This window comes from Silene latifolia, chromosome Y, assembly GCF_048544455.1.
Source record: "Silene latifolia isolate original U9 population chromosome Y, ASM4854445v1, whole genome shotgun sequence".
Taxonomy (NCBI): domain Eukaryota; kingdom Viridiplantae; phylum Streptophyta; class Magnoliopsida; order Caryophyllales; family Caryophyllaceae; genus Silene; species Silene latifolia.
Window position 1 is genome coordinate 134,565,070 of NC_133538.1, and position 72,089 is coordinate 134,637,158.

The window sequence follows — 72,089 nt, forward strand, 5'->3', positions numbered from 1 at the left end:
CTTGTCTTGTTTATGTAATGTGTATTAATTTTCATGTTCCTTGTATCATTTTTTGCGAAGACAATATTATAGTAAAAGGATGGAGATTTGAACATGAGACTCATTAATTCCAGTACCTCTTGTTTTAAGAATTTGGACCACTATGCATCGGTTTGTGTTACTTGTATAGTTGCATTGGTTTTATGACTTGTTTCTTGTCATATAGTCTATATACTTTGTTATTCAGTATGCTTTACAGAGTAGTATTTTGCCAATTGTATCTTTATCGAAACAAGAACAGTTAATCAATAAGTAAAACATCTAGTACTGCAACCAAAATCAGCGATAGTTTTATATACCCAGTTTAGTACTTTATATGCTTTTTGTAAAGGGGACTAGTAGTAGTTACAGTTGCGACCCTTGGATGGGTTTTGAACCAGTGAGATAATTTCCTAACGACCTTACCAACTTGACCTGACAAAGTAGTTGTACTAGCTGACATAAAATTTTTAGTTCATACAATGCCAATGGTCTAGTTTAGGGAATCCTATACCTTGTACAGGAACAACAATACTTATTACCTTCCTGAGGCTTCTTTCAGGACTAAAAATAAAACAATTCCTTATTTTGAACTTACCTTTTGGTTTTTAACAGTTTTGATGGCCGACTATGTATGTTATCTGTTTGTTAATTTCATTTAATTTCGTTGTGGCAAACCACATTATGTCAGTCATATGGGAGACTAGCAGATCTGGGGATTGAAAGAACTTGCTGTTCCAAGTAGTCTTTCCGCAATGGATGGAACTTAATGTAAGTGTTTGACGTGTTTGAAGTTAATTACTCGTATTCTTTATGTGAAATTATACGTGAATGCTTTACTATGATGATGTTGTAAATTTATGTGATTGCTTTCTTTTAGGAGGTTATTTACACCTTAAATATATCACCATGTTTCTTTATTACTCTTTTTTTGTATGACACCCATTATAAGATGAATCAATGGTATACGGAGTATGTTTTTTATTAGTTCTTTGATAAACCATTTTCTTAACTTGCAGCTTTTTCAAGAGAATATCATTTTCAGAAGATGAAATCACAGACGTTCGTGGTGTTCGTGATTCATCGGCGGATCATATTCTAAATGTTTAGTATATTAATGTATAAGTTTGTGTTGTGGATGATGGTTTTGGTTTATATATATACAATATTTTGCACCTTGCAGATATGTAAATTGTATTTGGTTGCTATTAATTTTGGATGATGGTTTTTTGTATTTGGTTTTTTGGTTGTATATGAAAGGAATGTAAGTTATTTGGTAATAAATCCAATTTATTTATTTTTTAAAAAAATAAAACAATATACATCAGACTTTACCAAAAACTGATGTCTATTTATGCAATAGACATCGGTTTTTAGTAAAAGTCTGATGCCTATTTATGGAATAGGCATCAGATAAAATTAAAACTGATGTCTATTTTTGAATAGACATCTAACTTAAGTCTGATGTATAAGCATAAAGAATATACATGTGTCAACTGTGCATCAGTTGCATATCTGATGCATATTGATGAAAAAGTCGGATGTCTATGATGATTTTTGTAGTAGTGGAGGGAGTATTTTTTTAGAGAGAAATTTAGAAAGAAATTAAAGAGTAATGTTTGATAATTTAGAATTTGACCTAAAATATTATGAAGACATGTTTGTAGAATTATTTTGGACAAATTGAATATTTATTAAAGTTCTGATAAAATTTTGAATGCAGTATTCAAACTGAAAAATCTATTAAAATACTGACAACGGTTGAATTGAAAAATCGTTATTTCATAATAGAAAATAATAATGGTTACAAAAAATCCGTAGCTACAACATAACAACGGGTAACAAAAATCGTTGCTGGTGTTAATTGAGCAACGGTTTTTGAAATGCCGATATCTTGAACTGGTAACGGTTTTCTAACAACCGTTGATAATAGTAATTCTATAACGAGTTTTTGGAAACCGTTAAAAGTTTTTGACAACGGTTTGTTAAGCAACCGTTGTCAAATTATAATAATAACGGTTTTCGAGGGAAACCGTTATTCCTATTAGCGCGGTCTAGGTTTCCGCCAATATTTGGAATACAGTAATCTAAGTATCGTTATTAAATACATTAAACCGTTGTGATACGCTCCTTATTGATTGACAGATTTGGCGTAGTGTATATCGTGGGAGGAGCTTGGTGATGCAAGGGGTGAAAACGAAAAACAATATTAGCTATGTGAATGGACATAGCGTGAAAAAGAAGGCCTACGTAAAGAAGAAAGTCCGCTTTTTCGAGATAGTTGAGGTGTTTGGAGCTTTTGGTCGAGGAAGGAAATTGTTGGATTAATCTCCCTAAAACTCCAACAATTACATGTTGAAATAAAGTGTAGAATGTTTTACAAGCAAATACGAAAAGTGTTTTACGTTTTTGGAGAATGAACATAAAATGCACAAGATGTTATGGATTGATTTTAACGTTTTTGAAATGCCGATATCTTGAACTGGTAACGGTTTTCTTACAACCGTTGATAATAGTAATTCTATAACGAGTTTTTGGAAACCGTTAAAAGTTTTTGACAACGGTTTGTTAAGCAACCGTTGTCAAATTATAATAATAACGGTTTTCGAGGGAAACCGTTATTCCTATTAGCGCGGTCTAGGTTTCCGCCAATATTTAGAATACAGTAATCTAAGTATCGTTATTAAATACATTAAACCGTTGTGATACGCTCCTTATTGATTGACAGATTTGGCGTAGTGTATATTGTGGGAGGAGCTTGGTGATGCAAGGGGTGAAAACGAAAAACAATATTAGCTATGTGGATGGACATAGCGTGAAAAAGAAGGCCTACGTAAAGAAGAAAGTTCGCTTTTTCGAGATAGTTGAGGTGTTTGGAGCTTTTGGTCGAGGAAGGAAATTGTTGGATTAATCTCCCTAAAACTCCAACAATTACATGTTGAAATAAAGTGTAGAATGTTTTACAAGCAAATACGAAAAGTGTTTTACATTTTTGGAGAATGAACATAAAATGCACAAGATGTTATGGATTGATTTAATTAGAACAATCGATGGCTTGTAGGAAGTTTTAAGGTAAGATTTAGTATAAATAGTTATTAGTGGTAATAGTTTTTATACACAAAAAAATAGAGAGATAAATTAATATATTTGGTGAGAATACTTCTTGTTTTTAAATGAGAGAAAAGAGAGTGTTTAACATCTATTAGAAAGAATAAGAGTGAGATAAAGTTTAAGAGGGAGTGACAATACTAGTGTATGATTGTTAAGAACTTTGTAATTCTTATTAGTGAATTAATTTGTCGAGAGAGCCGTGGTTTTCCCTCAGTTGAGAAGGGTTTTCACGTGAGAAATTGTGGTGTCATTTTTTGTTGTTGTTACTTACGCTTGTTATTTGTGTTCTAACCTAATATCATTGTTGGGTGAGACCAGGGGCGGAACCAGAAATCGCAAGTACCCCGGGCTAAAATTAAAGTTATAAATTTTTATATTTTATATAGAAATTTTAACTAGTCGTACAAATTAGGAACCAAAAAAAAAACATGAGGGCACACACGCTCTAAATTTTATATTGAATCAAACAATTAAATATGTAAAGTTGTATAAAATAAATGAAGAATCCACTACTGATATCTAAGACGGTAATAGAGTATTCAATTTTCTGAAACCACTGCCTACTGATTACTGAGTACTGAGGAGAAACCCCTTCCTCTTATCCTCTTTTGTACTGTTGGTGATTTAAGAGTAATTACCGGTTCAATGCTTAGTCACACCCCGATACTTAGTCACACCCCGATACTCGAATATTTGGAATGCTTAGTCGGTTAATGTAATTTTAGAAGTAAAATAGTTTATGTGTGAGTTATCTTCATGTATTCAAAATGTGTAGGAGGGTTCAATGCTTAGTCACACCCCGATACTCGAATATTTGGAATGTGTAATTTCACTAAGTGAAAATTCAATCTTCGTGACATTTTCATTTATGCATAAATTGGTATGTTTGTTAGCTTATTTAATCTTGAATTACGCTTAAATGGGGGAGGATTGTTGGTGATTTAAGAGTAATTACCGGTTTCATTTTGCGTAATTAAGGTTGGTTCGTTAGTGGGTAATTTCTGAATAATAAATTGCAAGTTCGGGAAAATACGGAGAGTATACTTGCATAATTATTTACGGAATTACGGTTTAGCATTCGGACGAATGACTATGACGGGGGTCCAGGGGCGAAGCGCCCTGGTTTAGGGGTTCGGGGACGCAACGTGGTCCCCGATGGGGGTTCGGGGGCAACGCCCCCGAAACTTTGGAATTAATTAAATTTCGCGGGATACGGAACTTAGTTCCGTGTCTAATCTGAAAAGATAATTAATTAATTTCAAGAGAAATCAATTCAACGTATTCCTGGTTTTGAAGAGTTGCAACTCTTCATAATAACTCCCCTCCTTTCCCTGTTTTCCTCTCTATATAAACAAAGAGGAAGAGAAGAAACAGATATAGAAAATTCTTCTGACATCAACAAACATTTAACAAACTACACACAATATTTCTATATTACGTCTCTGATCTTTGAGTGCCTAAGACAGAGGGGACCGTCTTATCTCAGTAGAAAAATTCGGTATAACCCAGGCACAAGAATAAGGGTCGAATTATTCTATTAGGAAAGCAAGAGTCGATTCGGTCTGGTTTTGTTTGTCAAATTTATTGTTCGTAATAATCAATCCAATAACATGTACTACCGACCATTTGCAGTTTTGCCGTATTAGTGTAGTTTTGTCGTATTAGTGTATTAGCTATGACCATTCACCATTCCTCCTCTTAAAACTACTGTCCAAAACTGCAACTCAAAATCTCAGTTATCTAATCCTAAACCCTAATCAATCAATAATGAACTACAACCAATTACCAATTCATAATAGAATAAATTGAATAAATGAATGAAAGCTACAAGTGTTTAAGTCACCAATTATCAATGAAGGCTGCAACTTTATAATTTTATATAGCATCCGGATTCCGGTCATCCCATGATCCCGTTCCCAAATCCCAACAAAGCAACAATTCAACAATTTAATTGCAGTACATAAAATCATGGATTCATATTCATGTGATATATTATGTCTAATTTGATTTTGGGAAATCTATCATTTGAGGATTTGGGAAGTATAAAGGTATAAATGTATAATTGAATTACAAAAGAAAAATAATGAACAATTTGAGTAGAAATCACCACAACGACTCGATGATGGTCGGAATCAGTACCGGCGACATCAATGGTGGACTGGTGATCGGTCGGAATCAGAATCGGTGCCGTCAAGACTGACTTCGATCGGAATTAGAAAAATAATGTCAAAGGTTTGGACTTTGGACTTGTCACTTGTGGTCGTCCTGTGATGTACAGCGTGTTTGTGTAATTGTTTTTTTTTTTTTTTTTTTTTTTTTTTTTTTTTTTTTTTTCTGGAAAGTATCTCGGGCTTCAGCCCAAGAAGTCCCAACCCAGTTCCGCCCCTGGGTGAGACTCTTCCTACACCGGGTTTACAGGACGCTCCCCCAACAAAAACACACCTGTACCCATATATCGGAAGTTATGGAAGTTGCCAAACACACTTGTACCCATATCACACTCAAAACTATCATCCACGCGACTTTCCAACCCCTCATTCTTACCTAACTTTCAACCATACCCAAGTATTTTCGGGAAGCAGTCTCCTAGCTACGATGATCCCTTTTATAGCTCAACATACTTAGTCTGCGCTAACAGTTACCAGTCTCCACCCTAGAAAATAGCAGAGGCACAAAAGGCAAGCAGGTTTGTGATCAGGGCATTGGCATTGGCATTCAACGAGGTTCCTGTTGCAGCATGAGTGACCTTATCTGAAACACCTGCTTTTTTATTATTTTGCCAAAAGTAAGTGCAGTAGATATCCCAATTTGGGAACGCGCATGGTTGCATACTGCTGAGGGTACTTATGGTTATCTTTTTATTTCATCCAATACTTGAGCAACATCGTTTATTATTCGTAACATTAGACAACTTTAAGGCATTTGCAGAATTCTTGTTTTATCCAGACACAACTACTTATGCTGTGCCCATTTCTGCCTCAAAATGATTGCCTCAACACTCTCACCTGGATATATTTACCCTTTGCCTTTGCTTTCTAGGACCTGTCTTGCTTTACCTTATAGAATTACCTTGAATATGTTTTGAACATGCAAGAATTTTGTATGGAACATTGGTCAACTTCTGAAGAATCGATTTCTCGTTTGTTTTACTTTGTCATGTATTGTCATTTTTTTTTGTTTTTTCCATTTGGATTGTCCTAGACGAGTCTCTGGTTGCTGAATATGTCGGAGACGCTTATTTTATTTTGCTTTTATTTACTCTCGTTACGACCAACGGTTTTATGCCGCTCAAATAATCAAATTAGGACAATGATTGATTGGGATGTTTATTAGGTATAGAAATGGACACATCTGGTGCTTGAGGGTGCTGTCAGCTCGCTGCGGAGTATTATATGAGGAAGCCTTGGGGGCGGAAATGAGGCAAACAAAACAAGGAATAATTACCAATTACAAATAATAACTGGATTAAAAACTGACATGTTGATTTTTAATTAGTCGGCAACTGGTGCTGCGCTCCAGAGTCCCACAAAATACTCCTATGTCATAGTAGACGCACAAAACTAGAGAGTTCAAAGCCTTACTTATATAAAACCGTTGTATAGATATAACAAACTACTTTCATGTTATATACCTCATTTTATAAATGAGTTAATGATTTAGTTATGTGTATACAACTGTCTTATACAAGGCTAACTGAAATGAAAATACCATAGCGGAGATTTTTGGAATTACTGGATGTGGTCTTAACATAAAGAGAGTGAGGCAACTATGTGAAAGAACTTAAGCTGTTCTAGCAGCTCCTTGGCATGACTCATGCCTCTATGCTCCACTCTTGTAAACAGCTCGCTGCTAAGGCGGTCCCCTATGTGAGCATCTACAAGCACACCACAAACGCTTCGACAGCTGGTGGCTAAGGCTTGACCAACTTCAGCTTCATTGTCTGGTTGGCTAACAACCAAAGGGCTTCCTCCTCTGAACAATTCAAGCTTGTTAATGGCAAATGAACCGTTGGATTCCACTACTTCTCTGAAGTCTTGTAAACTTGGTGCATATACTGGGATGTTGAAACTGTCTTGTTTTTCATTGCTGATAAGCCCCTACAAACAGTATCCAACACAGTAAATTGGTCAAGGTTGAATTGTACTTGGTTCCATTTCACAATGTTTTCAAAATTCCTCATACACATTTTGAAAAACCCGGGATGAATTGGGATAAACGGAAAAAGTATATAGTATTGGAAATGATTTTTATTGTTTTTGTCAATGTTATGGGCATGTCACATGATCTTGTGGTTTATAGATTACTCCTTGAGTCCTTGGTCTCCTTCCAATTCTTTAAAATTGTCCCATCTACTAAAAACCTTTCACAAATTTTTAAAAATAAGGCAATTTCAAAAAGGCTGAAGAAATAAAATACATCACCTCAGCGTTACGAATAATGCAATAAAATAAATTGTACTACTACATCTTTTTCTTTATGTCGTTCTGTCTTGTAACATTACTTTTCCGCTACAAACATTAAAAAAAGGTTTTTTCTTCATTTTTTACCGTCGTAGAGAAATACAGTAACATAATGTTAAGACTTTATAAACTTTACTACCCTCTCCGTCCCAGTTAGTAATTTACATTTACTTTATTTTCCCTCAAAAAATAAAACAAGTGTAAACTATTCATTGAGACAGAGAGAGTACCATCTATTAGTTATGGGACATTCTTCCTCAAGATGTTAAATGAAACTATGAGGTGGACAAAATGATGGATTAAAAGGATATTCATGTAGACATATTATTATAAAGTTTATCCAATAACATCCAAGAATTGTGATTGATGGTCCTTTATACAAAAGAAATGTCATCAATTAAATCTAAAGAGTTGACACTATGATTGAACTAGCGAAGTGAACTATTTGAATATAGTATCCAATAACCAACCATAACTGTTTCGGGTGTAATTCCGAAGCAGTTATTTGTTACCACTCGTGGCTCGTAGAATGACGTCTTTGGTTGAATCCTTCTTTCGGCCTCTCCTGAAACAATGAACGAACTGAGGGCTCGGCTTTGGCCGAGCTTACTCACTCCGACGCTCAAGTCAGTGAACTTAAAGAGATAAGTTGTGTGTTACTTGGCGAAGTATATGTTGTAGAGAGATAAGGAAGATATTACCAGATTATGAGGTGTTTTTAGGTTAGATTGTGGATCCTTTCCTCAATGAGAGTTGAGGAGTATTTATAGACTTTCACCTTTTGTCACGTAGTGGCCAAGTGGCTAGCAGGTGGAAAGACTGATGTACCCTTGGCCGAGGGACCCATGGCAGGCCGGCGGGCCCTGTTGACTCCATGCCGAGGGGTCTTGGATATGAGTACGCGGATATGTGCCCCTACTGCTAGTTGTCCTAGCCGAGGCACAAGAGACAGCCGACAGCTGCGTCGGTTAAATTTGTCTAAGTCATTGACTTGCTGTGGATATCTTTGACCTTCCTCAATATGTTGACTCGGTCAGCGGGTGCAGAATATGCCCCATCAATTTGCCCCCAGCGTAGTCTATGCCGTGGTATGGACCTTCGATGAGTGTTGAGCGTATTCTGCGCAAGTTGAAATTTTCTGCCCCGGCTTCTTCTACCTCGGCTTGGTTCTGCTTAGGCCGTATCATATCCCCCCTCCACATGGATGTGTAATGGACATCAGATGTGGAAAAGAAAGTGGCACTGACCGAGACCGAGGTGGTGAGTGCCGTGTGCTTTTGATTGCCCCCAGCCGGTGCTGCCAAGCTTGGTTGAATCAACAGGCCGTTTGGCAAGTAGATACCAAGGGGTGTGTTGAAGAAGATACGTCGATTGGCATTCTGTCAAGGAGCGTGTTGAAGAAGTTTTGTAACTGTTTGTCGATTGACATTCCATGGCTGCATGCTTGACATGTGTCTCGTTGTTGATTGGTTGACGCTTCATGGGCTTTGCCCTGATTGGTCGGATTTGAGTGGGCTTTGCCCTATAAATGGGAGAGTTAGCCCCTGAATTTGGCCTTCCAAATTCATTTTCTCAAAATTTTTTTTTCTTTCTAGCCCTCTTTGACGAAACTTCTCTCTAGTCTTCAGTATCGTTGCTTCGGCGTAGCACTTTTTCTTCCAGGTAAACAAACAAATTCACCAACTTTTAATTGTTAAATTTTTGTTGTGAACATGTCTTCTCAACGATGCCGGACCTAGTAACCTTGCGCCGGGGGGTTCCCCGTCGCGTCTTGATGAAGAGGAGGCACTAGCCGCCGTTCCGATAAGGTCTGGGGGCCCTAGGTCTCCTTCTCCTGAAGTTGATCCAAAAGCTCTGGAGGACTGGGAGGATGATGATGATGTTGATGATGACGGTGATGATGAGGAAAGGGCTCATCCTAATGAGGAGAGGCCGTACATCATGGATCACGGCGACGCCTGTAAGGTCTGCCCTGACCGTGCTTGGAGCCACAAGTTTGCCAGTTGTTCTGGTCCTGACTTTTTCGAACGTCACTTCTCCTTCGGCAGGGAGTATAGTATTGTTATTCCTGGGGAAGGTCAGGCGGTCTGTAGTCCTCCTCCGGGCTGCATCGGCGTATACATCGACACCGGAGTATGGGCTCCGGTTTCCTACGAATGAACACGTTATGGCCATAATTAAAGCCATGAACGTCGCCGTGGCCCAACTGCACCCGTTGGCCATTAGGACTATAGTCGGCTTTGTGTGGCTCTGCCTTTTCAAGGGGGAGGTCCCGACGGTGAACTTATTCCGCCGGCTTCATCACCTTCGGCCGTCGGCCCCTGGTCGCGTTGGGTGGTACAGCGTGCAGACGGAGCCGGGTTACGTCTCCGTTGATAAGCTTTCTTCCTGCAAGGACTGGAAAGATCGGTGGGTATACGTTGAGGTTCCGGAGGATTATCCACTGCCCCGGTCCTTCCAGCACCAAGTCAATTTGCGGTGCGAGAGTAAGGCGGAGCATGACAAATGGGTCTCCCGGAATAAGCTTAAGATGGACGCTAGCAAGGTCTCTCTTAATGCGGATGAGAAGCGGGCGATGAGGCTGTTTGAGGCGGACAAGAATGGGATGCCGAAGGGATGGATTCCCCCGATGCAGATCATTCTTCAGGATGAGCTGCTCTGCCACGTCGGCCTCATACCGGCCCTCGAACGGGGTGAGTGGGGTCGGTGTGAGGCCCATCTCTGCTTTTAATGTTTCTGTTTTTTGAACTTCGATTTATTTCTTTCACTTGACTGTTGCTTCGTTTCCTTTGCAGACCATTTCGGCTCGGACCTGTCTGAAGATATCCTTAGGAGAATGGGACTTGCGAAGGACAAGACAGTTGTTAATTTGCATCCTAAGGCTCAGACCCGTGATCGCAGACCGCCGCCAAATGATCTCATGGATCAGCAGCTGAAGGCCCTAGATGTGAAGGCGGCCCAGGCGAAGGTTGCTGGTAACATGTCGCGCCGAACGCGGAAAACAAAGTCTTCGGCGGCGACGGCGTCGACATCAGTTCCACCTCCCATCCCTTCAGTCCAGATAGAGACGGTGGAGGTCGTTGATATTACCGCCGAGGAGGTGGTCACCTTGGCAGTGGAATCTCCCCTGTTCCGCAAGAGGAAAGAGCCTACCACTGCCACTGATGCTTCTGCTTCTACTGCTGCTACTGCTGCCGAGGCCGGCAAAGAAATGCGTCCTCCGGCCAAGAAGGCCAAGACTGGTACAGATCTATCCTGTGGCTCAGACTTAGCCGGTTCATTAGGCGTTCCTGATGACAGGCTCTCTGGTATGTCCATGAATGTTGACGCGGATGCTTTGATTGAATTTTTTGTAGATCAACCGCCGACGTCTACCGGGCACACTGTTGAACGGCGTGCTGAGAAGAAAACTGCGCAGGCAAGTGGTCAAGATGCCACCGTCGTCACCTCTTTCCCTCAGCCTACCCCCGTCCAGATTAGGTCGGAGGGTCTAAGTTTGACCAGGATGCTGTCGAAGTGGGCTGATACGGCCGGTGCTCTTATTGTGGAGCAAGAGAAGGCCATTGCTGAAGCTGCCCCACAGCTCGAGCGGCTCAGGCTTGAACTCGACGCTGCGAACAAGGAAGCTGAGAGGGCCAAGGCTGAGGCTGAAGAGGCAGTCCCGTCGAGAGAAAACTTAGGGAGGACGCGAAAAGGCGATCCCGCCGAGAGAGCCAAGGCCGAGGCTGCGGCGGCGGAAGCCGCTAAGTCTTTGGAGGGGCGTGACCACCTTCAGAAAGTCGCCGACTTCAATGCTAAGAAGAGGGACGAATGGAAGGGCATGTTTCAGGCCCAGGGGAAGGTGGTTCGGAATAAGGATGCTATCATCGCCCAAAGGGAGGAGGACATTGAGACGCTTCAAACCGTTATCCTCCCTAACATGTGCGCCCACACGGGACTGGCCGAAGAAGCTGCCAGGGAAGTGATTGGGGAGCTCTTTCCTCTTGATGGCTCCTTTCCGTGGCAAAAATTTGACGAGCTGCTTGATGACAAGCTCGAAGCTAAGGAGAAGGCCGCGGAGGCGAAGGCCGCTGAGGAGGCGAGGGTGAAGAAGAAGGAAGAGGAGGCCGCGGAGAAGGCGGCCCTTGCTGAGAAGGCTAAGGCGGCCAAGGAGGAAGCTGAGAGGATGAAGGCAGCTGAGGCTGCTGAGGCTGAGGCTGCCAAGATAGCTTCTGGGTCGTCTACCAAAGATGATACTGCTAACGTCGCCGATGGCGGGCAGCAGCAGGCATAGGGAGACGGGCGGTCGTCACCAGGCTCACCCGGCATCTCGGATAGCTTCAGCTGTTCGGGGGCCAATTATTAAGCCTTTCCTCCCTGCCATCTTTTGGCGCTTCAAATGATATGTCTGTAACCTTTTACTTTTCTTTTCCTTGTATTTTGTAAAACTTTGGTAGGTTGTGTTTTGGCTTATCCCTATGGGGATAGCCGTCGTCTGTATTCTCCTTACTTGTAATCATTTTTTAATAAAGCTTGTTTATTGGCCCTCGGCTTGGCCGGGGTTTTGATCACAATCCTTCACTTGTCTTCTTGCGTTATTAATTGAGCGCTTTTTCGTTTTTACCTTCGGCCTGGCCGAGGTAGTTAGAATGCGTATCTCAACTGTGTTTAACGTCTTTTTTCTTAAACATGTTAGCATGTTGGTCGCTTCCTCTTTCACTCTCGGTCTAGCCGAGGCGTCCGATTTGCGCTTCCAACCGCCGTTGTGAACATGTTAGCGTATCGATCGTTGTGTCCCCGCCCGCCATCGGTTGGCCGAGGCGGCTAGAGGTTACGGCTCGACAACGTTCAGATCAGACATATTGATCGCTTCCTCTGCCAGGCCTTCGGTTGGCCGAGGCGGCTAGAATTGCGTCTCAACTGTACTTATACGTTCCTAAGGCATGTTGGTCGCTTTTGCGAGTATCAACTGCGCTGGTTGTGACTGCCGTGGCGTCTACTTCTTGGGGTGACTGCCCGGCTTGGGCCGTGGCCTCTACCTCGATATGACTACGGAGGGGATAAACACTTTGATGGAAAACTTGGATGATTCTTTATTAGATATAAACACGCGTCGGGGTGCCAACAGTTGTCTTGGACACCTCCGCCGCTATACAAAGTATTTCCTGAGATTGTCAGTGTTCCAATGGCTCATCAAAGGCACACCCTCCATGTCTGTCAGCCGGTATGTACCCGGCCTCATTTCTTCAACCACTTTGTAGGGACCTTCCCAGTTAGCCGTCAATTTACCATGAATGTTCCCTTTGTTGGTGGCGGTCGACTTTCTTAGGACTAGATCTCCTACTTTTAAGTCCCTTTTGTGGACTCTTCGGTTGTAGGCTCTTCTCATTCGGTTTTGGTATACTGCCAAGTTGAGGCGTGCTGTATCTCGGCTTTCTTCGACCAGGTCTAGGGAGGCTTTCAGACCTTCCTCATTTTCAACCGGGTTAAAGGTGGCCGTTCTGAATGTCGGCACCGTTGCTTCAATTGGCGGGATCGCCGGACCGTAGACTAAGTGGAATGGACTGTACCCGTTGCTTCTTTCTCCGTGGTTCGAAGGGACCACGGGACGCCGGGTAGTTCATCGGCCCATCTTCCCTTTAGGTCTTCAACTGTCTTCTTCAAACCGTTGAGGATTGTTTTATTATTTGCCTCCACTGTCCGTTGCTCGTGGGTGGCGGACGGAGGAGTATGCAAATTTGATACCAAGTTCCTCCAACCAGTTCATTATTGTGTCACTCCAAAACTCTCGGCCGTGGTCAAATACCATGACTTGGGGTAGCCCAAAACGAGTTATGACATTTTCCCAGATTACCTTTCTTACGGCCGCCGTCGTCTTGGGCGGCATCATGCGACGGCCTTCAACCCATTTGGTGAAGTAGACAACGGCGACAATCAAGTACTTTCTTCCTCTGGATGCCGTTGGAAATGGCCCTAGTAGATCCATCCCCCACTGTGCAAAAGGAAGGGGACTAAGTACCGGTGCGGAGTCTCGGGAAGGGCATGTATCACCGGAGCATGCATTTGACGGTTGTTGCACTTTTTGATTTTGGATCCGGAATCCTCAAGCATGGTGGGCCGAGTAGCCGACTCGGAGAGCTTTGTGGGCTAGTGTTCTTGCTCCCATGTGATGACCACAGATGCCTTCGTGAATTTCTCACAAGTATTAGCTCGCGTCGGCCGGGCCGACACATTTCAAGAGTGGCCTTATTACGGACCTCCTGTATAATTCTCCCTCAAACACCAAGTACCTTCTTTGCGATCCTCTTTATCTTCTCGTGAGAGATGCGGTCCTCCGTAATTCATTCATCGGTTTGTACTTCATTATCGGAGTCATCCACGTCGTCTCGGCCTCTATGTCGCCCACCATGCCGACGGTCTCGATAATGCTTTTGGCATTCCCGATGTCCACCAAAGCACGGTTCGACCGACATTCTTGATGGTTGAGTGGCAAGCTTTGAGAGAGCGTCGGCTCGGTTGTTCTCGGACCTGGGAATGCATTGTATACGAAAAGATTTCAATTTTGAAGTGTCGCTTTTACCCTTTCCAGGTATCTTACCATCCCGTCGTCTCGAGTCTCGTACTCTCCTCTAATTTGATTAGCCACTAACAGTGAATCTGTTTTCAAAATGATGTGTTCCACCCCGGCAGCTCTAGCTAGCTCGACTCCGGTTATCACCGCCTCGTATTCGGATTCGTTGTTTGAGGCCGAGAAGGTGAATTTCAAGGCGTACTCAAACTCGTCCCCGTTTGGTGATGATAAGTATCTGGCTCCGAACATTCGCCGTGGAGGACCCGTCGGTGTATACTTCACATACTCCGGGGTTTTGCTCTTCTTGATATGTGCACTCTGCCAGGAAATCTGCGAGTGCCTGTCCCTTTATCGAGGGCCTCGGCTTGTATTGAATGCCGAAGCCGGATAGCTCTACTGCCCATTTGATGAGCCTGCCGGATTGCTCAAATTTTTCCAATGCTTTCTCCAATGGTTGGTCGGTTAAGACCGTCACGGGATGTGCGTCGAAGTAAGGCTTCGATTTCCTTGCGCAACGACGACAAAGAAAGGCGCTTTTTCAATCGGCGGGTAATTTCTTTCGGCGGGCAACAATGTATGGTGACAAAGTAGATTGGGTGTTCTTTGTTTGTCTTCTTCTCGATGATCACGGCACTGACCGTGGCCGAGGTAACTGCTATGTATAGATATAGCGTCTCCCCCAGCATCGGCCTGGACAGGGTTGGGAGAGTTTGAAGATGAGCTTTCAGTTGCTTTCAGTTGTGCTCTGTTCCTCCCCCCAGCTGAAGTCCTTATTTCCCTTCAACACTTTGAAGAATGGGGTGCTCTTGTCGGCTGACCGAGAGATAAAACGGGTTAGAGCCGCCATCCTTCCGGTCAACATCATAACCTCTTTTCGATTCCTCGTCCCCGGCAGGTCTAGGATTGCTTGGACTTTCTCTGGATTGGCATCAATTCCCCTGGCGCTGACAAGCACGCCGAGGAACTTACCTGACCGGACACCGAAGTTGCATTTCATTGGGTTAAGTTTCATTTTGTATTTCCTCGGTGAACAGAATGTCTCGTGTAAATCGGCTAAGTGCTCGCTGTCAGACTTGCTTTTTACAATAGCATCGTCGACGTAAGCCTCAATGTTTCGCCCTTTTTGATTTTGGAACACTTTGTCCACCAGTCTTGTGTAAGTTGCGCCGGCGTTTTTCAAACCGAACGACATCATTTTATACATGTATGTGCCGTTACCGGTGATAAATGCGCATTTAGGCATGTCTTCTTCGCCATGAATACCGATGATACCACGAGAAGGCGTCCAGCAGTGCTCAAAGATAGTGTAGCCTGCCGTGGCGTCGATTAAACTATCTATTCGAGGCAAGGGATAGCAGTCTTTGGGGCACGCTTTATTAAGATTGGTAAAATCTACACACATCCTCCACGCCCCCAATGATTTCTTCACCATTACAACATTAGCTAACCACTCAGGATAAGTACAAGGCATGATAAAGCCCGCCGCTAGTAATTTATCTACCTCGGCTTTGATGGCCTCATCTTTCTCGACTGAGGAGTTCCTCATCTTTACGCTTGACGGGCGAGCGGTGGAGAGTACGTTCAGCTTGTGAACAATTACCTCCCGCTTACGCCTGGCATCTCGGCCGAGTAAGCGAAGACGTCTTTGTTCTTCCTCGCAGGTCTAGGAGAGCGGCCCGAATTTTGGCTCCAGGTTGACACCGACAGTTACGGTGCGCCCTGGGTCAATTTCCACTTCTTCGGTCTCCGCTCCTTCGACCATGCCGACAGTGGCATCCATGAGGTCGCCCTCCTGTTGTAAGGATGGGCTTTTCCCCTTCTCTGACTTCTTCGCCACTTTGAGGGATTGCATGTTGCATCCTCTGGCGGATATCTGGACGTTGACTACTTCGTCTTTTTCGTCCTTTGAGACGAGCTTATGCGCTTCCCCCCGGTCCGAGACATACATCAGTGTCAGGGCCCGGATGGACATTACTGCATCGGCCTCGCTCAGAATGACTCGGCCTATGAGAACGTTGTAGGCGGACGAGCCGTCAATGACCACAAACTCAGATAGGACATTCTTAGCCGAATTCCCCTCGCCGAACATCACCGTGATCGATTGACCCTGGGGTACCAGCCGCCCCGGAAAAACTGTACAATGGATTGGTGCAGGGGCTCAAGTCCTCAATCTTCAGACCGAGATTGAGAAAGCACTCTCTGAACATAATGTTCGTGTAGGCGCCTGTGTCAATCAGGCACCTCTTGACCAGGTGGTTGGCTATGTCCAAGTGGACTACAAGTGGGTCGCTGTGCGGGGCGATGACTCCCTCGTAGTCCTTCTTCCCAATAGTCATATCGAGGATGTTGGAAGCGAGGATCGCTGTTTTGGGCACAAAATTGATAGCCTGATATAGCTCGTTCAGGTGCCGTTTGTGCCCATGAGCGGATCCACCGTTCTCGTTGCCCCCGATGACAACATGAATTACTCCTATCCGTTCAAAGACGGATTTTTTATTTGAGCCGCCGGTATTAGTCTTTTGGCCTCCGGCAACATATTTGCTGAGGCTCCCCTTCCGGATCAGCTCTTCAATGGCATTCTTTAGATGCCGGTAGTTGTCAGTTAAGTGGCCGGTGTGGCCGTGGTACTCAGTACTGGCTCGTGTCACCGTCCCCCCCGCCTTGGGAGGCCTTTCCCACTTCTGACCCTCGTTCTTGCTCAGGGCAAAGACCTCGGCAGCAGATACGACCAAGGGGGTGTGACCATTGAACCGCTTTTGGTAGTACGGTCCTGAACTCCCCCCGGCGCCCGCCGAGTTCTGTTTCCTGGCGGACTTATCAGATTGTGACCTATTATTGTCACGGCGTTCTTCATCCGGGTTGTCCTCCCGTCGGCTCGTTCTCTCTGAGTGCCCGGCCTCGCTGGGGCCTACCCAAGTTTTGTGGTAGTCCTCCACCTTTATGGCTTGGTCGGCCATCTTCCTGGCGGAGTCTAGGTTCAGGCCTCCGCACTTGATGAGCTCGTTTTTTAAGTCTCCTCTCGGGAGGCCTTTCATCAGTGCGAAGGCCGCCAGTTCGTTGTTCAGCTCACGAATCTGCTGAACCTTGGCGTCGAACCTCTTCACATAACTTCGGAGAGACTCGCCTCCCTCCTGTCTGATAGTCAGGAGATCCGATGTCTCGACGGCCCTCCTCTTATTGCAAGAATACTGGGCCAAAAATGTGTCCCTTAGGTCGGCATAACAGTATACCGACCCATCGGGTAGCCCCTTGTACCAACTTTGTGCCATCCCATGCAAAGTCGTTGGGAAGACTCGGCACCAAACCTCATCAGGTTGCTCCCATACCGACATGTAAGACTCGAAAGCCTCGGCGTGGTCGGTTGGGTCGCCTTCTCCTTTGTATCATATGGGTGGCAACTTTAGCTTAGTCGGCACCGGGACTTCTAGGACATAGGCATCGAGGGGCTGTCTGACCACGTGTCGAATGACACGCGGCGATCGGCTCCTCGCATCCTTAGTCCGGCTCCTCTCCCCGTGGCGGGAAGGGCTTCTTCTCCGACTCTGGTGAGTCGGGCTTCTTCTCCGACTCTGGTGAGTCGGACTCCTTTCACTCCTCTGGGGCAGGCCTCGTCGGTGCTGCGGCGACACGGTCCTCCCGCGAGTGCGGGAAGGGCTCAGGTCGACCACTTGCACTCTGGGCTCCCCCGGCGTCTTGACATGGTCAGCTTCCTCCAAGGCTTCGTTCAAGTTTCTCGGAGTCACTTTTTGGGCCCTGGTCTCTTGTGGGGGTGCCGCCGCTCTTGTCATTGTGACAGTGTGAGTCGGCGTGCTACCCATTAGTTCCAGGAGTAGCTTCAGTTTAGCTGCGTCAACCACATGTCCCATGATAGTGACTTGGTCGGCGGGCAGCGGCGTATTTTGTTCTATTGGCATCCCGTACGTCGTATCAGTGATACGGCCGGTGGGGGACTGCCCGATTTCTGAGTTGTGGAATGTGTCATCTTGGCAGAATTCAGTTTCCACAAGCACCGCTTCTGGCTGTTTCGACATCTTCTTAGCTCGGCGAATGGGTTTTGTTTTGTGTTTTTCTTTTTTTTTTTGTTTGGGAATGAATGTGACTAGCTTCTAGTATCTTTTCCCCACAGACGGCGCCAATTGTTCCGGGTGTAATTCCGAAGCAGTTATTTGTTACCACTCGTGGCTCGTAGAATGACGTCTTTGGTTGAATCCTTCTTTCGGCCTCTCCTGAAACAATGAACGAACTGAGGGCTCGGCTTTGGCCGAGCGTACTCACTCCGACGCTCAAGTCAGTGAACTTAAAGAGATAAGTTGTGTGTTACTTGGCGAAGTATATGTTGTAGAGAGATAAGGAAGATATTACCAGATTATGAGGTGTTTTTAGGTTAGATTATGGATCCTTTCCTCAATGAGAGTTGAGGAGTATTTATAGACTTTCACCTTTTGTCACGTAGTGGCCAAGTGGCTAGCAGGTGGAAAGACTGATGTACCCTCGGCCGAGGGACCCATGGCAGGCCGGCGGGCCCTGTTGACTCAATGCCGAGGGGTCTTGGATATGAGTACGCGGATATGTGCCCCGGCTGGTTAGTTGTCCTAGCCGAGGCACAAGAGACAAAGCCGACTGTCGCGTCGGTTGCTAGTTGTCTAAGTCGTTGACTTGCTGTGGATATCTTTGACCTTGCTCAATATGTTGACTCGGTCAGCGGGTGCAGAATATGCCCCATCAATAACTATTCAATGTTTCTAACCAAGCTATTATCATTTCAATTAGTATCAACATGAAATAAAGCATAAAAAGAATAGAATTATGATTTGAAATTTGTTCTTTTTTTATGATAGGGATCATGCATGCCTATGCAAATTTATCCAACTTGCCTATCTAAGAAAGGAATGAAATGGATTATTGTGTGTTCTTTAACCAAGTGAAAATGTTGTAATCATGGTTTTACTTAATTAACTTAATCATAGAAATTAAGTGGTGCAATCATGGTTTGCTTAATTAGCATAGATATGGTCTTATAGAAATCAAAGTAGATGGGTTTTTTCTAATTAGCATCATCATAGCATAAATGATGTAATTATGGTTTTCTTAATTAGCATAGTTAGTTATTGAAATGAAGTTATTATGGTGTAAAATGGTACAATGCCACCGGGTGGTACTGAGTTCAACACCACCAGATATTTTAATAATATAATAATATATTAATAAAATAACTAACTCCGAGTATGGTACTACTGAACTCGATATCATCAGGTGACGTCTTCATTTTTTATAATTACAGCCCTATGGGTTGTACATAAGAACTTGTAAATTCTTATAATTAATTCTAATTTAATCTTTCAAGGGAATCTAAATTAAAGTACAATATCATTCACTGGGAATGAATCCAAAATTACAAAATCTAAACTTACTCCACCAAGTCCAAATTATATATCAGAATGATAATTGAGATCAATATTAGCATCTAAATCTTTAATATTATAGAAAATATATGCTTCTTCTTTGACTTTCAAAAGTTTGGTTAATCAAAGTTTCATCATCTTCTTCAATAATAAGTTCTTTCAAGCAAAATCAAGCATGGTTAATTTTGGAGGAAAAAAACACATAATATACAAAATAAGTATAATGTTTCTATCAGAAAAAGAATAAGTGCCCTAATTACAGAAAAACAAAACCGAAAATTTTTAGATCAGATATAATTACCTCGATCAATCAAAATCAAGCTAATTAATCTGAAAAAAAAAGTACCTCTACAGAAAAAGAATAAGCTAATCTGCCCTAATTACTAAATTTGTCCTAATAATTTTAAAAATTAATTCAACACCTATACAAGCTAATCTGCAAAATGCATCATACATACATCAGCAATTTTATTGTTCAATTGCAAAAATAATCAAGCATAATAAGAATTTTTTAGTAGTATAAATAAATAAATAATTGAAAAAAACTTATTTGTAATATATCTCTCTTGAAAATTAAGTTCTGAAATTTCTACTGTAAAATGAAAATTCAATAATGGAGGTTATATATTGTTTGTAGTTGGCGACAATCTACTATTTATAAAAGCTAAGTTCTTTTAAGGCTTTCTATTGGTTGATTGCATTAAGGAAAAAGAAAATGGAACTTTTGTAACTCAATGTTGGTTTCCTATTTTGTAGGGGATTTATTTTTTACATCAACAACAATCTTTGATCAACAATTTAAAACACAACACAACTGTAGAAGAACGTCTATCTTATCTTCATAAATACAAAAACATTTAAACCCCTCTCATTAACCCACATCATCAAATTCATCCTTTTTGTTAAAAAAAAAAGTGGGACCCGCCATTACCCATCTACATTTTATTAATGCAAAAATATTTACTACATTATCAGCCACATAACCTCTTATTTACCGTTCTTAATTAATCGTAAATCCTTAATACAATACATTAATTAAAAGTTGTAAATACAATTCAATAATGTCTATGACAAATTTAATGATAATAAATTGGTGAATCAGACAAATTAACAGGATAATTTTTTTCTAAAATTATAATTGTCATGATAATTAACACTTTTAAACATATTAAATAGCATTAATAATTCAAAAACTCCTTCAAAATATAAATTATAAATTAATAATCAATTATAATGTATCCTTGATTATGCAATAGTGATTAATAAAAGATATGAAAATTAATATACTATATAATATGGAAAATATGTAAAATCAGTTTGTGAGATTATGATACTTTTACCAGGTTAATCAAATAATATACAAAACGAAAAAAAAAAGTCACTCTTTATTGATTTCAAATTTTTTTAAAGAAAAAAAACATTTGGACCAAGTATAACAAGTAACCTCATGCAATTACAAAAAAAATACTTGCATGACTAATTTGACATCCGGTCCAGGAGGATTGCACCAAGAACTGTTGCCGACAAGGACAAACCGCGAGCTTTAACGCGATGTTCGTGGTACGACTGGTACCCGATTTGAGTGAACCGGAATGACCCGATTGATCGAAATGACTTAATTAAGTCAAAGTCATGATCGAAATGACTTAATTATGCCAAAATCATGACCCAAAATGACTCAATCGACCAAGATTGACCCGACTCGAAAATGACCCGATAAGTTGTTGGCTCGAAAACGACCCGATCCTAAAGACCCATTTGTCAGGTCCACTATTGAGTATTGACATCTCCTCAAAATTGAGTTGTCTAATAGGGAGTTGTATATTGTCGAGTCTTTTTTGTTTCAATGGAAATTGTTTTTTATCCATTTATAAATTTTGTTTTACACAAAATGTAATAGTTAAATTTAATATTATCATTTTTAAATGTACAACTTTAAATAAATTCTTTTACATAAATTAATTATAATTCATTGTTTTTTTTTCAAAACCTTATAGCATAAACACAGTAATATTGTATACGACAGAATTATGCTTTAATTTTATGTTTAGAAAACCAAATTAAATTGATCCTTCAAGGCATAGGAATACAATGTAACATCTAATTGGTGGGTAAACGAGAAATTGCTAGATGATGAGGCCGGTAAATAGGGTACCTTGAAGAAAGTGGTGGGCACATTTGTTATATCCTAACTACGAGGCGGAGATTGATATTAAATATCTTACTCATTACGAGTTAGGAAAAGAGGTGGGACTGTGCATTTTACATTTGGGGGCGCGGGTACGGGCGCTTTACATTTTAATTTTTACAAAAATATTATTAATTAAATTTCAAAATAAATGGCATAATTAATTTAAAATTATAGTTTTGTATAGTTCTAATATATGACAAGAACAAAAGTTATGATAAATCTGTATCTTAAGTTAACACCTATCTTCCAAGCCCAGTTTCACTCATGAATCATGAACAACTTTTTTTTTCCCGGTTTCCAGGGTCACGATTAAGCGAGACAATAAAATTTCGATTTGCAATAGTGAAAAGTGTACATCTAATTTAGTTATAGAAAACATTGAATATTTTTTATTTTATTATATTAATTTAAGCATCCTATTAGTAACTTTTGATAAAAAAAAACCTACATATGCAATTAGTTAAATATATGTTCTAAAATAACCAAGTGGTGTTAGTCCAGTGGTAGCTGGGTTAAACCTTGAAGCTTGCAGAAATGCAGGGGTTGAGAGGTCCCAGGTTCGACTACCAGCTGGGGCGATGATCACTTGGTCACTGCAGCCCCGACGGGGGTGGCTTACATGGTCCATGTGGTGGTGCGGGAATGCATGGGCCCGGGGGGGACTCAACCCCCTCGTCATCAAAAAAAAATGTTCTAAAATAAATTTAAATAATAAACCCGTGCAATTTTGCACGGGGTTAAAACTAGTATGAATTAAGAGGGAATTAATTAATGGAGTAAATGCATACACTTAATGTTTTAATTGATAATTGAGATTCTACTTTACATTGAAAATAGAATAGAATTTTTGATAGAATTTAATGCTTAGATACAGCCCATAAAGTTGTATATATCAATACCGTTATTTATAATATTTCATATGATAAATCTTTGCAAATAAGCCATTACTACGACTTAACAATGAACTTATTATAAAATCATCTGAAGCTTGCACAAATGCAGGAGTTGAGAGGTCTCGGGTTAGACTACCAGCTGGGGCGATGATCACTTGGCCACTGCAACCCCCGAAGGAGGTGGCTTACATGGTCCATGTGGTGGTGCGGGAATGCATGGGCCGGGGGGGGATTCAACCCCCTCGTAAACAAAAAAAAAACATCTGAAAAAAGAATTTGAGTTTTCTTGATTAACATAGTTATTAAAGCAACAATAATGTTGGTAAGTAAATATACCTCTTGAACAAGGTCATCCCATGCATCTTGGAAGTGAGTCCCAAAGAGGAGACCAGCACCACCTTGGTCAGTGGGGTCCAAAGAAGTCCTTCCTAAGCAAACAAGGAACATGGAACCACCTCTCTTTAATTCTACAGACCTTGCTTTCAAGAAAGCAGCTAAATCTGTTTGAAATTGTTTCTTGTAAGCATTTGCAGTGCTCTCATTTGCTCCATGGATGCACACTCTCCCTTTATTGTATGCCTTTGACCTCTTGTCCAATACATTCTCTGGAATCTATGGACATTCATGCAAAAGCTATTTAGTTTATATGTGAAATCAAGCCTAGCTAGTTTTAGGCATGCTTAATGTACCACGTTGTTGTACATCCAACCAATGAGAAAATCGGAATTAATAAGTCCCATAATTAGTAAACTAACAATGTAAAATTTAAGTGAAACTAAAAAAAAAAAAACACAATGTTGCTTATTGATTAGAGAGTATTACCTAAAACGGCTAATAGTTTTCCATACTAACCTAAAGGTGAAATGGCCATGAAAAACAAATGGGAAATTTGTTTTTTGTGAAAATTGAAAAGAATTACATGTTTTTCAAAAGTATATTCACACTTTTTCACTCAAATATTTTGAGAAATAGTAATTCTGTTTAATTACCATGTATCCTTTAGATACATGTTAGAGAACTTTAATTTAAAGAAATATTTCATATTATATATCCATCTCAGTCAATAGTTATCATTGTTTGAAATTCCCTTCACATATTTCGAACAATCATAATTAAACAAACGAAGGTATATATAAATATCATGGAAATTTGACGTAAGATATCACTATTTCATTTTCCAATGTACTCCGTAATATTTATCGTCTAATTTCGTATTCAAGTCTTGTTAACATGCAGTCATGCAAGTCGTCTAATTTCGTATTCAAGTCTTGTACCTTAAAAGCATTTTAGAAAAATCGTTTAATAATTTCACGTACTGATTCTCATGTATGTAATACAAATTGACTAATCAAAGAAGAAATAATGCAAGATAAGAAGTGCAACAAAAAGTAATTTGATGGATTAGGTAGCACCTTTGAATTTAAATTAAAATTGATAGTGTCTTTATGGTGAATGTCAAAAAACTGTGTTGACATTGGAGAAATTCTAGTTCAATTAATTCATGGTCAATGGCATTGAAAGCCTTGTTTCTTGGAGAATTTTGAGAATTATCATGCATTTTGTGGCTCATCTTTGTCTTACCTGGCTTCTCTTTACCCTTATAATTTTCTTTTACTACAGTAAGATACTCCTAAATCAAACCCAATATTTTATAAATCAAAAACGAATATATTGTATTTTCAACATTTTTTGCCGACTTTTTTGCTTTTTTTACGGCTAATTTGGTCTTTGATTTTATTCGAACTTTATACGCTAGGGCAAGAATTTGAGGTTAATTCATTTCATAGTTATGTTTGATTGACATTGGTTAATAGGCTATGTTTTATACACAAATTCATACACTCCCATTTAATTTCCACTATAATCGCACAATATGTTTTTTTTACAAAAAAAATTTATGGTCCATCTTATTCATCTATTACGAAAAAGAGCCCAGCTCTTAACACTCGGCACATTATGTTATTCACGTATAATATTAAAATCCCATACTACTTAATTCGTTCTAATTATTTATTTATTTTATTTTTATTTTTTTGTGAGTGATAGGTTAACAAAATATCAAAATAAAGGAAGTATATATTAGAGAGATATAACAGAATGATGTGAATATTATTAATGAAACGATTACAATTTATAGTAGCAATGACTTGGGAAATAATCCAAAGATCTTCTTAAAGATAATACTCCCTAACTATAATATATTATCTACCGATAATATATTCTCCTATTATTCTCTAATGATAATATTCCTAATATTCTCTAATATATTAGAGAATATATTATATATTAGTAAAGATATTATTATGGTGAGGCATAGGAGTTGGGTTGTTGAATAGGGCTTAGGGTGTTGGGTTTTTGGTCTGAGGAAGATAACGGCAGGGGAGGGGTTTTGTGGTTTATGAAACTGACACCTTTTTTTTTTAAAAAATTATTTATTAAATAATATTAAATACTAATATCTCTCTAATATTATGGAGGATTCTACGGGAGAACTTTGTGTTGCCCGCCGGAGATGGTATAATACCGCCATCTACCATCTCCGGCCGAGGGCGTAAACACAAGACTGTAGCAAGCGGAAAGGTTTTTGAGAGGAACGATTTTAGGCTGATACCATGTTAATAATAGAAGGGAGATATAACTGAATGACTTGATCATTATTAATGAGATCGGTTACAATATATAGAAGACCGGCTTGGAGGATACTCCAACCATATTCCTAAATAATATTCTATAGGATATTATTATGATACCCATAATAATATCTTTCCTACTATATAATATATTCTCTAATAGTATACAAGCAAGAGTACACTTTTAAAGTGTTAGTAAGAGTATCTCCTAATTATAGTCCTAACAATAAGGAAAAACTCTTTTAATTCGTGACCTAGTGAATAGACCATCTCTCACTACTAACTAATTTGAGTCTACCCATTAAGTTATTTTTATCTCGATGGAGATTACCCCAACTGTCACGTAGGGGATACTCGTAAGGGGAAAAAAAACTAACTAATTTTGGTAAATAACTTATGTCAATATGGTAGTGGCCTGGTGATACTTACTGAGATTAATACTTTGACGTAACCTCATGTTCATATAAAAAAATGTAGAAACACTGGTAAATAAATTAATTCGGCCGTATAAATAGAGTACCTGAGATAGCCAATGCAAGGAAAAGGCAGAGTGAAAAACATCAATAGACCTGGCCGGAAAAAGCCGCCGGTAAAAAAGAGCTGAACGCCAAAGAACAAAATACGAGCGGTGCTTATCAGACGCCAAGCACTCCTCTATTGTGCCACCACCCTCACCATCATAGTAATAATTAGGAAGGAGTTGAAAAAGGGTGTTGAAGTCATTGGAGGGTGTTAGGGATAAAAAATGAATTTTATCATACGCAACGTGGCATTGTTTTACTGGAAAAGAGGGAGACAATCAAGGACAACGTGGTGCACAGCGATTGGTAAAGGGAAGGAAAGATGGATCGCTGAGGTGGCAAGTTATGGACCATTTGGATTAAATAAAGAACAAACACAACATAGCCCAAAGGAAAGAAGCCCACGCATGAGAAAGAATAAAAGACCCAAATCAACTAACAAACTCCTACTTTGCAACAAATTGACCCGATATTCCGCAATGACGCATTTGTATGCGACTTTCAAACCCTAGGTTTTGACTTCAATGACTATAAAAGCAAGGGCAAAGCAACGTACAAAGGGCATTCACAAGTATCATCAAGCAGCAACTCCACTAAGAAAATCATTGGCGATTGGTGATAATTATCTAACAACATTACACTTGTATTTCCTTACTTGTCCATAAAATCTCGATTATAGTGCAATAATTGGCGGGATTCGACTCCCCCCGGTTGTTCCCACACCGGGTTTTCCGCGTCACCAAAAATCCTCCGTGTCCTTTTCTTCGTTTATCTTTATCTCGTCGTTCCTTTCGTTCGTACTTTAAACATAATTGGCATTAAGAATAATCACTATCACTCACATAATTAATTCGTAACCGGTAAATTTTTACCAAAACAGTTTGGCGCCCACCGTGGGGCATAGTGATCATTTTCTATAGCCAAGCCTCGCAAAACCGAACCAGCCATCACAATGTCTGGAACGGCGAGAATCCCTCCAAAGCGAGCCCAGAGTATGCCAGCTCTATCTTCTGCAGCAGAATTACTTCGCATCTCGCAGGACAGTCGTGCATCCCAAAGATCGGCCAAATGATCCTCGCCAAAGATGTTGACCGAGCCATGCCCCAGCCTCAGAAACCACCACAGATTCCCAAGGCAACAGGTGCATCCAGTCAGTCAAAATCCAGCAGGGAAAGCAGCCCCAGCAGAGGAGGCGAAGCAGCATCCAGAGGCCCGACCCAGGAGAGTTCAGGCGCAGAAGTTCTCCGAAGCAGAGGATCTCCAGCACTCGATCCGATGCAGGTGATGATTCAGGGGATGGACATTCTGCGTCGGGCTGTTGAAGATCTGAGGAAAGACAACCAGAATATGATGGCTCAAATCGTGACGGCAAAGTCCGGTCAAACCAAAGATCGCACGCAGGCTCCAGCCAGAACCAGCGGTGGAGGACTGGGTCGACCAATCCCATCAGAACTAGTTACCAGGCTGGATCTTGCAGGGGTAGCACCCAGCGAACCAATCGAGCCAAGAGGATTGGGATGTCTGTCATTTGATAATCCACTCAGTCTGCAGCAGACAACAGGTAACGCGTTATTTAGCACCCCTTCTGGATCTGACCTTCCACCCTTTTCAGGTACCCCTGCACAGCAGACACCAGGATGGCAGTCTGGACCTGTCCCCAACACAGCAATCCCATCCTGCAACCAGTTCACCAGTGGAGCCTGGATCGGAGGATTACAGCAGACACCAGGATGGCAACCTGGATCCATAATCAGTGCAACACCAGCAACCAGTCATCCAGCATCAGGCCAACTTTCTGGAGCACCCTGGCTAGGAGGTACACCTGCTGGTTCCTTCCCGCCTGTTTCTAACCCTCTTGCAGGAGCAGGTAACTCGCTGGAACAGCAATACCAGGAGTTGAGGGAGCTGATGTATAGGATACCGGCGAGTCCGTCCCACTGGAGAAAGCAGCCAAAGACAGCTACGCAGACTCACCTTTCGTGGATGATATAGCTCTAATCGGTGTTCCTAAAGGATGTGTGCCGCCAGCTATGACACTCTATGATGGGACCACGGATCCACTTGACCATATCAACCACTACAAGCAGAAAATTATGGTGATAACCGCAACTGGATCTCTAAAGGAAGTTTGCATGTGCAAGGGTTTTGGATCAACACTGTCAGGAGCAGCCCTGCAGTGGTTCGTCGGCTTACCGAACAAAAGCATATCCAGCTTCGCCGACCTACTCAATGCCTTCAACCAAATATTCGCGGCGAGAGAAAGCCGGAGAAGCGGCATCCGGCGACCTACCTACCGGGTGCAAGGGTTTGAGGAAACCACCCGCGATTACTTGAACCGGTTCAACAAAGAGAAGGTGTCAATTCCGAGGTGCGATATAGCAACCGCTATACAAGCCTTCCGTCGAGGGCTACACCAGGATTCACAGCTATACAAGGAACTAACCATGCACCCGTGCACAACCTTTGAGGAGGTGCAATCGAAGGCAATTGCTGTCATGAGGCTGGAAGAAGACTCTGCACCAGTAAGAGGCACTTATGATTCAGACCAAGTATCCAGGAAGGCTCCGGTAGAGAAGAAAAGTGAAAGATCCAAACCTTACAGTAGGAGCGTGAATAAAGTTTCTGGAAATGCAGAAGGAAAATCCGGCGATCGCCTCCAGAAAGTAAGTGAGTATGGTTTCACTACCAATCTTGCAGGATTATTCAAAGCCTTGAAGGAGCTGGGACGCAGAGTCAGATGGCCAAAACTTCCAGAAGGAAACCCCAGCAGCAGAGACACAGCAAAAGTGTGAGTTCCACGGCAAAGCAACACTCACAACACCGATGAATGCCACTCCCTCAGAAAGGAAGTCAAATTTCACTATGACCAAGGAAACCTGGATCATCTCCTACCCAGAAACACAACCAGAGTAAATTCAGCGGATCAGGTTCTGCCTTCCCCTCCTCCTCATTGCTCTAGAACTGTGAATGTCATTACAGGTGGATCGGAGCTATGTGGGCTGACCTACTCAGCAGCTAAGAGGCACGCAACCAGGGCTAAGGGAGACAGACCAGAGAACTCCTGCAGGGTTAACCACCAGAATCTGCCGTCGGTCACCTTCGACGAAACAGACGCAGGATCTACTCCCGAACAGCACCACGACGCTCTAATCATCACGCTTCCCATAGGCAATTGTAAGGTGAAAAAGATCCTGGTGGATACCGGAAGCTCCGTCAACTTGATCATGATGGAAACACTCAAAGGAATGGGATTCACCGAGAAAGATCTAGCAAAAAAGGCAATTCCCTTAGTTGGCTTCAGCGGCGAAACAAAGCACTCCCTAGGAGAAATCATCATCCCGACCTACGCCGGAGGTGTAAACAGACAGGTAAGGTACTTGGTTATTGATGGGCCCTCTACTTACAATGTAATCCTTGGCAGGCCCTGGATCCACGAGATGAAAGCAATTCCCTCAACGTACCACCAATGCCTGAAGTTTCCAACACCTTGGGGGGTGCAAGAAATACGTGGGGACCAGGAAGAAGCTAAGGATTGTTACAAGGTGGCTCTGAAGCCAACAACAGGATCGCCCGCATAGCAATTACAGAGCCAGCGCATCCAGGACGAGTACATTGAGCCTCAGCAGGCAGAACTAGACGAAGTAATCCTGGACTCGCTGCATCCAGAGCGAACTGTTCTCATTGGATCTGAGTGTAGAGGTAAGATTCGTGAAGAACTCGTTCGGTTGTTGAGAACTAACATAGATTGCTTTGCTTGGTCACATGATGATATGATAGGGATAGACCCAAGCGTGATAACTCACAAGTTAAGCGTGGATCCAAGCTATAAACCCGTGCGCGAGTAAAAGAAGAAAGTTTTTTCGAAAGAAACCAGGTCATAAATCAAGAAGTAGATAACCTGCTTGCTGCAGGAAAGATTCGTGAAGTAAAGTACCCAGAGTGGTTGTCTAATGTGGTAGTGGTCCCAAAGAAGAATGGCAAGTGGAGTGTCTGCGTCGATTTCACGGATTTAAACAAAGCTTGCCCAAAAGATCCATTCCCTCTACCACACATAGACGCCATGGTAGATGCCACCGCGGGCCACGAGATGCTGACATTCCTGGATGCCTGGAGCGGATATAACCAGATAAAGATGCACCCCAGTGACCAGGAAAAGACAAAGATTCGATCCAGAGAGGTATCTATTGTTATAACGTCATGCCTTTTGATTTGAAAAATGCGGGATCTACCTATCGAGGTGGTGAACATGATGTTTAAAGAACAAATAGGCCAAACTATGGAAGTATATATAGACGATATGGTCGTCAAATCGAAGCGAGCTTCACAAAGATCACCAAAGACTGGCGAGAAACTTTCAATACCCTCGGAAATATCAAATGAAGTGAATCCTACGAAGTGCACCTTCGGAGTATCCAAATGGAAAATTCCTAGGGTACATGGTGACGGTGAGAGGGGATAGAGGCCGACCGAGCAAATAAGAGCAATTCTGCACTGGAATCACCGCAGAAACCAAAGGACGACAAAATACCGACCGGGAAGAGTGGCAGCCTTAAAGCATTTATATCCAGATCCTCGGACAGATGCGAGGCTATTCTATGATATACTCAGAAAAAAGCCAAAGATTTGAATGGACGGACGACCACGAAAAAGCATTTCGGGAGCCGGAGCGCTATCTCAAGACCCCACCTCTCCCCTGTCGAAACCGAGCCGGGAGAACCACTTTTCCCGTATTCGTCGACCATGTATAAAGCGTGATCGGTGCAATGCTAGTGCGAGAGCAGGAAGGATCACAAAGATCCGGTATACTACATCAGTAAGTCTCTGCTTTCGGCAGAGACCAGGTACACATCACTAGAAAAACTTGTCCTTGCACTTGTTACTGCATCCTATAAACTGCGTCCCTACTTTGAATCTCATACAATTTCTGTGATAACTAATTACCCTCTTAAAACTATCATGAGAAAACCAGAATTGTCAGGACGAATGGCCAAATGGTCCGTGCACTTGAGCGGGTACGATTTGAAGTTTGAACCCCGTACGGCCATAAAGTCTCAGGCTCTGGCAGACTTTGTGTCTGACTTACGCCAGGCGCTCCGGACCCAGCCGAACAGACATCCGAACTGGAAGAAGACAAAGGAGAACAAGTATGGGAGTTACATGTGGACGGAGCCTCAAACGCCAAAGGAGCGGGAGTAATTTGGTCCTCAAATCTCCCAGGGAGACCTCATAGCCAGCCGTACGATGTGAATTCAAAGCCACAAACAACGAAGCAGAATATGAGGCACTAATCCCGGGTCCGAAGGCGCTCTGGATCCGAAAATTAGACACCTTCAGGTTTGCAGCGATTCTAAGCTTATAGTTAACCATGTAAATGATTGCTATGAAGCCATGGACCCCAGGATGATGGCCTATTTAGATGTAGCAAAAGAGCTGAAAGTCAAATTTGTCACATTCAACATCAAGCAAATCCCCAGGGAGCAGAATGCAGAAGCAGATGCACTAGCCACCCGGGGGCAACCTTCAAGGCAGGAACCATTTCCACGATACCAATTGTCCACGTCTTTGGAGCCAAGAACACTAAAATCTCAGCAGAAGCGAGAAAAAGTGTGCAAAGACCGGTGAAGAAAGTACCCAGTGACCGGAGGAAGCCCTACCTAGACCGGTTGCGAGAATGACATCCTACCAGCAGATAAAAAGGAGGTAAGGGGCTTTAAAATGAAAGCATCCAGATTCCTACTAATCGATAATGTTCTTTTCAGAAAATCCCACGCTGGACCCTACCTCAGATGCCTGGATCGGGAAGAGTCTCAGTCGTTTTGCATGCTATCCACAAGTGGAGAATGTGGAAACCATGCAGGGGGCGGAGCCTGTCCAACAAGGCACCGGCGGGGATACTTCTGGCCCACAATGCGCAAAGATGCCATGGAATTCGCAAAAAGATGCGACGCTTGCCAGAGACACGCCCATGTCGGCTACCGGCCCAGAGCCTCTCGCACCAGGTTATCTCACCATGGCCTTTCATGAAATGGGGAATGGATATCGTGGGACCATTACCCAGAGCACCAGGAAACAAAGTCTACATGCTCGCCATGACGGATTACTTTTCCAAATGGATAGAAGCGTAATCATCCTCCCGGTTACGAAACCCAGGTGATATCTTTCATTAAACAATATATCATATCTTTGGTTTGGCATTCCATCCGAAATTATATGTGATAATGGGTCCCAATTCATTGGAAATAAGACGGAAGCTTTTTGTGCTAGGTGGAACATCTCGTTGCGTAAATCTACTCCCAGGAACCCCAGTCCAACGGACAAGCTAAATCCAAAGAATAAGATTATCATTGAAAACTTGAAAAAGAAACTAGAAGAGATTGGGGGCAAATGGGTCAAGAGCTACCTCGGGTTCTCTCGGGCCGAGAACCACACCAAAGGTTGCAACGGGGCAAACCCCTTCACTGGTACTCGGGAGCGAAGCGAGTCATCCCATCCGAAGTCGGGTCCCAACCCACGAGATATGGATGCATCACGAAGAGCGGAACCAGGTGGAAATGGCAAGCGGCACTGGACACGATAGATGAACTCGAACCGGCGCCCGGATCGGGATGGCTTCCTACCGACGGATCTGTGGCTAAAAGCTACAACAAGAACGTAAAAGTAAGAACCCTGCAGGTGGGAGATTTGGTCCTAAGGAAAGTCTTCCAGAATACCAAGAACCAAAGCAAGGGGAAATTTGCCTACAATTGGGAGGGGCCATACCAAGTAGAAAGCACGGTTGGAAATGGAGCCTACCGACTCATGACTATGGAAGGGCAAATGGTTCCCAGATCCTGGAATATCACCCACTTGAAAAAATATTTTATTTAAAGTCACCGGCAGGTCAACAACCAGTGTACTCGGCCTACAGATGCAGCCAAATGACCGGGTTATAGATATTGCCTTACATATTTCCTGGCTCTGAATATTTTTCTGTCTCTGAATACTTTTATGCCTCCAAAAATTCTTCTGGTCCTAAAAGATATTTTCCTGCTTCTAAAATATTTTTCTATTTTTTATTTTTCTGGGTCTGGATATCTCCTGATTCTGAATGTTTTCTGGCTCTAAAAATGTTATTTTCGAATCCAACAAATCTGGTTCCAATAGACTTGCCCATATTTTAATTCCGGAAAGTTTTAAAATTACGAAACCACCTTAAGTAAATTAATTTTTTCTAATAAGCCAAGGAAATAAAATGCAAACTAATCTGGCAGAGCTTGTATTCATTACAGAGGGCGTGTGTCCGTGGCTAAGCACATACAACCGGGACCACCAGCCTCCCGCGATGCATTAGCACCCACGCAAGCCTGGCTCCTCTGGACGAGTGGGCATACTAGACCCCTTAGCCAAAGAATCTATCGATGGCCAAACAAACGACGTGCATGCACAAATCAAAGCACCAGAAACGGTACGACACAAAAAGATAACCAGTAGGAAATACTTAAGTCGCAAAGCAAAGTATGCCTGGCACCAGAGCCAGACCAAAAGCACATAAACTGTTCAAAATAAAGATGTCATGCCCTGTAGGGCCAAAAACTAACTAAGCACAACATAAGTCTTTCAGATGCAGAAAAATACTAATCTACGTCAATACGCTCCACGACCCTCGATACCGTGCTGAGCATCAGGAGCAGGAGAATTCACCTCTTCCTCAGCGCCTGGATCATCAGCAGGAACAGTACCAGGCTCCACCAAGCCAGCTAGTACATCCAAATTCAAACCATCAGGAAAAGTAGCAGCAAGCCTCCCCTCTTCAGCTCCTAAGTCCCAGGCAGAATGCCCTCCCCTCTGGAACACCTTTATACAGTCAATCTTCGTTTCCAAAGCAGCATAAGACAGAGCATCCACCAGAGTCCTCTTCAACTCCTGCACCTCATAAACTTTCTCCTCCTGAACCTGGGCAACACGAGCCTCTGCATCTGAAGCACGTTTCTCCACCTCTGAGATACGCCTTTCAGCGTCAAGCACGCCTTTCGGCATCGCTGACCTTCTCCCTAGCATCGCCCGCCTCCTTCCCAAAGATCGGCGCTTTCTTCTCAAAGATCAACAAAGTGTCTTCTCAAAGATCGCGACTTTCTTCTCAAAGATCGGAAATACGCCCCTCAAAGAAGAGAAAGACGCGCTCGCAAACTCGCTTCGAGTGGCCTCCTCCAACAAAGAAATCCTCGGGACTTATTTAGATCACTGAGTTTTCACTGTCCTCATTGGCCTCCTTCGCCGACTTAGGAGTTTCGCATTTTCTCGCTACCAGGAGAGACACCTTCTCCCGCAAGTACTGGGGCCATCTCGAAAGGACTGGTAGACCGAACAAAGCGTCAAAAAAAAAAAAAAAAAAAAAAAAAAAAAAAAACGGCTAATGATTGTTTACCTCGAAAGAATGCTCAAGAGCACGATCCACCAAGTCGTGCAAAGGATTGCTATCCAACGCAGACCTAGGAGTGGAAGAAGCATCGCTCATTAAGTCCAAGCTACTCGTAGACTTATTCCTACCGAAATTATCTGGAAGTGTAAAAACAATAACCCCAGGAGCAGATTTGGAGCCAGAAGTAGCCCCAGAAGCAGGAGCAGCTTTAGAAGCGGAAGTGGCCCCAGAAGCAGGAATAGCTCCAGAAGCAGGAGCAGCCCCAGAAGCAGGAATAGCTCCAGAAGCAGGAATAGCTCCAGAAGCAGGAGCAGCTTTAGAAGCGGAAGTAGCTCCAGAAGCAGGGATGGTTTCAGGCGTTGGAATCACATCAGACGCAGGCCTAGTTGGAGCCGAGCCAGGAACAGCTTTGGAGGTCAAAGCATCTCCAGAAGCAGACAAACCGTGCCCAGGCAATGGAGGCCTCACGGCCCAGGTGTAGCTTCAATAGGGACCGCTCCTTAGCCCGGTCCACAAAGAAGAGATCTCCTTTTGGGACGAGGTCCGAGCAAGGCGGGAGTAGACTTTCTCTTCTCAGCAGGCTTGGGGACAGCCGTAACCTGCTCCTTCACTCTCTGAGCCAAAACATCTTGCAGCGAAATTCTAGATTTTGCAGAACCTGGAAGCAGCAAATATTAAGTCAGAACCAGATATACGAAGAATCCAGAAACAGAACCAAGTCAAAAAAGGGAAGAGCAACGCACTAGTCGACATTGAATCTTTTTCTTCAGCAGCTGTTTTCTTCACCGCAGCAGCAGAATCCTGGATCAGATTGGGAAAGGTCCTATTTTCTGGAGGTGGACTGAATAATTTGGAAAGAGAGGCAGTCCTGTCAGGAGACAAAGGCAAGGGGCACAAACCTACACAAAAAACCAAGTAAGGAAATATAAGCGTCAAAGAAAAATGCACAAGAATAAGGGCATGCAAGTACCGTGTGTTGATCGCCAGACACTGACAATATAGTCAGTCGGAGCAGGAAGAGTATCAATTTTCACGAAAATAAAGCGGGAAAACCACTTGCTATCATCCGGTTTCACGGGGAAGATGATGCAATTCTTCTCCCCGTCTCGAACCCGAATGGTCACTTGACCCCGAGCAAGGGACCTGACCGAGAACAAGTGTGCAAGGTCCGGGAGACCAATTTCATAACCAAAACGATTATTCATAGCATTAATCGCAAGCAAGGTCCGCCAAGTGTATGGCGCCACTTGGCAAATAGCCAACTGATTCAAGTTCAGATACTCTTGGACCAAAGGAGGGAAAGGAAATCGCAGACCCAGACGAAAGGCGTATTCGTACAAGCAAATCCACCCTTCCCTCACTGAGTCGGCCTTCTGGCCAGGAGTCGGAATGTGGAACACCACATCATCAGAAAAACCAAAGGTTTTCTTGATATAATCAAGATCCTCGGAGGTAAAGTCAGAATCGCAGGAGTGCTTAGCGGAAAGCACACCGCCGGAAAGAAAGAGGTCAGGCGGCATCACCGGATCCGAGTCCGAGGTTGAAGAAGCGGTTTTTTGTGACATTATGCGCAAAGTAAGGAAAAAAGAAAGCAAGGAAGAAGATGAAGTACCTGCAGCAGCCGGAAAGGAGGAAGTATTAAGATAATTAATGGAGAGAAGTAGGGAGAAAAGGAGTAATGATGAAGAGGAAGAGGAAAAGTGTGGGGATACCGAGGGATTTATTAAAGGAGGAGGTTGAGGAGTTATGGTGAAGAGAGAGTTCTTGGGGAAGTGGGAAAGTGGCGGCAGTTTGTCACAAGTGGGGAATCATAATCATCAGATATAACTGCTAAAACTTCGTCAGTTCTCCGCATCGCAATCGAAATTCCGCCTAAAAATATTTGAGACGGAAATTTGGGGGCAATTGTTAGGGATAAAAAATGAATTTTATCATACGCAACGTGGCATTGTTTTACTGGAAAAGAGGGAGACAATCAAGGACAACGTGGTGCACAGCGATTGGTAAAGGGAAGGAAAGATGGATCGCTGAGGTGGCAAGTTATGGACCGCTGGATTAAATAAAGAACAAACACAACATAGCCCAAAGGAAAGAAGCCCACACATGAGAAAGAATAAAAGACCCAGTCAACTAACAAACTCCTACTTTGCAGCAAATTGACCCGATATTCCGCAATGAGACACGATGCGACTTTCAAACCCTAGGTTTTGACTTCAACATGACTATAAAAGCAAGGGCAAAGCAACGTACAAAGGGCATTCACAAGTATCATCAAGCAGCAACTCCACTCAGAAAATCATTGGCGATTGGCGATAATTATCTAACAACCTTACACTTGTATTTCCTTACTTGTCCATAAAATCTCGATTATAGTGCAATAATTGGCGGGATTCCGACTCCCCCCGCGGTTGTTCCCACACCGGGTTTTCCGCGTCACCAAAAATCCTCCGTGTCCTTTTCTTCGTTTATCTTTATCTCGTCGTTCCTTTCGTTCGTACTTTAAACATAATTGGCATTAAGAATAATCACTATCACTCACATAATTAATTCGTAACCGGTAAATTTTTACCAAAACAGAGGGCAAGTCCGAAAAGAAGGCTGAGAACTCCGGCACCACACTTCCCGATGCCTCGTACCGCTTTGCCACGTGGTTGATGATCACATCGACGATGTATATGGTGTTGGACCCACTTGAGCACCCTAGGTCCACCACTACAAAGGGTGTGTCTGCTGATCCTATGTGCACCTCGTCTAGGGCTTCCTTTAGCAAATGTAACATTGATTTTGCATGCCTTGCCTACATTTACACCACCCATGTATTCAAACTATAAGTAGATATGTTAATTCAGAACAATCGGTTTGAGCAAGATGGACGAGGATAATTGGTCTTGTATAAAACGGTTTTACACTAAATTAATTAGTACATACGGAGTATAATTTATCTATTTATATTAATAAAAAAAATATAAATGAAAAGATGTTTTATTAAAATGTAATGTAGTTTTACACTAATTTGACACGTCTTAACGATTTGTGTAGTGGAGAAGGATTCTCCCAAGAACTAGGATCGAGTTTTGAATTTCTTATTTGATTTTTAAAAAATCGAATTAATTTTATAGTATTATTAGTTCCTACTCCAATCACAATTCAATCACGCCGTATATGTTAGTGTTAATTTTTGTGGAATCTAAATTAAATCTAAGTGAAAAAGAAAACGTTCAAAATTTGAAATTTCTAATAATAACAACTAACAGAATATATTATATTAATTTAAACTGATGGAGATTTTGGTTTGTTAAGTGAATACCTGGGCTTGAGAGTTATTGGCATAGCTAGCTTGGCCGTTGCCACCTTTCATGCACAACATCTTTTCAAGCTTCATATTTGTGACAACAACATTTTCTCCCTTATCAAACAACATCCTTAATCACATTCCTCCTTTACAACATCCCAACTCTCTTCTCTCTTCCTCACATCACCCACTCTCTCCTCACGCGCGTGTCCTCCCTTCGCTCCTCACGTGGGGACACACGTGGAGCCCGCCGGGCCCACATCCTCGCTGACAAAGTCAAACGCATATTGGGCCGGAGGTTCGGACACACTGTCCTCTCCTTGGGCTGGACCTATATTAGGCATTATACTTACGGTTCTCGTGGTATTGGTACGCGGCTTTCGTATCGAAATTTTGTCGATTATTACGAGACGGTCAGGGGTTGGGTTACGGAGTTGGCCCGGTTGAGGGATGACGTTGAACGGGTCGCTTGGGTTCAGAGTAATTATAAGGATATTAATGGGTTGTTTAAGGCCATATATGAGTGGTTGCTCTCGGTTTTAATCACTTCTGAACCTTTAAAGAAAGTGTTGGAAGAGGAGATGGAAGAGGGTGATTTGCTCAAGGATTGCCTTGAAGTTGGTGGTAAAGAATTGAAGGGTCTGTTTCAGATTTTAAAGGACTTAGCATCACAGTTTAATACAACTGAAAAGGCTTTCTCTCTCTAGAATAGAGAGCATTCTTACCTCCCAAAAAAAGGGGAGCTTTTTCTCGCAATTATCAAAAATTTTCTTCTAAAAAGCATAACTAGTATCAATTCACTACTAGTTAGCTAAAAAATCTTAATTATTACCTATCTAATGATTAAGGGGAAGTGCAATTAATTGGTTGTCTGGGAATATCGCCTGTTTTTTTCTCTTTTGTTTGGAATCCCTAGCTAGCTTCCTAGAGTTCGTTTTGCCTTCCCCAATCCTACAATCTGCTTTATTCCTTTTAATTCCCCTTTTGATTGGGTATTTCAAGCATTCGGTGGCAGTCTGTAAAAGCTGCATCAATTATTTCTATTTGGGGATTTTAATTGGGGGTGAAAACCCTAGTTTTGGGCTATTTGGTTTTCAATGTAGAGAAACTGGATAGCCATATTACTGCAGAGCTCTTGTAATAATTACTATTAGGATAATCTTATTGGGGGTCTTTAATTTGGGTGGCTCAAGAATTTCTTCGGGTGTTGATTGGGGTGCAGTGGGAATTGATTTGAAGAGACGCTGCATCTTCCGGTGTGGTAACGTGTGCTAGCTCCTTTATTATCAGTATTTAAGTCAGTGGAAATGGCTGTTGGGTATTCAGCTTCTTCCTCACATTTCATCAATCTTCTAAACTTCAAGAAAAAATCACGATACAAAACTCAGAAACCGGCTCAATCAAACTCTTACAACTTCTGTCTAACTCCTGTACCAAGTTCGATTATGGAGATTGAGGGTAATGTTGGGGGCAACAACTCGGAAAATAGGGGGATGGGCAATGGGGAGTTTCATCATGCCAATGAGTTCCAGCCAACCAACCCTTTCCATGCTAACATCTGGCGATACCCAAGGTCGGGGGGTGTCATTAACATTGATCCCTCTGAGTTGGGTAAGTCCAGGGAATTTTGGGGAAGGTGTGTTCTGGGATTCTTGGTGGATTATAGAGTGTTTGAACCAGAATTGATCAATGAGGTTATAAGGCGTAAATGGACGACGCATGGTCCTATTACTGTCTTTCGTATGGGAGAGGTGTATGTGTTTCATTGTTCGGATAGGGAGGATTTGGAGGCACTATTGCAGCGAACTACAGCAACCATTGATGGAGCTGTTATGGTGTTCTCCAAATGGTTCCCTGACACTATTCCACGTACTGTCAGGTTTCCTTTTGCGGAGGTGGGTGTACGGGTATGTGGCCTCCCTTTCGAGTACCTGACCATGGATGTTGCAAATATTGCGGGTAAGCTTCTTAGCCACCAATATCAGGTTGAACCTTTCCACATTGTTCCAGAAAATGATTATTTGAAGTTGAAAGTTTACTTAAGACTGAGTGAACCTCTTATGCCTGGCTTTTTCTTAGCCATGGAGGGGGGGTATCTTCTGTGGGTTCAGTTTAAATATGAGGAAGTGTTCAAGTATTGCATCCGGTGTGGGAAAATTGGTCATAAGGGGGGTCAATGTCGTGAGTCTTTGATGACAATAGTGTCAGGGATTAATGGTATGCTGGACAGGTCAATAGCAAAGGGCTTTCCTGTGTATCAGGCAAATAGCAATCACACAATGTTTAATCTGGATCTTAGGGCAACTCCATCCACCACAAAGTTTTTGTCTTCTAGGGTTAAATTGAGTGATACCAGGGGGGGGGGGGGACTAGGAGAAGACGAAGGTGGGAATCACCAGAGAGAGGGGTGGACTTTGAGTTAGGAATTACCCCAGGAGGTAGAGTTTTGCCTGGTATGATGTTTGCTGTTACTGCACAGCCCTTTGCTGGTCCTGTGATTTTTCAGAATGGTAATTTAGGGGGAGGTCAAAGGGGGGGAGGTAATGGGTCAAGCAGGGCTGGGGTACAGGGGCAAGGTCTGGATGGTAATGTTAATGGGACTAATGCTGGTATGGAGACTAATGGGGATGCGGTAATGGTTGAGGCTCAGGAAGATAATGTTCAGAGGTATGCTGGTGTTGGAGGTGGGCAGGATGGGGTGATGGTTACTACTAATCAGGGCCATACTGGTGGGGGTGTTCCAGGTGAGGGGGGGTGGCTTGATGAAGATGCAATGAATACAGAGGTTTTTCACAGTGCAGGGGAGGAGTTGGATCCTCAGGAAACTCCTAATCTGCTTCAGCAAGGGGTCCTTAACCAAATTCAGGCTGAGGACCCTTATGTTATTTACTCAAAACACGACTACTTGAGTGGTTTGATTGACAAGGATCAGAGGAGGCAAGAGGCGATCTTTTATAGAATTGAAGGAGACTTGGATTGGGCACGAATTGAGGATGAGCAAAGGGGCTTTAACCAGACCTTTGAACCACCTATGGGGGGTATACCCAACTGGTTTCACTATCCTGATGGGTATGTTCCCAGGGAGGTGGGGCAGGGTTCTAGGCCTGCAAAGGAGAATAGAGGAGGAAAAGATCTGAGGAGGGTGGTGGGGTCTGACTCTGAGGCATTGGCTGAGGAGGAACTCAATCTTATTAACTCTGATAATGAAGTGATGGCGGAGGCTGATGATGAGGCTTCCTCAGGTATGGGGTGGTCTGTTCAGCAATGGGTAAATGAGCAGGAGGAGTCTTCTGCACAAAATTCACAAAGTGACAGGGATGAGGAGATCATCATTATCTCATCTGATGATTCTACTGCTGTTGATGAGGTCCTGCCAGTGGGGAGAAATGGTGTTGGTGATGATGTTGCGACAGGTGATGATGATGTTACGTCTGATAATCAAGGTTCTAATGGAGATTTACTTCTATCTGATGCTGATATGAATGCAAAACAAATTCAGTCTTTTGCCTCAGATGCTATAAACAGAAAGGGAAAGGAGCTTTATGAAGGTTCTTCAAATCTAGTACCCTTGGAACAAATGATGCAGGAGGCTTATGAAAAAGAGGTGAACCAAGTCAATGGGAGGCAGCTGGTTAGTAACAGAGGACGCAAGTTCTTTGATATTCCTGAAGTGGGTGCCAAGGCTAAACAGATAGCAGCAATACCAGTGGGGAGCAATTCAGATGGCTTTCTGGGTTTGGCGGATGTGTATCACTATTCTGATATGCGTGATACTCATAGAGAGGCTCTATGTGCTGCTAGAAAACGCAAATGTTGCACTGAGGCAGGGGATTTCATAATCCCTGAGGATGCACGCAAATCTCTGGACCATGCTAAAGCTTACCTGAGCAGATTAGCAAAGAAAGGACGTTGGAAGCAAGGAGCTGATGGAGATGAGCAGCAGTGGGGTTTTAGGGTCAATGTGGCGGATATTGTTATGGTGGATTCGAGTGATTCCTCGATCCCTTCGGTCAATGATGGGAAAATGCAATGGGATGGCTTTGCGGAGGTTGGGCCTTCACAACCTCCTCGTTCACCATGATGGGTCTCGTATGGAATTGTAGGGGCCTTAATAATACGCTCTCCCCTACAATTCCGAAGCTAAGAGCGTTATTAGGTAGTAATTTTTATGATTTTGTTTTTCTAATGGAAACCAAATGTAGTCCGAGTCATGTTTTCCCTATGTTTCGCTCCTCTGGTTTTGTTGAGAGTTTTGGGGTGGAGGCGGATGGGGCCTCGGGTGGTCTATGGGTTGGGTGGCGAAGGGAGTCGAAGTTTAAGTTAGTCAAAGCTTGTAATAATTTTATTATCTTTCTAGTGGAGAAATATAATGGACGATTATGGTACCTTGTTCTTTTTTATGGTGCGCCGGTTGTACATATGCGGACACCGGTTTTGTTAGACTTAGAAAGTTGGATTGAAACATGCTCTCTTCCGTTCCTTATTGTTGGGGATTTTAATCAAGTGGAATATAGAAGCGACAAACTTAGTACTAGTCAACGACCGATTGAGGGTGTGGAGGATTTCTCTTTGTGGAAACTAAGAAATGAATTGGTGGATATTCCGTACAAGGGTCCGCGGTTTACTTGGTGCAACAACAGAAAAGGTGATAAGCGAGTCTATGAAAGGTTGGATAAAGCGATGGGTTCTAAAGACTGGCTGTCTGCTTTCCCGGATACTGGCATTAAACACTATCCAATTCAACTTTCGGATCATGTTCCAATTGAGGTGGATTTGAACCTAACCCGGACTACGGGTAAACGACCCTTTAAACTGGATGCTTGGGCTCTGGATTACGAGGAGTGTTTGGAGCAGGTTCGAAATGCTTGGATCATTGAGGACACTGGTTCTCCGGCGTTTCGTATCACTCGGAAGTTGGCAAGAGTTCGAAGTTGCGTTAAAAAATGGACCTTGAATAAAAAGGCGGAATGGAATGAGAAGTGGGATGATTTTGATCGGAAGCTGGAACATGGTCTTAACGTTGCATGTTCAGGAGGAGGGGAGGAGGACTTTATGCGAGTCCATGAGGAACTCCGGGAGTTCGCAATTGCAGCTGAAAAGTATTGGAAGCAACGGGCAAAGATGCGGTGGACGGTCGAGGGGGATACTTGTGCAAAGTTCTTCTTCAACTGGGTTAAAGGAAGATCTGGGAGGAATCTTATTCATGGTATAAGAGACGAGGATGGTCAGTGGAGATATGATGACGCGGAGGTCGGCGGGATTTTTCAAAGTGCTTTCATGGAATTGTACCAGGCCTCACGTAATGATGTGCCTCCAGTTGATACAACGCCGTTGGAGCGCATCATTAACCACGTATCTTTATGTCTTAATAATGATGAAGTGGACAGGATAGCCAGACCTTTTTCGGCTAAGGAGGTACGTACCGCAGTTTTTCAAATGGGGGCTTTTAAAGCACCGGGTCCGGATGGCATTCCGGCGTGTTTTTATCAAAAGTGCTGGTCCATGGTTAAACAAGTTTTTACTAAGGCGGTTTTGTCCATTCTAAACTCAGGGAGAGTCTTACGGGAAACGAATAGAACTTTTATTACTCTTATCCCTAAAAATGATACTCCGGAAGGGGTGTCAGACTATCGGCCCATAAGTCTATGTAATGTGATTATGCGGGTGGTCACCAAGTGTATTGCAAATAGGGTTGCTAAGGTTATGGGTTCTCTGGTTAGTGAATCACAAAATGCTTTTATGCCGGGACGAAACATTAGCGATAATATTTTGTTGGCACATGAGGCGATTCACAACATATCGCGTTTTAAGAAGGGTTCTCACGGGCGGTGCGCTTTTAAAGCGGATATGAGTAAGGCGTACGACAGGATTCGATGGGATTTTTTGGAAATGACTTTGATCAAATTTGGTTTCCCACTAAAGGTAGTAAGACTTATTATGAGCTGTGTTACCACTGTGAGCTATGAGGTGCTTCTTAATGGTGTACCTTTACCTCAATTCAGGCCCAAGTGTGGTCTTCGTCAGGGAGATCCTTTGTCTCCCTTTCTTTTTCTCCTATGTATGGAAGTCCTTTCGGCGAATATTGACTATGCCCGAGATTCTGGTAGGATTGCATGGTTTTGCATTGTGCAGGGGGGTACCACCGATGACTCACTTGTTCTTTGCAGATGATGCCATTTTCTTCTTCAAGGATAAGGGGGATTCGGCCTCTCATCTTATGACTTTGATCAGTGATTATTGTGAGGCCTCTGGTCAGCGCTTAAATACAGCAAAATCAGGAATCATTTTTAGCCCGAATATGACTCTAGCAGCGATACAACGAATTCTCAATGGTTTCAGCATCCGGAATAATAGGGGAATTGGGAAATATCTAGGTATCCCAGCTGAATTTCAAGAGGCTAAGAAGGATATTTTTCAAGCATTGGTGGAACACGTTACAAGGCGGATCTCATCATGGAATGGTATTTTCCTCTCACCAGCGGGGCGGTTGACCCTAATTTCCTCAGTCCTATCCAATCTCTCAAATTTCTTTCTATCGGTTTTTAAGATTCCGGTAAGTGTGGCAAAAAAGATTAATTCTCTTTTGGCACAATTTTGGTGGACGGGGTGTAAATTGGGGAAGAATGTTCACTGGTGTAGTAAGAACTTTCTGAGCCTCCCTAAATGTAAGGGTGGGTTGGGGATCCGCAATATTGAATGTTTGAACAAAGCTCTGCTGGCCAAACATGGATGGCGGCTGATCTCGGGGGATAGGTCTTTCTTCAGCAAGGTTTTTAGGCAAAAACTGTTTGGGACTCAGATTGTAGATGCGGGATCGGTACCTTGTTCAGGTTCTAGTTCTTCGTGGGGAGTTCGCAGTATATTGTATGGTTTTCAGAATCTCAAAGGGCTCTTGGGTTGGAAGCCTGGAGTCAACTCCCGTTTGAATGTCTGGACTTCAAGGTGGGTGGGAGGAGAGTATCCAGAACCCAGGGATTGCTGGCTAGGTCATGGGGATGTTCATTTAGTCGATTTGCAGGTAGGCCAGTTAGTATCATCATATGGACAATGGAATGAAGAGCTCATACGATCCTTGTTTGTTGGGGAGCATGCGGAAAGGATTCTGGCAATCAGGCTCAGAGCGGAAAGATTACAAGACGAGGTTTTTTGGCCTTTCTCAAATCATGGAACTTTTACGGTAAAGAGTGGTTATGGGTTGTTTTTCGAAGACTATATGAGTAGAAAGGGCTCACAAAAAGACTTCACTAGACTTGGTAGGCGCGGTCGGGATTTTTGCAAGAAGCAGCTATGGACTCTCCCGGTTCCTAACACCTGGAAGATCCTTATATGGCGGATTCTTACGGGTACACTCTCAGTAGGACGGGAGTTTCAACAAAGAAATATGGGGATGGATGTGTTCTGTGGGTTGTGTGGAACCGGGCGTAGTAATTTGGAGACAGTTGAGCATCTGTTTAGGGACTGTGATTCCTCCGCTAGGATCTGGACGGGGTCAGTGCTTGGCATCAGGGTGGAAGGGGCTGAGCAGCTTAATATAACTGACTGGATTATTGATTGGGTTCAATATTTGAGGAAGCAGGAGGGAGGGCTGAAAAGAATTATTCTTTTCATTGCCATTATTTGGGGTCTATGGATTATTCGAAACAAGGTCAAGTTTGAAGGTCTGACTAACAATCCTAGGGTTCTGGTTGGTGTTTTATTTGATTCTATCAAGGAGAGGGTGCATATCCTAAGCAACCAGGTAGATCACAATGGGGCACTGAAAGAAATTGGCGGGAGCGTTGGGGATCAACTTGACCAGCAAAAAACTGACTTACGAAATGGGATCCCATATCACATGATTGGTCAATCGGGTCATTGCTCTGCTCTTCGAATTAAGGTGGATGCGAGTTGGGAACGGTCCTTTAAGGCGGCTTTCGGATGGGTGGCATATGATGAGTTGGGGCGTGAGTGTATGCGCAAACAGGGGACTACTAGAGCGGACTCGGCACTACAGGCGGAGGCTCTTGGTATCCGAGATGTTGTTTTTTGGGCGAGATCTGGAGGTGTTCTCCACCTAACCATCTCTTCTGATTGTCTTCTGTTGATCAGTGCGATTGCTGAGTTGACAAAGACGGATCATCTGATTAAGGACATCTTAGAGGAGATCCGTAGTTCTGCAAGCTTTTTTCATTGTTTAAGTTTTTGTTTTATTCCGAGACATCTTAATAGTGTGGCTCATGGCCTGGCTCGGCAGGCCATTAAATTGTAGAAACTTCCTTTACAGTTGTCAAAAAAAAAAAAAAAAAAAAAAAAAAAAAAAACATTTTCTCCCTTGTGTGTAGACATTTTATGAAATATTATTGTGAATTGTTTGATAAAAGATAATGTATAATTGTGTATATTAAAAGGTGAATATGTAAGTAAGTAATGAGGAGAAGCTAAATAGGAGTGTGTGATCTATATATAGTGCAGAAGAGGGGAATAGAATCATTCTCCGGCCTCATCTATTTGGAGGACTAGGCCAAATCATTTTCTACTATTTCTTTTCATTTATTTTAACCTTGATTCATTATTTTTGGTTTTTTCATTACTATCTCGTTTTTAATTTCTCTTTATATTTTGTTTTAATTGTGTGTATATTATAAGAAAAAATGTTTTTATTTATCTTGTTTATCTTATTTAATTTCTTTTACTTATTTTTTAAAATATCTATTTTAAAATTATTTATTTATTTAATTATTATGAGTTTATAGTATTTTATTTTCTTCTAATTTTCATACCTTTTTTTTTATTCAAATTTTGAAAGTCTTAATTTTTTCTCTTTTTAATAGTTGGATAAAGTCGTGTCTGACATCTAAATTATGTTATACAAATTATATCCACACATTATACCCATATGGCTCATTCAACGTATTCGGATCATCATTTATTACACAATATCTATATTTGAATCATATCGACTATCCAATTTTTCTCACCCCTTTATCACCGTATACAAAATATTAGTCAATTTGTTTCACATGCATCACATCATAAATATAAACACCACAAAAGAAAGCAACAATCTAAGAGTCAAGAGTGAAGCTATTCTACTCTAGCAAAATCATAGTATCACTGATATTGTTGCTCCATAGAGCTCCATAGAGCAACATAACTTTAATTTAAATATATAGCATTTATTGTTTACAATTACGGGGATAATCCGTTAAATTAAAAATATGTTAAATGATAAATTAAATACGGAAAAAAATAAATAAAAGAACAAAATTGACAAAAGAGAGAGAGGAAGTCACATGCATGAAGCTAGAAGTAAAAAAGGAGGAAAGCAAGGGCAAGATTGACGGCGGATTTTAGTCGTATAATAAGTTTTCTACATAATAAGTTGGAAAAATTATTACTTACCACCTAATATTTATCGTATTTTACAATTTACCACCTCGTATTTTGTTTATTACAAATAACCACACCTACATTTTATTGTATATATCCCGTCTCCCACCGTATTTAGTTCCCGATCATTGTTTTACTTAATTCCCGACTCATTAAGTAAACAAACTATAATATGACCAAAACACCCTTCTTATACACACCGCCTGGCCCCAACCTCACAAAGTAACCATCAGTCCATATCATCACCACCTCACCACATCTCCAACCGCCAATCATAAGCCACCACTTATTTCCACCTCACTCCAACCATGCACATCGATGGCTTGACCACCCTAACACCGCCGAATCGCCGATCACAAACATACACCGTACACACACATTACGAATTGTCCTACCCTTACCCGTAAATCTGACACTACCGATGAAAATCCCTTTACCCTGCCACCCGCCACCTCCTATTTAACTACTTATCACACAATACACTAGAAATCAGGCTACCATCATCAAACTGCCGGAAAGTGACCATCTAACCCATCGAAAACCCTAAATAAAAAAAACTTATGAATTAAAAGAAGGTGAGAGCTAGAGAAAGAAGTGCATAGTCTTGCGCTCTGATACTAATAAACCAATGCCACCCGAAACAATTTTCAAAATACCGCCACAGAGATTGGGGCCATGTTTAGGTGATGTGGTGGAGATGATGACGTGGAGCGTGGAGCACAATGATGCGATTAATCAGTAGATTATTAGGAGGAATTAGAGGATTTAGATTGGAAAATGGTGAATAATGCGAGTAACAATTATTTTTTCTGTGTTGTTTCCATGGTGTTGAATTTATACTGTTAATTTGCAATCTATCATGTGATATATTGATTGATAGAAATTTGGGATTTATGGGTTGTGATTTGGGGATGTGAATATATGATAATTTAGGAGAGAATTTGTTAAGGGAAATCTTTTTTTTTTTTTGTTTCTCAAGTAGTATATCATCATCAGTATATGGGTTTTGACAATGAGAGAGAGAGAGAGGTGTTGGGCTGGACATACATCATGGTGGGAGTGAGGGTGGTGGCTGTTTATTGGTGGAGATGTGGTGAGGGGGTGGCTGTTACTTTGAAAGCTTGGGGTGGGAGGGAGGTTAAGGGTGTGTTTGGATAGCAAAAGTGGAGGAAAATGGAGGGGAGGGGGAATGAGGGTAGGGAAAGGGAGAGAAGGGAAGGGGAGGGGGAATGGAGTGTGATTGTTTGGATACAATTTCCTTCCAAATCTCGTCTATTGTGGAGAGATTTTGATTAGGCTTGGAGGAGGAAAATTGGATCCCTCCAAATCTCTCCCCATCCATTTCCCTCCACCCTCATTTGCTATCCAAACAAGGGATTTTAAATCTTCTATTCTCCCTTCCTTTCTTTTCCCTCTAAATCACTCAATCCAAACACACCCTAAGGGAACATAATAAGGGTATTTTGGTCATTATATCATTTATTTACTTAATGAGTCGGGAATTAATTAAAGCGATGATCGTGAATGAAATAAGGTGAGAAATGGGATATATACAATGAAATGTAGGTGGTTAGTTGTAATAAACAAAATACATGGTGGTAAATTGTAAAATACAGCAAATATTAGGTGATAAGTTGTAATTTTCTCTAATATATGGAAAGTCCCTTACTACTCGGGCGTCTCCTATTAACACTACGTAGTGTACTCCTAAAATATCTTCATTCACTTTAATCATGTTTGTACGAGAGATATGCGCCTATTTGCTTGTCCGTCTCATATATTCGACAAAATCATTAACTTCTTCTGCTTATCCCTTCATTTTGCATTTTGGTTAAAATGCATGTACATGTGTGGACTACTCCAGTGGTGGACGAAGGGGTTAGCAGGGCCACTTGCCTTCGTTGTAAAGTGAAAACTTAGAAAATTTTAGTTATATTTTCGAATTTTTTTAAGTTTTACTTATGACTTTATTTGTTTGTTCCTGTTAAAATTTTTCGGCCCAACTGTAAATCTTGGTTCTATCACTGGTTGAATAATCATGATTCATGAACAAAATGTCAAATGCTCAAGTTTTTACTAGTAGTTTTCTTTTTCGAAAAGGTTTTCATTAGTTAGAGAAAATACTCTGAAGCTCAATTAACTGAACGATTCCAATTAATCTTCATTAGTGAAATTTCCCCTTGTAAGCTTGATAAATTTGTATATTATCTACATGCATGCATGCATGCATGACAAATCTGTATATCGTATGAAATTATGATGTCTTTGCATAATTGCATAAGTCTCAACCAAATGAAGTCTTTTTAATATCCAAACTTCCAAATTAATATCTAAAATCCTGAATTTACACTAAAAAACCAAAACATTAAGTGTAAATGTTACTGTCGAAGACGACAAATGGGAAACTTTAATTATTCAGCATTGTAAAGAGTGAGCTTAAAGAGAATTTTGTTCTAAAAATAGCAAGGCATAATATACGCACTAATTATACAATGCCGTTATTTGACTGATCTCTAAGACCATCTCCAAACAAGGTCGGGTCACGCTAATGACTCTTTAAACCAGGACTAACAAGATGATTTGGGTGACCTTGAATAACCGAGGGTCACTTGGTGACCCTGAATTGAGAATGATAATCTTGTTGGTGAACCGATAGGTGGCAGCTTCTGATTGCTTGGATACAATTAAAGAGGACAAACCAAAGCAAATGTCAGCTCCTCCCTGCCATTTCTGCGGAAAATAAAAGAAGAAAGAAGAACCAATTTGATACGTGCTTTTTATATAGTCTTTTTAGCCTATTTAAGCACGTATTTCTATGCATTTTTATACTATTTTTGTAGTATTTTGCCCCGAATTGGCTACTTTGGTTCATTTTGTCTATTTTGTAGAAATGAACGCGAAAGTAGTGGAATCGTACTCTTTTTCGTCCTTTTTGCATGCATTTAGAGGAGACGGGATTTTCCAGAGTGAGATACTACGTTTGGAAGCGTCAAGGCACGCATTACGAGGCAGCCGGTGACGGACTTGAGCTGAAATGAAGACAAAGAACTCGATCGAGCAGTTTCACCACTCGATCGAGTGGTTTTTACGTCCCAAGATGGTCGATCGAGTAGGTTTCTACTCGATCCTTAAGCTGCAGAAAAACGAGTTACTCGATCGAGTAACTTTCTACTCGATCGAGTAGATTAGGCTGAGGTTTTGCTCGATCGAGTGGTTTTAATCCATTCGATCGAGTGGTTTCGCTATTATGGGCTTTAATTAGCCTGTGTTATGTTTATTTCGCAAAACTTTATTGCTTTCCTATTTAAACCTACGTTAACTAGGTTATTAGGATGATCTTTTATCTATCTTTTCATTATCTAAGTTTCCTACTATCAAAACCTTGTTACGTTGCTTTTCCCTTCACTGTAACCTTGCTCTCGGATCTATTTTCGCTCGGATTTTGTGTTCTTTACGCCGGAATTCACACGATTGTAATCTTTTCTCTTCCCTTATTAATAATTAATCTCTTGTTTGCCTTAATTCTTCGTTTCGTTACATTTATTCTTTTGCCCTAATTTACTCTTATGCGATTTATTTATTATTTCATAATGTTTACTGCTGGAAAATTATCTGCTGTTAGTTTAATTAGCGACATGAGTAGCTAAACCCCTTTCATGTTGGGATTAGGGGATCTGCGGTAGGAATGTGACGATGTAGTAAATGAAACAGATGAATTAATTACAAGGCTCTGTCACCATAGCAATTTAATTGTATTTATTCAACTTAGTTGAGTGCACGCTTCTGAGTTATCCTTTAATCTGGCTAAAATTAATCCTAGATCGAAAGATTGGACTAAATAGGCCTGCTATGAACAGTAGACTACCCTGATGAGAATGAAAGTTAAGTTAGTAGTATTTTAGGATAGAAAGTGGCGCGAAAGGACCTTTCAACATCCGTCTTACGTTAATTCGTCTGAGTCATTTACAGCTGAATCACTGGACTACCGTAGTGAACGGAAATCCTGACATGTCCCTCTCTTCCTGATAGTTTAAACTCTTATTTCTCTGCCTTTATTGCTCTTGCCCTTATTTCTCTTCCTTTCAACTTCGTAGTTTAGTTAACAATTCAAAACACACCCCCCCATTTGTGACCAAATAGACGGACTTCTACAGATATCTTGCCTCCCTGTGGAGATCGACCTGACTTCCCTAGCTATATAGTTAGTTTAGTTAGTTTATTTTTGACAGGTACACGAAAGACGTGTCAAATTTTGGCGTCGTTGCCGGGGAGGCAATTGCTCTATCTTTTTTTTGTTTCGTTTATTTTATCCGTCTCAGGGAATTTCTATTCCTTGAGGCCGTTCTTATTATTTTCTTCAGTGTTGTTTATGCCCAGGTCAGACAGGTTTGAATTAGTTTCAGCTGATTCAGAGCCAAAGAAATATTCAAGCATAAACTCCGTCTGCAGAGAAAATCACGAAAGGAAGACTTGAGTACTTTCGAGCTAGAGCTACATCACTCTCTTTTCGAAGACAGTCTGATTTCTACAGTAAAGATGCCTAAGCTTTCCAGTCATTCGGTGCCTAAAGCATCCTCTATTCCTAAGGGTTTCAATCTCCAGACTGAGGATGGGAATACATTCGACATCCGTCCTTCTTATATCAATCTGGTGGAGAGGAATATCTATAGAGGTGTTGCTGGTGAAGACCCGAGGAAGCACATGGAGGTCTTTACAGACTATTGTTCTACTATCCCCGCCACTAAGGGGGTAACTCAAGATATGATTAAGGAGGTTCTATTTCCTTTCTCTTTAGCCGATTCAGCCAGGGAGTGGTCGATCGACTTGGACCGCACAACCTTTGGGGTTCAGATTGGGAGTCTCTTGCTCTTGCATTTTACAAGAGATATTTCCCTCCACAACGCACCAATCTGCTGAGGGCCAAGATTACCGAGTTTGCATGAGGCTCCCGATGAAAGTTTTTATGAGGCGTGGTCACGATTCAAGAAGTTGGTGAGGTCTATTCCTCACCATGGTTTTGACCCATGGTTTCTACCTAATCAGTTCTACAATGGGATGTGTGACGACCACAGAGCCATACTTGATGCGGCATCTAGTGGGAGATTCCAGGAGAATACTGATGATGATAAGGGATGGTCTCTTATTGAAGAGATGACGAATCATAGTGCTGAGTATGGAAACCCGAGGGATGGGATTAGGACAGTTCATGCAGTCGTTAAGTAGGTTGTGGCTCAGCTGGAAGCCATGAATGCTAGATTCGACAAGTTGGAGTTACAAGCTGCTGGGGAGCCTCAGACGGTCCATGTTCTTACTAGAGGAGAGACCGTTTCATCTGAGAGATGTGGGGGTAATGATGGCCACACTGCTATTGGCTGTCTTGTAGAGAAGGAACAAGTCCTTGCCTTTCAGCAATATAGGCAAGGAGGAGGTTCCTATTACAATAATCAAGGGGCAGTCCATCCCAATTTGAGGTGGACTAGTCAAAATGTGCTCAATCCTACACCTCCTCCGCACTAGCAGCAGCCTTATGTTCCTCCACATAAGAATAAACAAGGCTTTCAAAAGCCTCCTTCCTTCACTCCTCCTAATCACGGTGCATCATCTTCCGGTGGGGTGAGTGAAATTGGTGAGCTAAAATCCATGTTGCAAGCCTTTACCAATCAGTTTCAGCTGAGTGATCAACAGAAAGATGCGTCCATAAAGGCACTTGAAACTCAAGTTGCCCAACTAGCCATGAACCAATCATCAAGAAAGCAAGGTCAATTACCGACTCAAAATGTGAAGAATCCACATGAGACGGTAAATTTCATCAATCTGAGAAGCGGTCGTTCATATGAGGGACCGGAAATGCAAAAATCAGACCCGAGGAAGGCTATAACTGATGATGAACAGTGTTCTGTCGAAGAAAGTGAGCTCACGGCAAAGCAAGTGCTCGATCGACTGGTTTCAGGTGGTCGATCGAGCAGATTTGGTGAAGAAAGTGGTCGATCGAGTAGTTTTTCTACTCGATCGAGTGAACAAGGAAAAGGTACTGTTCGATCGAGTAGTTTTTCTACTCGATCGAGTGATCAGCAAAATGGAGTTGCTCGATCGAGTGAAAATTTAACTCGATCGAGTGATACTGACAAAGATTCTGCTCGATCGGATGAGTATATTGGTCGATCGAGTAGTTTTGATGACGGGAAGCTTATTCGAGAGCCTGCTAGTGCTCGATTAAGCGATAAATCACCGGAAAGACCTCGTTCGAGAGGTAAGAAGCGTCCAAAGGATACAGAACTTGCTCCGGAAGATACATTGGAAGAGAGAAACAAGGGACTCGAGATACCTATCACGGTTCCCTTCCCGAGGCGTCTGCAGAATTCTAAGGCCAATCAACAATTCGGCAAATTTGTTGAACTTCTGAAAAGCTTGGAAGTCACTGTGCCGTTTATCGAGTTGCTGACAAAGATACCCTCTTATCTTAAGTATATGAAAGAAATTTTATCGCGTAAGAGGAATATTAGTGATAATGAGACCGTAGCTTTGACTGAGGTGGGGTCAGCCCTATTTCAAAATAAGTTACCTCCTAAACAGTCAGACCCGGGTAGTTTTTCAATTCCATGTCATATCGGTACCTATTTGATTGATAACGCGCTATGCGATTTAGGCGCTAGCGTGAGTGTCTTACCGCTGTCTCTAGCTAAGAGACTTGGTTTGACAAAGCTGAGTTGCACCAACATGACAGTCCAGATGACCGACCGTAGTATATCACGGCCACTAGGTATAGTAGAAGACGTACCTGTGAGGATCGGGAGGTTCTTTATTCCCGTTGATTTCGTTTTCTTAGACATCCCCGAATATGTACACACCCCTATTATTTTAGGGAGACCATTTTTGTCCACTGCCCGTGCAGTAATAGATGTCGGGGGGAAGACTTTGACCTTTCAGGTAGGGGACGAGGAGCTGATTTTTTCATCAGTCTAAGTTTCGGAGGGCTCCCATGCAAGCTCAGCCTTGCAATGCTCTCTCTTCTATTAACCCTATTATTGACACTCCAGTTGAAAATTTGGAGTATTGTGCTGCAATTGTTACCCCTCCGCCTCAGACTGAGAGCAAAAAGGAGGAAAGTTCGTCTGTTTTCCTTACTGCAGGTACAGATGAAAGCAATGAAGGAGCTGTCAAAGGGTGTGGTGCAACTGCTATCAATCAAATTGGAAGTAAGGATGCTAAAGACGGTGATATAGGAGCAAGGATGAGGAAAGTTCGTGCTTATGTGGATGTGAATTATTCCCCTCCTACCGTTTCAAATGATAATTCATGCTCATGGAAGTTGAAGAGGACAATCAACGTTGCTGAGATGACGTCCTCCAGTCAAGAGCCCTTCAAGGGGCTACTGAATTGCTTTGGGAATTGAGCGAGGAAATGCCCCGTGTAACACCTTGTAATAAATAATTTTTGAATTTTCCCTTGAATTTGTTTTAATGCTTTTATTAGGACAATTAGTTTATAGACTGTTTTTAGCGTATATTTAAGACTATAGACTGTTCCTATGCGTATTTGGTATTTTGGGATATTTTTGCACGTGTTTTTATGCAGGTTTGGGGAAGATTTACGCATTCCAAGGGAAGAATTGACGAAATTCAAGAGTTTACGCGAGAAAAGAGCTCGATCGAGTACTTTTTGTACTCGATCAAGTGAAAAGTTGGTCGACCGAATGCTTTTTCCAGTCAATCGAGTAAAGCAATAAAGGGGACTTCTCGATCGAGTAGAATTCTACTCGATCGAGTAACTGGATCATCCAAAGTCCTCGACCGAGTTGTTTAAAACCACTCGATCGAGTGAATGCAAAAGGGACGCAGGGAGTTGTTCTTTAAACTCCTTACTTTTGTTTTCTATTTCATTTAACCCCAATTTTTCGTCTAACACCCCCTATTTGCGATCAATTCATCCCAAATCCCCGATTTTCTTGCCTAAATACCAAACCCGCCACCTACAATCTGTTGCTTGCTAATCAATTCTCAAAACCCTTTAATTTCCCCCTTTATTTGTGCTCATCTTCACGGTTTTTAACGCGGGTTAGGGTTTGCGGTTTTGAGATCGAAAAATCGCTTGTTTTTCTTGTTTCTTTGAAGATTAATTGTATATTGTAGGTCCATTCCCATCAAGTAAGTGATTTCTACACCCTCTTTGCATTTTAATTTCGATTATTTTGAATTTTATGAGGTAAAATTGAAATTAGGATTCGAAAATCCATTGTTGGTCGAATTTTCGACTTTAATTGTCTTTATTTGTCCTTAATTGTCTTACTTGATGATATATTCGCATTCCTCGTTGTTGTTGCATGATCAATTTGAATTTTACGCAAAATTTCGCGATTAGGGCTGCTTCAGTCTAGTTTTTCGATTGTCAGACGGGTTTATATGCTGCCATGATTTAATTAACCTCAGTTGTTGTTACTTGCTACTGTTGTTAACTGCTATTCCCGTTCCCTATCGCTTTTTTCCTACTGTGACTCGAAATTTTTGAGGATTGTTGGGAATTATGTGCTGTAGGTCAAAATTTTCGACTGGTAGGGGGTTTCACATGTTGTTTCTGCTGGTTTTTCGTGCTGTCTCAGCTACCTTTAGCCGCTGTTTTATTATCATACCTCCTACCCTTTGTATACAGGATGGATTCTAGCTCTTTACCCTCTACTAGTTCGTCCTCTAGTCCATCTCTGTCTGAGACAGTGGCCCCTGCTGCTGCCACTGTCTCCACTTTAGTTAGTACTGCAGCCCCAGTGTTTCTAGTTTTAGCTGCAGTGCAGATTTTTTGCTCCGGCTAGCTCGCTTTGCTAGCTCGATTCAGTCGCCACTTCCTCTACGGTCACCACCACCGCTAGCACCTTCTGCTAGTTCCTCTTGATGGTGGCCACAGCGACCACTCCTTCTACACACCACCCACTTTGTTTTCACGTACGTGGTGCACTCGCCGCCGGCCCGGCTGCCTTTAGATCCCGACCCGGTACCTCACACCGCCACTGCACGGGCTTCTGCTTTGAGTTCTAGAGGCCGAGGTCGTAGACAGTCTCGAGCTTCGCCAGCTCCTGTTACCTCTACTTCCGCTCCTAGCACTTCTACAACTGCTACTCCTTCTACTTCTGGCACAGTCACGGTCCGAGGGGACACCTCCCTCGACCCTCACCCAGACTACCCGTAGGTACATTTTGTTAACGCTTTACATCGCAAGAAATTTTATAACCTGCTAGGCTGTTTGTTTGTACCTTCCCTATTTCTAGAGAAATCGGCACTTGTGAGACTCGGCATTTATGAGTCGGTTTGTGACTTACTACGGGGCACGGGGATGGCCGGGCTCATCACTATGAGCGGCCGCACTTTTCTGGAGCTGAGCCTCGAGTTTCTCAGCTCCTTTACCTTCTCCTCCGGAGCACACGAGGCTGACCCCACTAGTTCTTCAGTGTCCTTCCGGTTGTTTAACCGGACCTTTCCGATGACCTTAGAGGAGTTTGGTAGGTTACTTGGCCTTACCTCTACGGGCGCGACTGCCGCCCCTAGGAGGGTCTTCCGTCAGCTTTGGAGGACGCTGGCCCAGACCACTTTTCAGGAGCGAAAGCTCCAACAGGTCCAACTCCCCGTCGTCCGTTGTTTTCTTAGACTGATGGGGAGCACTATTTTCGGCTGAAAGGAGCCGATCAACATCACAAACACCGAGCTCTCCATCCTGGGCGGTTACCTGAACATAGACTGTGAGGGTCATTTTACCCTCAACATAGCTTACTTGACCGCCCAGTACCTTCAGAGCCAGGGGCTGAAGGAAACGGGGACCATTGCCTGCGGTGGCATAGCCACCATTCTTGCTCGTTCCCTTATCCCCGTTTGGCCTCGTGACTTGCAGTACCTCGAGGGAGAGAGGCTACTGAGTCTGGATGCCATGCTTTCTCAGCATTGGCTTACCCCAGACTACCAGACATGAAAGATAGACGGCTTCCTGTCTGTAGACTTACCTTGTGAGACTCTCCCCCGTCTGGAGCCCTTGCCCACTGTTGCGAGGGGCGCCCGCCAGCCACCACTGTCTGACCTTCACCTTCCACACCGACCACCTCCCACTGCACCCGCCGCCAAGAAGCGGCGCCTTGAGACTGGAGAGGGGTCCACACCTTCAGGGAGTACCCAGCCCTCCACGGCTACTCCCATCCCGACCCCTACTCCCACTACTACTACCACTCCTACTCCCACTCCCACTGACCAGACACAGACTCAGCCGGACCTACCGGCTACTTTCGTACCACCTCCACCCTTTGTGGTGCGTACGGTCCTGGACCAAGGGGGCGCCATTTACGGTTTGTTGCTTGAGGTTGCAGAGCGTCAGGCTCGTATGGAGAGGGACTTGGTGTAACACCCCCATACTCCAAGTGCCTTACCAGGACCACTCAGGTATGAAGACATTACCATCTCGGTCGCCCGAGGTATGATAATCAAATAGACAAAACAGAAACAATGTTTATTATAAATAGTTTAATGAATAAATACAATCCTCAAAACCAAACCAAAGTACGATACATTATTCCAAACTAACTGTTTTCAACTGAAATGTAAATAAATGCTAAACTACAGCGGAAGACTCTATCGTCATGTCGTGGCCATCCCGGCCTATCCCAAGTACTCATCTCTATACTGTTCAATATCTGCTCACCATCCCCGAATGGATCACCGTAGGTTTACAAAACAACACCGGGGTCAGTACTAATCACACAATCAATATAGATAACAATAATAAGGCAAACAGACAGCTGAACTGTCACACACACGCACACACCACCAACTCCCATCATCTCAATCTGACGTCCTTTGGACCCGGCCCGATGGGGGACGCAGCCGTTCCCACCTAAGCCCCGCTCATCGCACGAGCGATAACCCTGTCCCATTAATGTGCACATCCCCTTCCGTGGCGGGTTCCACGAAGGGCGAAACTAGGGCGTGAAGTCACTCCCGCAAGTGACCCCACTCAGCCGAGAACGCATCTCGAGAGCCATAGACAACCAATCACAATCACAATCACAATCACAATCATCATATCAAACAACTAACTACAGCACATCACCAATATCCCATTATGGGACTAATACTGAGTAGGAAATCCTAGCAGGAAAAGCACAACACGCAGACGGTATCTACAATTTGTATCAAAACGGCTCCTCTACGAATTCTCCTCCTATCATACAGCACATAAAGACTACACATCACAAACTACACACCAAAACCCCCAATTCCTAAATTAGGGTTTCACCAATCTTAACAAAACATTATAGAAATTATATCAAAAGCTTACCCTCGACGCAAGGAATCCAACGACACGAACTACGATACGAACTGACCGTCCGAACTCCGGAATTGTCAAGAACGCGATTAGGAAGAAGAACTAGTTGCTTTCTCTCTTAAACGGGTTTTAGGTTTTGTAAAAAGTGATTTAAAACAATGACGAATATGTTTAAATACCTTAATCGCGTAATTAACAAAACCCGAGAAAACTCCCCCGTAAAACCGGACACTCGATCGAGTACCCAAGGCACTCGATCGAGTACCCCAGCTACTCGATCGAGTACCCCACTACTCGATCGAGTACCCAACAGTCGAAACTATTTTACTTCGCAACTCGCCCATACTCGACAGAGTAAGGGCTACTCGATAGAGTACCCCAAGACATATAAATACAGAGTATTACAGTCTTCCCTCCTTAAAAGGAACTTCGTCCCCGAAGTTCAAACCACTACTAAACAAAGGTACTCCCATGAGCCTCCCGACTCGAAGGTCAAACAAAACACAACGTAAAGCATGATACTAACCCAACTTATCCCGACAAACATACCGACACAACATATAAAAGGTGTATAAAACTCTTAAAAACTCTCGCGATCATCTCCTACCCCCCTAAAAGAAACAAGGTTACGTCCCCGTAACCATACATACCAGATCAAAAAGGAAAGGGTAACGCTCTTTCATGATATCCTCTGCCTCCCATGTAGCTTCCTCAGTCTCGTGGTTAGACCAAAGGATCTTAAGCAAAACTGTCTCACCACTCCTAGTCTTTCTAACCTTTCGGTCTAGGATCTGCTTAGGCACCTCAAGGTATGATAAAGACTCATCAAGCTCTAAGTTCTCTGCCTCCAACACATGTGACGGGTCACTCACATACTTCGCAGTGCGATACACGAAACACATTATGCACTCTCTCCAACGCAGCCGGTAAAGCCAAACGATAAGCAACTTCCCCAACTCGCTCTAAGATCTCATAAGGCCCTATAAACTTCGGACTTAGCTTGCCTTTCTTCCCAAATCTCATAACCCCACGCATCGGAGACACTTTCAGAAGAACCTTGTCCCCAACTTGAAACTCTATGTCCCGACGATGTAGATCCGCATAACTCTTACGTCGATCTGGTCGCTCTCATCCGTTTCGATCATCTTAACTTCCACCATCTCATGCACCATCTCGGTCCTAAAACCATCGCCTCGGCACTATCGTCCCAACAGATTGGACTCCCGCATCTCCTCCCATACAAAGCCTCAAACGGTGCCATACCAATGCGGTGTGATAGGCCGTTGTTGTAAGAAAACTCTATCAAGTCCAACCTCTGCTCCCGGCTACCACCAAAATCCATCACACAAGCTCGCAACATATCCTCAAGAGTCTTGATTGTTCTCTCAGTCTGCCCATCTCTCGCAGGATGAAATCTTGTACTCATCTTCAAAGTCGTTCCCAACGATTCGCAACTCCTTCCAAAACCTCGATATAAATCTCGCATCTCTGTCAGACACTATGTCCTTAGGGACTCCATGCAACTTCAAAGACGTTCTTTCGATAGGCCATAGCGATTGTGCCTTAGTCAATGTATCTTTCATTGGAACAAAGTGAGCCGACTTGGTCGACGATCCACTATCACCCAAATCATGTTGTTACCTTGTTGACTCTTAGGCGAACCCACAATGAAATCCATGGAAATGGATTCCCACTTCCACTCAGGCACCTCTAAAGATTGAATCTTACCTTGTGGTCGTCGCTGTTCCCCTTTAACTCTCTGGCATGTCAAACAACGGGACACAAACTCAGCTGTCTCCTTCTTCATCCCGTGCCACCAAAACGTTTTCTTCAAATCTTTGTATAGCTTGTCTCCACTGGATGAATGAATATGGTGTGCAATGCGCTTCTGTCATGATCGTCTTTTTTCAACTCCTCGTCGTTAGGAACACACCACCTACCATCAAACCTCAAGCTACCATCTGTATGAATGGAAAACCAGGGACACTTTGTCCCTTTCTCTACTCCGACTCTCCACTCCACTATCTTAGGATCCAAAGCCTGCTTATCCCGAATGTCGTCTTAAAACTCCATATGTACTGTCATATCACCCATAACATCTCCTTTCTGCATCATATGAATCCCAAAGCTCGCTACCTCATCCCTCAGCCTCATTAAAGATAGAGCTGTACACAAGGAATGTACACTCTTTCTACTCAAAGCATCAGCAACAACATTGGCCTTCCCTTCATGGTAGATGATTTCCATGTCGTAATCACCAATCAGCTCCATCCACCTCCTCTGTCTCATGTTCAACTCCTTCTGCGTGAAGATGTACTTGAGACTCTTGTGATCAGAAAATACCTTAAAGATTGCTCCATAAAGGTAATGTCTCCAAATCTTGAGAGCAAACACCACTGCACCCAACTCCAGATCATGAGTAGGGTAGTTCTCCTCATAAGGCTTCAACTGCCTAGAAGCATAGGCGATCACTTTACCATTCTGCATCAACACACATCCCAACCCATTCTTCGAGGCATCTGTATAAACCTCGAAATTCTCGCTCCCTTCAGGCAATGCTAGGACAGGAGCTGTGGTCAAACGCTCCTTTAAGGTTTGGAACGCCGTCTCACAACTCTCATCCCAACGAAACTTGTTCTCTTTCCTCATCAACGCCGTCATCGGTCTAGCTATCTTGGAGAAATCTTTCACGAACCGTCTGTAGTATCCACCTAAACCCAAGAAACTCCTAACCTCAAAGAACATTCTTCGGTGCTTCCCACTTTGTCACTGACCTCAATCTTTCTGGGATCCACGGCTACCCCATCTTTAGAGATTCCATGCCCGGAAAAGTAACTTTCTCTAACCGAACTCACACTTGACAAACTTAGCATACAACTCGTGATCCTCAAAGTCCGCAACACGATCCTCGATGCTCCTCATGCTCCTCCTTAGTCTTAGAGTAGACCAAGATATCATCGATGAACACCACTACAAACGGTCCAAGCGCTCGAAGATCCTATTCATCAAATCCATAAACACCGCCAGCGCATTAGACAACCCAAACGGCATCACCACATACTCATAATGGCCATACCTTGACGTGAAAGTTGTCTTTGGTATGTCCACCTCTCTAATCTTCACCTGATGGTACCCCGACCTCAAATCAATCTTAGAAAAGATTGTTGCACCGCTCAACTGATCAAACAGGTCATCTATCCTTGGCAAAGGATACTTGTTCTTTATCGTCACACGGTTCGACTCCCGTAATCTATGCACTGACCTCAAGCTCCCATCTTTCTTCTTCACGAAAAGAACGGTGCTCCCCAAGGCGATACACTTGGTCTAATGTATCCCTTCTCTATCAAATCATCCAACCGCTTCCTAAGTTCCTCCATCTCCTTAGGACCCATACGGTACGGTGCCTTAGAGATTGGCCCCGTCCCCGGCTTCAACTCAACGGTGAAATCTATCTCCCTCTTCGGTGGCAACCAGGAATCTCCTCCGGAAAACATCGCAAACTCTCCCACCACCGGTATCTCATCAATCTTTGGACTTTCTATCCAGGTCATCTCTCACATGGCATAAGATCAAAGGACATCCTTCCTCGAATACGACTTCAAAGTAAAAAGTAATCAACTTAACTTTGGGTTTGACTAAAAACCCACGATAAGACACACTTACACCCTTTGGACCCCTTAAGGACACCTTCTTTTGATGACAGTCTATCTTAGCTTTATACTTTCCTAACCAATCCATCCCAACTATCATCTCAAAACCATTAAAAGGAAACTCTAGCAAGTCTACAGGGAAATCGACTTGCCCAACTATCAAAGATACATCTCTAAACAACCTCCCACACGATACAGACTCACCAGACGGTATGAAAACTCGCTCACTAACAGACTCATATACTCTCAAACCCAACTGTTTTACATGACTCGAAGACACAAACGACTGAGAAGCCCCCGAATCAAACAAAACAAACGTAGGAATACCATTAACAAGGAATGTACCGGTGATAACATACGCATCTTCCTCAGCTGCCTTCTTGTCCATCATGAATAACTTGCCACTGGTCTTCTGCCCACCTCCCTGGACAGTACTGGCTGATGCGGTCGGCTTGCTTGATTGTTGTTGTTGTTGTTCATCGGTGTCTTCTGATAAGAATTACCGCCGTTGCGGTTGCCTCCACTCTGGTAGCTCGACCTCCCGGTTTGGCCATGATCCGGTCCGGTCTGTTGCTCGCAAAGCTCGCGTGCGAGTCTCGAGCAGATCCCGATGCACTCGTGCACTCATGTCTCTTGTGGCCTACACCACCACAACCAAAGCGAGTCACTCCCCAACTATTACTCACACTCCCTCGGCCTCGCCCAAAGGAAGTCCCAAAGACACTAAACCCGGACCCGAAGAAAATCCCTTAGATTGATTGTAGTTGCCTTTCTTGTAATTAGATTGGCCACCACCCTCGCTCTCAGACTTCCTCTTCTCTCCACCGACCTCTCCGAGCCATCTCCACTAGTCTCTCGGCTCTCCCGACCCTCTCATACGCTTCCTTTACATCGTAAGGACTCCACGGGTAACTTATCCATAATTTTCGTGGTTAGCCCTCTCTCAAACCTCAAAGCCAGATTCTCCTCACTCAAACCCATATCCTCAAAGATATCTAGATTTCTCATTGGCGCTCGTAGTACTCACCACAGACATCTCTCGAGTCATCTTAAACTTGTCGAACTCCTCTCTCAACTTACTCCTCACATGTTCGGGTACGAACTCCTTCCTCTCACTGACCTACGAAACTCCTCCCAAGGTATAGCAGGTAACCCTTGGTTGGTATATATCTCCTTGGCACTCACTTTCACCGAATCCCACCACTTGCCAACCGCCTCCCTCGGATAGAATGCGGCTGATCCACTCTCATCTCATCGGGACGGTGAACTAAATCTAGTATGTTCTCCATCTCCCTCAGCCAACTATCAAGAAGGTTAGGCTCCTCAACTCCCTTGTACTCCTTTGGGTTAAACCTCGCAATATAGAGGCTGACTTTAGCATGGTCAACCTCCTTCTCCTTATCCTTATTCTTGTCCTCATTCACTTTCTTTAAGGTCTCAGTAAGAGCATCTTGGTGTTCTAACATCTTTACGATGTCATCCATGGTCATAAGCTCTGCTCTCGCGTACGAAGCATTTCTCTTTGGCGGCATCTTGAAACTATACATATATAAGAAAGGGTAGATATGAACATACGTACTAAACTTCAAAACACGAAAACACGCTGCCCAGAACCTACTCGATCGAGTATCCAAACCCACTCGATCGAGTGACGGGCTACTCGATCGAGTGCCCCCATGTACTCGATCGAGTACCCAAACTCCGAACTAAACGGACCTTCGATCTCTAACCCACTCGATCGAGTATCTAGGCTACTCGATCGAGTGACCCCCTACTCGATCGAGTACCCCTAGTTACTCGATCGAGTGCCCCAAAACGCGATTCTGGAATCAAAATCCCCCAAAACCCACCCGATCGAGTCAGTCCCACTCGATCGAGTATCACTAGTACGTAAGAGCTACCCGCATATTACGTCATATGCTAACATGCTAACCTTATAAAATCACATGATATCATAATAAATATGCTACGCATCTATTCTACTATCAACAAGATCAATTCATCATGCTATTAAAGCCACAATGTAAACATCCAACATGTTATTCCAACATCAAGTCCACACATTTATTACTTTTCTTTCACATTCTCCACTTCCTATTTCAACACCAACCAATCAACACACTTCATCACTTTGTTGCACAAGTTAATCAAACACACAGATGACTCGACAAACACTTTCCCCATGTGACCGGTTCAAAGTTGTAGGGCGACCCCCGCGACTTTAGGACGTCTCCCAAGCCTTTGCACTAGCTCCTACAACTTTTACCCCGAGTTCATTTTAATTGACTCCCTATGTTCATTAAGTTCATTGGTTACAGGTTTCAGGATCGTCTCTCTGATACCATTTGTAACACCCCCATACTCCAAGTGCCTTACCAGGACCACTCAGGTATGAAGACATTACCATCTCGGTCGCCCGAGGTATGATAATCAAATAGACAAAACAGAAACAATGTTTATTATAAATAGTTTAATGAATAAATACAATCCTCAAAACCAAGCCAAAGTACGATACATTATTCCAAACTAACTGTTTTCAACTGAAATGTAAATAAATGCTAAACTACAGCGGAAGACTCTATCGTCATGTCGTGGCCATCCCATCTATCCCAGTACTCATCTCTATACTGTTCAATATCCGCTCACCATCCCCGAATGGATCACCGCAGGTTTACAAAACAACACCGGTCGTACTAATCACACAATCAATATAGATAACAATAATAAGGCAAACAGACAATTTGAACTGTCACACACACGCACACAACACCAACTCCCATCATCTCAATACCGATCCCTTTGGACCGACCACCGCCCGATGGGGACGCAGCCTGTTCCCACCTAAGCCCCGCTCATCGTACGAGCGATAACCCTGTCCCATTAATGTGCACATCCTCTTCCGTGGCGGGTTCCACGAAGGGCGAAACTAGGGCGTGAAGTCACTCCCGCAAGTGACCCCACTCAGCCGAGAACGCATCTCGAGAGCCATAGACAACCAATCACAATCACAATCACAATCACAATCATCATATCAAACAACTAACTACAAAGACATCACCAATATCCCATTATGGGACTAATGCGAGTAGGAAATCCTACTGAAAGCACAACACGCAGACGGTATCTACAAATTGTGTATCAAAACGGCTCCTCTACGAATTCTCCTCCTATCATACAGCACATAAAGACTACACATCACAAACTACACACCAAAACCCCCAATCCCTAAATTAGGGTTTCACCAATCTTAACAAAACATTATAGAAATTATATCAAAAGCTTACCCTCGACGCAAGGAATCCAACGACACGAACTACGATACGAACTGACCGTCGAACTCTAGGGAATTGTCAAGAACGCGATTAGGAAGAAGAACTAGTTGCTTTCTCTCTTAAACAGGTTTTAGGTTTTGTAAAAAGTGATTTAAAACAATGACGAATATGTTTAAATACCTTAATCGCGTAATTAACAAAACCCGAGAAAACTCCCCCGTAAAACCGGACACTCGATCGAGTACCCAAGGCACTCGATCGAGTACCCCCTTACTCGATCGAGTACCCCAGCTACTCGATCGAGTACCCAACAGGTCAGAAACTATTTTACTTCGCAACTCGCCCATACTCGACAGAGTAAGGGCTACTCGATAGAGTACCCCAAGACATATAAATACGGAGTATTACACTTGGCTCTAGCCTTGCACCCTCTGTACGAGTACCACTTGCGGCGATACCGTCTGATCCCAGAGGGTTGGCCCCACCCTTCCTTCTTCCGGTACCCACCTGAGGAGTACCCGGTGTCTGAGGAGGAGGAGGACGAGGACCCAGAGGTGGCAGTGGAGAGAGCTCGTGCTGAGGGCCAGAGGAGGAGAAAGGAGGAAAGAGATCCGGAGTTCAGGGTGGAGGACATCCGTGACAGCGACGGTGACGACGACGAGTAGCTACTGGTCTACTCACTTCCCCAGTTTTCTGGCTGGTTTGGGGAAGTTCGTATTTTTTATGTATTTCTTACTCTTTTATTTTGTCTCCTTTTTATTTATTGTTTTTATTTTATTTTGGTTGTATATTCCCGTTCCCCTGTATATATCTGCTGGTGTATGCTGGAGGACAACGAGGGCGTTGTCCGTTTTGGTTTGGGGAGGGTATTGCATCCTTTCGAGTCTGCATTTGCATTTGTTTTGCATTCACGTTTATTTTTCAGCTTGCATTGTTTGTTTATTTCATTAAAAAATCAAAAACCCAAAAAAATTAGAAAATTTCAAAAAAATCAAAAAATTTCACGTTTATTTTTGCATATAGGTTGAGTCGGAACGGTAGATTTCCATGATGATAATGCACTATAACTTGTCTTTTTGCTTGAGCCTTGCACTTCTTTTGATAGTTATTAGCTTTGTCATACGCATAGTCTACGAGTTTCTGTTCAAATATAGTCGATATGTTTAGACTTGACCTGATAAATTGACAAACTACTTGATAAATTCTGAGTTTTAGAGCCATAACTGGTGACATTCATGACCAGTTCATTAGGAATTGAGAGTAGTACTCCTTGCATAGCATGTTCATCTTTTTTGCACTTTTATGACATTCAATTTTTTGTCAAATGCACATATTCGGGCTTGTGGTTGGTGTCACATGCAGGGAGGTGCTTGCAAATTTCCCTTTCCTTATATTTTTCACCCATTTAGCTCCACATAAGCCAAAACTTGCCTTTTTGACCCATTAACTACATCCCAAACTAAGCCTGCCTATTTAAGCTAGTTAGTATGTTCTTTTGTGGTATGATTTTCCGGTTGTATTTGGCCCGTATTTCTTTGTTGGGAGTTGGTGGAAATATTGGAAGGAGGAAAAGAAAACAAAAAAAAAACGTGAAAGTGAAAGAAAGAAAAAGAAAAAAATGAAAAAAAAAGGAAAGAGGCTGGAACGTGAATCAGAAGAAGAAAGAAAGAAAGTTTGAAAAAAGTTGATTTGTTTCAGTTAGTTATTTCAGACGGCGTTTAAAAAAGGAAAGTTTGTGACCGTCTGACTCCTCCATTCTTATTCTATATTTTTTGAGGAGATTGTGTTCGAGTTTAGTGAGCTTTGTGCCAAATGAAGGGCACTTGTACTTAGTTTTTCAGTCAGTTAAGATTCGGATGGTTTTTATTATGGTCCTGTTAGGAACTAGCTTGGCGCTTTTACCTCCACATTACCATAACATGTTTTGCCCCTTCTCACCTGAACCTCACTATTCCCAAATTAGTTGTAAGCCCTCGGCTGTGACGGACATTATTGGTTGGAGTGTGTGCATTAGTACTTGAATTGTCTTTTATTTTTGTTGCAAGCATGCTATGTAGGTCGCAGTTAGGTGAGTTACTGTCTTTTCTTCTCTCTTTTACATATAACATTCACCCTTTGCTTCATGAGAGAAGAGTGACCACGAGAGAGTTCGATTTTGTTGGTCTTGCAAGGTCAATAGGTTGGCTATATTTCTGAACAGCTTATAACTCGTTTGCGTATTGACTGCTTAGCTTTAACTGTTAGTTTTTGTTGCATTAAATTGGTTCAAGTAGACAAGTTAAGCTAGCTCTGAGTTATCATTTCCGTTCCATTAGTTGCATTTTAGTTTACTCGAGGACGAGTAAGCGTTCGGTTTGGGGAGATTTGATACGTGATTTTTATATAGTCTTTTTAGCCTATTTCAGCACGTATTTCTATACATTTTTATACTATTTTTGTAGTATTTTGCCCCGAATTGGCTACTTTGGTTCGTTTTGTCCATTTTGTAGAAATGAACGCGAAAGTAGTGGAATCGTACTCTTTTTCTTCCTTTTTGCATGCATTTAGAGGAGACGGGATTTTCCAGAGTGAGATACTACGTTTGGAAGCGTCAAGGCACGCATTACGAGGCAGCCGATGACGGACTTGAGCTGAAATGAAGACAAAGAACTCGATCGAGCAGTTTCACCACTCGATCGAGTGGTTTTTACGTCCCAAGATGGTCGATCGAGTAGGTTTCTACTCGATCCTTAAGCTGCAGAAAAACGAGTTACTCGATCGAGTAACTTTCTACTCGATCGAGTAGATTAGGCTGAGGTTTTGCTCGATCGAGTGGTTTTAATCCATTCGATCGAGTGGTTTCGCTATTATGGGCTTTAATTAGCCCGTGTTATGTTTATTTCGCAAAACTTTATTGCTTTCCTATTTAAACCTACGTTAACTAGGTTATTAGGATGATCTTTTATCTATCTTTTCATTATCTAAGTTTCCTACTATCAAAACCTTGTTACGTTGCTTTTCCCTTCACTGTAACCTTGCTCTCGGATCTATTTTCACTCGGATTTTGTGTTCTTTACGCCGGAATTCACACGATTGTAATCTTTTCTCTTCCCTTATTAATAATTAATCTCTTGTTTGCCTTAATTCTTCGTTTCGTTACATTTATTCTTTTGTCCTAATTTACACTTATGCGATTTATTTGTTATTTCATAATGTTTACTGCTGGAAAATTATCTGCTGTTAGTTTAATTAGCGACATGAGTAGCTAAACCCCTTTCATGTTGGGATTAGGGGATCTGCGGTAGGAATGTGACGATGTAGTAAATGAAACAGATGAATTAATTACAAGGCTCTGTCACCATAGCAATTTAATTGTATTTATTCGACTTAGTTGAGTGCACGCTTCTGAGTTATCCTTTAATTTGGTTAAAATTAATCTTAGATCGAAAGATTGGACTAAATAGGCCTGCTATGAACAGTAGACTACCCTGACGAGAATGAAAGTTAAGTTAGTAGTATTTTAGGATAGAAAGTGGACCGAAAGGACCTTTCAACATCCGTCTTACGTTAATTCGTCTGAGTCATTTACAGCTGAATCACTGGACTACCGTATTGAACCGAAATCCTGACATGTCCCTCTCTTTCTGATAGTTTAAACCCTTATTTCTCTGCCTTTATTGCTCTTGCCCTTATTTCTCTTCCTTTCAACTTCGTAGTTTAGATAACAATTCAAACAACCCCCCCCCCCTCCCCATTTGTGACCAAATAGACGGACTTCTACAGATATCTTGCCTCCCTGTGGAGATCGACCTGACTTCCCTAGCTATATAGTTAGTTTAGTTAGTTTATTTTTGACAGGTACACGACAGACGTGTCACAAATAATTTATAAATTAAATCTGAATTACATCTTAAATTGAAATAAAAAAAATATGAGCATATAAAAAAAGGTTTTATTTTTTAATTGTTTGCAAAATGAACTCAATTTTGATATATTTTGACCTATTTTGAAATCGACAACAAAATCAAAATCAAAGACTTAACAAATTTGCAAAAACGATTTCAGTAAATAATCAAAAGAATATAGCTAAGTTAAGGAAGAAAATAAAAAACAAGATTTTACCTACTTGTTGAAGTCTTGAAGGTTAACTAATTGTTGATGATGAAACCCAGTAGTTTGAACAAATCAACCAGTCGTCTGAAGAAATCAACTGATTGTTGATGGTGAAACCCAGTCGTCTGAAGAAAATGATGATTATGAATACGGTGACGGTGGTGTTGTTAATATAATACGGTGACGGCAGTGTTGTTAATAATCCATCGTAGTTCTTTGGTTTGGCGATCAATGATTTGGGAAAGAGGATAATAGATCTGGGAAATTGGTACAGGAAATTAGAAAGAGATTGGTAGGGGGAAATTAGAAAGACATGTATGGTAAGTTGGTAGATTTTTCTCGTTTTTTTCCATTTTTTTTGTTTTTTTGGTGGTGTTTTTTTTTTTTTTTTAAAATTTCAAATTCTATTTGGTATTTAAATATTAATATATAAATTAAATTTTGGTAGAGTAGAGAATGTGATAAATGATTGGAAAAGTTGGAAATTGGAAAATTTTTGGGTTGGTGACTTAGGTCGCGACCTTCTGCTTGGGAGGGTGAAACTGGGTCAAGGTTAATAAGGTGTAATTAGAAGGAAAAATGTTGGTGACTCGATTAAGGCGACCTTCTGCTTGGGGATGGTCTAAGGAGACAAGACTATAGTATAGAGCTTTCACTAAATAACACAACTATGGCGCTATATAACACAATCATATTCCCCTATTTTAATTTCTATAATTAGCCCATCCATTTTTATTGTCATCTACTTATAGCATGGTAAGGTTTCATATATTGTCACTTTATGGTACCCCTTTATCATCAAGATACATTCATTTTTTGATACTTCTGGTACAATATGATGAATATTATACGATGATATATATTTATAAAACAGATCTATCAAAGTTGATCTGTATGAGTGATAAGAACTCCTATTTCTTAAATAAATACTCATGCTCTTGGTCAACACAAGGGAAAAAAATCTCACAAATTTACGTTAATGCAAAATAATACACGGACCTCACTACAAAAGATGTTTATTTCGTACACATGCGAGTTTATTATTTCTATCTTGCATCTAATACTACGGAAAAAAAAAGAGTGGATAGTTGTTGAACTATGATGTTTTGATGATGACAAGTACTACTTTTATTATTAGTTTTCTTGTGTTAATAATGTTTGTTTCCCAAATGTACAATTTTGGATCTATTCACATTCACATTAAATAATTTCAATACTAACCGGATATTTCTATTACTCAAGACTTGTTTTATGCTTACAACTATTTTTAAATAAGAATTTATATTTATGATTATGTACTTGAATATCTGATGAGAATATCTTGTGGATCTTATCATATTTAGTTTATTAATATGTGTGATAGGGTCAAAACTGTCGAGTCAATAAGGCTTTCTTAGGCCTAATTTGTTTAATTTAAGGGTCATTTTGTAGGAACAATGAGTTAATCTTCCCGTCCCATTGTTTATCGTGATTAATGAGTTTTAATGTATGTGTGGAGCATTGTTTTGAGAGGAGAGTCCGGAATCCCGAGCAAGAGCCTCTAGCCACACTCGTAAGCAAGCAATCAAGTGAAGATGGCTATATGCGAGCTATTATAGGAGTTAACATCCCTTGGTGTAAAGCATGTAGGCTAAGTGATGAAGAAATTGTGAAAAGGAAGAACCATTTTGGAGCAGAGATCAGTCCAGGACGCAGCCTGCGTCTGTTGACGCAACCTGAGCCGTATGACGCAGGCCTGCGGTGGATGACACAACCTGCGTTCTCCTCGGCCTTGAAGAGTTGATCAACTGTCCTTAATCATTTTGGTTGAAGCCCAAAACCATGTTTAACCTAGATGGGGGTGCAGCCCTATATATAGTTCATGTTTTGAAGACCTAGGCAGGATATATATGAGGGAATAATCTAAAAAACTTGTATGAGAAAAGAACTTGGTATTTTAGGAAGAAAGTTGTAATCTTTTGACATTGGATGTTAATCTTTCCACATTTCTTGGGTTTTTCTAAGGATATGGAAGGCTAAGCTTTAATCTTGATGTAATTTTATCAAAGTATCCAACTTTGGTATTATAAGACTCTTAACACTCTCTTAATTTATCTAATATCCTTTCCTTGTGCTTAATTTTATATGTTGGATGATGTTTATGTTTGGGTTGGTCATCCTTGCTTATTGTTGTTCAACTATTGCAAATTCTAGAGAAATGGTTTAATCTATCTAGGATTGTTTGAATTAATTTTGTTGTATGTTGATTTGGTTTAAAGGATTCATATAACAAATAGGAAAGTTTATGTCTTTTTCTCATTTGTATGGTTTAATCTCATGAGGAATTGATCCTAGCTCCATCTTTTGGTTAAAATCTTAATGCTCATACTTAGTCTCTTTTCATGGTTTAATGACTTGTTATCTAAGTTTGAAGGGTATGTGTAGATGGTTTAATTTGCATGTATCAACATCTTGAGATGGTAGTATTGGGTAGATAATAGTAAGAGAGTAAAAAGAGTCAAACTTTATCATTGTTGAGTTACTAAGAGAGAATTACATCAAGCTTTCCCCTTTATATTGAATCTTGCATACTAGTTGTTGTATACTTCTCAACAAGAAAATCTCCATTTTTACTCAATTTCCATGTTTGTCTCCAAACCCATGCCATTTCCATCCATGTTTTCTACTAGTTGAATATTGTTAATACCCATTGTTTGTGATTAGTTCCTCTTATTGAGTTTAAATTATCATTAGGGTCTTAATTAGTAATAGAGTCTCACTTAGTGTCTTAAGTGGTTTACCATTCAAGTTTTAGTTGTTAGACCTTCTGTTGGGTTCTAGCCTTACTTATGCTATACTGATATTCCTAATTGTATAGTGTAGAGTTGAGTTTGGCTTATAAATTGTTAATTGGGTAGTTAATTCTAGATATTACGACAACCTAGTTTTGTAACAACCCGGATTAT

At 42.2% G+C, this 72,089-nt stretch overlaps 3 protein-coding genes across 3 annotated transcripts; 2 read left to right on the forward strand and 1 right to left on the reverse strand.

Annotated features, from left to right (window-relative positions):
• Window positions 1-6,725: 6,725 nt before the first annotated feature.
• LOC141628967 (indole-3-acetate O-methyltransferase 1-like) lies at window positions 6,726-26,808 on the reverse strand. Its single transcript, XM_074442047.1, has 4 exons — window positions 26,718-26,808; window positions 25,776-25,855; window positions 22,962-23,237; window positions 6,726-7,226 (listed from the first exon to the last, which is right to left on the reverse strand). Exons 1-4 carry the CDS (start codon window positions 26,806-26,808, stop codon window positions 6,873-6,875), a joined length of 801 nt encoding a protein of 266 aa, XP_074298148.1. The 3' UTR covers window positions 6,726-6,872.
• Window positions 26,809-27,908: 1,100 nt separating this feature from the next.
• On the forward strand, window positions 27,909-31,398 carry LOC141628969 (uncharacterized). Its single transcript, XM_074442048.1, has 5 exons — window positions 27,909-28,564; window positions 28,673-29,144; window positions 29,198-29,251; window positions 29,364-29,475; window positions 31,163-31,398. Exons 1-5 carry the CDS (start codon window positions 27,909-27,911, stop codon window positions 31,396-31,398), a joined length of 1,530 nt encoding a protein of 509 aa, XP_074298149.1.
• Window positions 31,399-37,588: 6,190 nt separating this feature from the next.
• LOC141628970 (uncharacterized) lies at window positions 37,589-38,173 on the forward strand (the record flags this gene model as incomplete). Its single annotated transcript, XM_074442049.1, has 1 exon — window positions 37,589-38,173. A coding segment is annotated over one exon (585 nt), but the record flags the coding sequence as incomplete, so codon positions are not given.
• Between the last annotated feature and the right edge of the window lie 33,916 nt (window positions 38,174-72,089).

Excerpts from the sequence above, each read along its gene's own strand:
- LOC141628967 (XM_074442047.1), bottom strand. The coding sequence starts at position 26,808 with ATGCGAAGTAATTCTGCTGCAGAAGATAGAGCTGGCATACTCTGGGCT. Across the intron at positions 25,856-26,717 it reads TCCAGACATTGTGATGGCTG|CTCTTTTTTACCGGCGGCTT; the intron begins GTTCGGTTTTGC and ends TTTGGCGTTCAG. Across the intron at positions 23,238-25,775 it reads CCTTGCATTGGCTATCTCAG|ATTCCAGAGAATGTATTGGA; the intron begins GTACTCTATTTA and ends GAATGTCCATAG.
- LOC141628969 (XM_074442048.1), top strand. The coding sequence starts at position 27,909 with ATGTGCAAGGGTTTTGGATCAACACTGTCAGGAGCAGCCCTGCAGTGG. Across the intron at positions 29,145-29,197 it reads CCGGAGGTGTAAACAGACAG|GCCCTGGATCCACGAGATGA; the intron begins GTAAGGTACTTG and ends AATCCTTGGCAG. Across the intron at positions 29,252-29,363 it reads ACGTACCACCAATGCCTGAA|AGCCAGCGCATCCAGGACGA; the intron begins GTTTCCAACACC and ends TAGCAATTACAG.